The following is a 72,089-nucleotide window of genomic DNA, read 5'->3' on the forward strand; positions in this document are numbered from 1 at the left end:
TTCGCTACTAATAATTGTGACTTACACTACTTTTTATGTACTTTCTAAATATGTAATTTAAACTTAAATATTATATTTCTTAATTCACCATCAAAATAAAGAAGTTTATCTCTTGAAATTCGAACTATGACACATAAACTGGGATGGAGGGAGTAATTAATTAGTTGCCGAAATATGTTAGCTTATGAGTATTTAAAGGGTTAATCATACTGGTCTTCCCATTTAATTTGTTTTAAAAACTATTCTTACTTTCCTCATGTGTCATAATCAAGACCGCATGTTACTAAGGCATAGTAGTAACGACCTTGTATCCTCAACACCCCATCATCCCCAATAGTAACATCTCTGGCAACACTGTGCTGAACCGTGTTCTTAAGGATAAGCAAATGGGGATCATCAACTAGCGCTCTTTGATGCGATCATATAAGGAAGACCGAGAAACCACACAAGCTAGAACCCGGGTGGGCTCCGAAACATCTTCACGAACTGGTTGGCCAAGGCCTGAACATCAACTGCAAGCGGTCTCTCACCAACAGGAATGAATGCAAGGCTACCCATACTCACTGACTTTCTACTCAAGGCATCGGCCACCATATTGGCCTTCTCGGGATGATACAGAATAGTGATATCATAGTCTTTTAGCAGCTCCAACCATCTCCGTTGCCTCAAATTTAGATCCTTTTGTTTGAACAAGTGTTAAGGCTCCGATGATCCGCAAATACCTCACAAGACATACCGTAGAGATAATATCTTCAAATATTCAATGCATGAACGATGGCAGCCAACTCCAAATCATGAACAGTGTAGTTCTTCTTATGGGGTTTCAACTGACGCGAAGTATAAGCAATCACTCTACCTCCCTGTATCAAGACACACCCAATACCGATCCAAGAAGCATCACAATACACTATATAAGAACCTGAAGCTAAAGGCAAAACTAGAACTGGAGCTGTGATTAAGGCAGTCTTGAGCTTCTGAAAGCTCTCCTCACACTCATCCGACCACCTGAAATGAGTACCATTTTGGGTCAATTTGGTCAAGGGCGATGCAGTAGACGAGAAACCCTCCACGAAGCGACGATAATAACCGGCTAAGCCGAGAAATCTCCGAATCTCCGTAGCTGAGGACGGTCTGGGCCAACTTTGAACCATCTCAATCTTCTTCGGATCTACCTAAATCCCCTCACTGGACACCACGTGCCCCAAGAACACCACTGAACTAAGCCAAAACTCACACTTGGAGAACTTGGCATAAAGCTTCTCCTCCCTCAACCGCTGCAACACAATCCTCAAATGTTGGGCATGCTCCTCCTGGCTACGTGAGTATACAGGATATTATCAATGAACACTATGACAAACGAGTCAAGATAAGGTTGAAATACATTGTTCATCAGATACATGAATGCTACTAGGGCGTTGGTCAGCACGAAAGACATCACAAGGAACTCATAACGACCATAACGGGTCCTGAATGTCGTCTTTAAAATATCCGAGTCCCGAATTTTCAACTGGTGATACCCAGACCTCAAATCAATCTTAGAGAACACTCTCGCTCCTGAAGCTGGTCAAATAGATCATCAATGCGCGGCAAAGGATACTTGTTCTTGATTGTAACTTTGTTCAACTGCCTATAGTCGATGTACATCCGCATAGTATCATCCTTCTTCTTCACAAACAGAACCGGTACACCCCAAGACGACACACTAGGCCTAATAAACCCCTTATCAAAAAGTTCCTGAAGCTGCTCTTTCAGTTCCTTCAACTAAGCTGGTGACATACGATACGGAGGAATAGAAATGGGTTGAGTGCCCGGCACCACGTCAATACCAAAGTCAATATCCCTGTCGGGAAGTGACAAGCGCAAAACACACACTTAAATTGTGCTCGCTAGTCAAAGATAGTATAGTATAATATCGTGTCCACAGGGATTGGATTTAAATAGTATTATCGTAGTTTGTAGCTAGATTGATATTCAGGAGGATCAACAGTTGAGGTTTATATAATTAATAATCTAAAATCTACAGCTATTGACTAATGACAATCGCGCTGGTAAGTAAAGGAAAATTTTGGAAAAAAAATACATTTTTGCGGCCTACTATGCGACCGCAGAATCACTCTGTGGACCGCATAATGGTCGCAGAGTGAAGCAGGTTAGGCCAAGTTTGGAGATCAGGTTTGAGGCGCATTGTGCGACCGCAGACCAGTTCTGCGGTGCATTATGCGACTGCAAAACAAGTATGCTGGCCACATAATGACCGTAGACTGAAGCAGTGTTGCCCAGTTCCGGAGGGCCTTTTTGCGACCCATTATGTGGGCCGCAGAAGTATTATGCGGTCGCATATGATACTGCAGAGTGTGTTTCGAAGCTTCATTTTTCTGGTTTTATAAATCCGACCCCATTCTTATAAAACACTATTAGGGGTCATTTTGAAGGGTTTCATCTGATATTTTAGAGAGAGGTGAGAGCATCTTAGAGAGAGAAAGTAAAGACCTAGTCATTTGTCCATCAATTCTTGTTCAAGGTATGAAGATTTCACAAGGATCTTGCTAGGGCTTCAAAGAGGTAAGAATTTCTAACCCTAGTCTTCAATTTAGAGTTTGGGTAAAGATGGGTGATTGGAAGTATGATTCTTGAGTGTAAGAGTATTATTTATATATACACGTACCAATAAGATTTGTGGAAAGATTGTTGAGTTCAAATGGGTAAAGATTGGGTTGAACATGGTAGAAATCTTCAAAGACTTTAATTGAAGGTTTGAGGGTCGAGTTAATGTCGGAATTTGGTGAAATTTGTATTGTTGGACTCGTGGTTGGATTGATGTTCATAGTTTGTAAGTTTTGTCGTGTTCTGAGACGTGGGCCCCACGGGAAATTTTTGAGTGCAATTTCGAATTTTGTTGAAAAATTAATATTTTCATATGGAATTAATTCCTATAATTTGAATTGATTGAATCGAATTAATTATGACTAAATTCGAGGCGTTCGGAGGCCGATTCGCGAGGCAAAGACTTATTGGAATAAAGAATTGCTCGGATTGAGGTAAGTAACAGTTCTAAAGTTGGCCTGAGGGTATGAAACCCCAGATTATGTGTTATGTGATTGATTTTGAGGTGACACACATGCTAGGTGACGGGCGTGTGGGCGTGCACCGTAGAAATTGTGACTTGGTCAAATTCCATGGAACTGTGTAGTTGAATAATCTGTTGTTATCTATACATTCTCCATGTAGTAGAGAAATTGAACCACAAATCATGTTTAGATTATGTGTTGGCACTGTAGGGACCCACCTAGGTCGTGTACATGTTGAACTATCTGCTTAATTATTGTTTTGTACTTAGTCATAGTTTAATTGTTTATTTTATCTCAGTCTCTATTGTTCATTATTGATGCACCATATCATTGTTGTTTGGGCTGATTTCATAATTATTGAGAGCCCGAGAGACTGGAGAGATTTATGACTGAGTGAGGCCGAGGGCCTGATTGTGAGATATTATACTATAGTACGTGAGTTGTCCGTGCAGCACATGAGTTATCCGTACGGATCCATATATTGATACTATAGCACGTGAGTTGTCTGTGACTATAGCACGTGAGTTGTCCGTGCGGATTATAGCGCTTGGGCTGTAGGAGCCCCTCCGGAGTCTGTACACACCCCCAGTGAGCGCCGGTACCTACTGAGTGTGAGTGCTGAGTGAATAGAATGGCTGAGTAATTGTGGTCCTGAGAGGATGCATTTGATTTCATTCTCATTGCACTACAGTTGTCATATATCCCTGTTTTGGCAAATTTCTGAAAGATATTATCTCTTGTTTCAGTCAAACCTGATATGAAATTACTGTTTGGACCCTAAACTGTTGAACTTGTAAGCATGCCTACTTTCTTATGTTGGAAATTACTGTAATTGGACTTAGCTGTGAAGCTCGTCACTACTTTCAGTTCTTTATTTAGTATTGTTACTTGCTGAGTTAGTTGTACTCATACTACACCCTGCACCTCGTGTGCAGATCCAGGTACTTTCGGACACGGCGATTGCTAGTTTTTCGAAGCTTTATCTGTTAGAGACTATTGAGGTAGCTGCTTGACGTGCGTAGACCTTGACTCTCTTTCCTTTTAGGTTTTGTATTGTTCTATATTTTAAAATAGTGTTTTATCAGTCAGACATTGTTATCATTTAGATGCTCATGTACTCAGTGACATCGGATTTTGGGAATGTATATTATGTTAGTAATTTGTGAGATTTTCTATGGAATTCAAATATTATGTTTTCAAACTTAAAAGAAGTTATGGTTTATTGAGGTTGTCGGCTTGCCTAGTATTGAGATAGGCGCCATCACGACAGGTTAGGATTTTGGGTCATGACAGACAAGGTCTGCGAACGCCGGTAGCTACCTTGGAATCTCTAAACGATCAAGCTGTGAAAAGAGATCAACACCCACCGTGTCCGAAAATACCTGGATCTGCACACGAAGTGCAGGGTGTAGCATGAGTACAACCAACTCAGTAAGTAACAAGACTAAATAATGGACTGAAAGTAGTGACCAGCTTCACGGATATAGTTAAATTACAGAAATTACAACATAGAAAGATAGGCATGCTTTCAAGTTCAACAGTTAAATTCAGTGCAAGTAAGATAGATCAATTCTGAATGGTATGAGGAATACGACCCCTCTATACCTAGATGCCAATGTACATGTTGTATGTAACACACCACACTAGAAGCTTCGTACACTCACACTTTCGGAATACTCAATCACTCAGTACCGTATATGACCATTCCAGCCAAGGGAAGATCCATCCCAAATATATATATATATATATATATATATATATATATCAACTGGCAGTTAGTCACTCAATATTGTATAAGGCCAATCCAGCCCAGGAAAAATCCATCCCTAAATATAAATAATTCGGGCAAAATTCATGCCCAGGGAAGATCCATCCTTCAATATAATCAACTACGCTCATTGTGGGTGTGTAGACTCCGGAGGGGCTCCTTCAGCCCAAGCGCTATAATAAGCCAATCATGGCACAAATCAATAAAACATGTTGCGGCGTGCAGCCCGATCCCATAATATCTTCACAAAATCAAACTCTCGGCCTCACTCAGTCATCAACCTCTCCAGTCTCTCGGTCTCTCAGTAATCATGATAATCAGCCCAAACAGCAATGATATAATGTATCAATAATGAACAATAGAGATTGAGATATAATAACAAGTAAAACTGTGACTGAGTACAAAATAACAATTTAGCAGATAATTCAACATGTACACGACCTCTGTGGGTCCCTACAGTGCCAACACATAGTCTAAACATGATTTCTAACATGATTTGTAGTTTAATTTCTATAACACATGGAGAATATATGGATAACAACAGATTTTTCAACTATTCAGTTCTATGGAATTAACCAAGTCATAATTTCTACGGTGCATGCACACACGCCCGTCACCTAGCATGTGTGCCACCTCAAAACCAATCACATGACACGTATTATGGGGTTTCGTACCCTCAGAACCAAATTTAAAACTGTTACTTACCTTAAACCGTGCAAATCCCTATACTAACACGCTCTTGCCTCGTGAATCAGCCTCCAAATGCCTCAAATCTAGCCACAAAAATAAGGATAAAATTATCAAAAAAATCTTTCCTAATTAATATTTTATTAAAAGGCATATAAAAAAAAATACTATTAATTTGGGATTTTATTCGATAACGACCTTGACATGGATTTGATTCACATGTTCCTGTGTGTCTATGTCTCCATTGATCGAAAAGGAGAGATGTAACATGTTTTTATTACTTATTAGCTTAAACTCTTATAAAATATTGCAAATTAACAAGAAGAAATTAAAGGAGATTTCTTACCATTTTCCAATTGAAATGCATGTAGTCTTAGGTCACCTTAGTAGGGAACAAACTGTTCTGATTTTTAAGCCCTCCAAGAAAAATTGTGCACATCAACTGATTGTTTGCCACGTGAAATTTTATACTTCCTTTTCAATTGCCTTATCTCAAAATAATAGAGGGTGTCCCTTTTGTCCAATTTAGAATCTCGCCTTGCTTATTGTTTGAGATAGATCTTCTGTGCTCACTCACACTTTTAAGTCTATACAAAAAGTTATGTTTTATTTATAGATCTCCGATATTAACCTTTCAACACTAAAAAAACAGGAACAAACGACAGTACAATTCTGTAGCTAAAAAATAAAATTCACTGCTAATATTCTTGCTTAGTGAAGGACTAACGACAGATTATTAAAAATTTTTGTTAGCCACGAGCGATTTAATTAGCGAAGATATTCGTAGTTAATTTTAGTTTTTTTTTTTTTTTTTTTGGTAATGTATAAAACTTAAGGATCATATAACTAAAATAACACTGGTAATGACCAATAAAATTAATCCTTCCTTCCGTACCTTTTCTATGGTTTCATAGTCATTCCCGTTTATGACGTTATATAATATGCAATATGATTAAGGGTACTAGATCAGCGAGTTTATTATAATCTGAGTTTCGAATCATCCGCCACTAATAGCCTATTTGGCCAAGCTTTTCCATTCTTAAAAATACTTTTTTTTAAAGTGCTTTTTTTTCAAAGTTGAAGTATTTGGCCAAACTTTTGGAAGAAAAAAAAAGTATTTTTGAAGAGAAGCAGAAACAGTTTGGGAGAAGTAGAAAAAAGTAGTTTCTCTCCAAAAGTACTTTTTTGAAAAGCACTTTTAAGAAAAATACATTTAGAAGCAGTAAAAGGTAGAAATGGCGTGGGTGGCCAGTTTTTAAAATGTTAATTAGTATTTGGCCAGTAATTTCAATGTTGAGCATATATAGCCAGTACTTTGTTATAATTAATATGAATAGATGTTTTTACCATTTCTTCATCTCTTTTCTTTTAAACCCTCGCTTCTCTCCAGCACTTAAGCTCTCGTTTCTTCTCTGAAAATTTGTGTATTCAAAATCAATTGTGTGTTCCAAATATTTGTTGGGAAACACCTTTGTGAGTTGATTCTACAGATTTGGACCATTTGTGATCTAATTTGCTAGGGTTTGTCAAAAATTTACGAAGCCGATTTTGGAGAAGACGATCTCCCGGGCTTTGTTGATTTCGTGAAAATTGAATCAAATTAGCTACTGGGATTTGTTTGTACTGCTATTGGGAAGCTGTATTCCTTACTTGAGTTTGTTTTGTGGGGATTAAACGAGAATCAAATTCAGTTTCTGAAATGTCCTTAACTTCTGGACTTTAAGCGAAACAAGTAAATGCTAGGACATAATTTTCTAAACGTCCTGAAATATTGAACTAGGAATCTAATATTGAGGACAAACATTTCTGAAATGTCCTTAACTTCTGGACATTAAGCGAAACAAGTAAATGTTAGGACATAATTTTCTAAACGTCCTGAAATATTGAACTAGGAATCTAATATTGAGGACAAAAGTTTCTGAAATGTCCTTAACTTCTGGATATTAAGTGAACCATGTCCTTAATATTTACACAACACTCATGAAGTTAAGGACACTATGTCCTTAACATCTACACTGCACACATGAAGTTAAGGACACCATATCCTTAACATTTACACTGTACATATGAAGTTAAGGACATGATGTCCTAAAGTTTAACAACAGAAGGTGCAAATACATGACACTTTGTCCTTAATATTTACACAGCACTCATGAAGTTAAGGATACTATGTCCTTAATATTTACACAGCACTCATGAAGTTAAGGACACCGTGTCCTTAACATTTACACTGTACATATGAAGTTAAGGGCATGATGTCCTAAAGTTTAAAACATAAGGTGTTAACTCAGGACACTCTGTCCTTAATATTTACACAACACTCATAAAGTTAATGACACCATGTCTAGCACAGGGGTATTTTTGTCTGGACGGGTAAAATTTTATTAAAGCACTGGCTAAAGAGTAAATACATTTTAAATAGTGGCTAAATAATAAATACAGCTCTAGTTAGTGGCTAACTGTGCACTTCCCCCCTAGTAAAAGTTTGGTCAAACATTAATTGCTACTCAGAAGTATTTTTCAAATTAATTAGTCAAGCACAAACTGCTTCTCACCAAAAATACTTTTGAGAAAACACTTATGAGAAAAAACACTTCTCAAAATAAGCTAATTTTGAGTAGTTATAGCATTTTTGCACTTCTCAAAATAGTTATAGTATTTTTGAAACTTGGCCAAACATGCTATGACTCTCGGTAATTTCATGATTTAAAAGAAGAAGAAAAAAAACAAGAATCGTACAAACAGCAGACATGGCATATGGTTGTTGTTTTAAGAAATATTGTTTCTAACCTCAGTATAGTCATTCGTACAAGAGCTATATACACAAATAGTGAATACAACCATGCAAAGATTTCTCATGCAAAATGCTGATATTGAATCTATTGTCACCCCTCATAAGGGCCCTCATGCTATTCTCCAGGTACATAAATTAGCTACATGATTTGACATCTCTAAATTGATTGCCCAATTTTTCCAATCTATGTTGTCTATCTATAAATAATGAAAGAATTTGTATAAAACCCACAAAACATGCAGATATATCTCTATAATCAAAATTTTAGAACGTCAAAAATGGTTGTTTGTAACCAAAAAACGCATTGGTTCTTGGTCGTTTCCTTCTTGTTCTGCTTCTTCTTGATCACTTGTCAAGGTAAATAAAATCTATTTATTTATTTCTAGTTATCTCTCCTTGAATGGAGAAATAATCCATTTTTTCTAGAAAATATGTGCAAAGATCTTGTCATTAATCTAATCTAAGGTTTTTAAATTATTCTTCATATTCTTTTGTTTTATTTCTATATTTGCAGCTAGGAATTTACGAATAGATCGTTATGAAGTTCAAAAGAGTGACCAAGAAATCCTTGTAAAGAATGAAGAGCAATCAAACTATAGAGACTCGGTAGCAATAGACGTAGATTACACTCCAGCCGGAAAGAAACCTCCAATTCATAATTAGGATGGAAAAAGTTTACAAACTTGGAAGTTATATCCCGAGACGAATCCCGAATTTGAAGTCTTTTGATTCTGTTTTTATATGTGTCATTTTTTCTTGCACATATATAGTCCGAGCTAGACTCAGTGAATTTCTGTCAAGGTTTTTGAGAAATTTTCTTTGGGAGTAAGATGAATATAGAATGAATGTCGAAGAGATTATGTACATATATATATATACACATCTTTTGATGGATTATTTACAGGTTTTTACATTCATATGGATTTATGAAGTTTTTATGAAGATACACGAAGCTTCAAATAATAATATTGAGAGATGTTTATTTATTACTATTTGATAGTTTCACGAATTCAGATTTATTAAATACTCCTCTGAATTTGGTATCTATGTTATGAACAATGACTGCATTTTATTTGACTATCTCAGATGTATTTTCTCCTTTGTTGCATACTTACATTACATTTTTTACTTAGCAACTAGATAATTGGATGGTTGACTGTTTATGAACTCTTATTATTCTTTTGTTTGGAATAGAGAGAGGTAAAATAAGAGGAAAGTAAAAACTGAAAACAAACTCATGAACGATTAAAGAGACAGCTATAAAACTTCAAACAGCTTCAATTGGACAAGGACACAATTGTTCAGAGTTAAATATAATGTTACTATTCCAATTATAGTGCATTTATAGGGGTCGAAATATAAATGTGGAAGGCTTTATTTTTTCAAAGGAACAGATATCTCACCGATGAAAAACTGTAATCTTAAGGGGGCTAAGTGGATAAATGTCACGACCCAAAATCCGACTAGTCGTGATGGTACCTAACTCAACCCGCTAGGTAAGCCAATTATCAACTATCCAATTTCAATGAATTTAATAAGGCAATTAATTAAAAGAAAATATATGAAACCAATACATTTCCCTGAGAACTGGTAGTACAAATCATGAGCTTCTAAGATTAGAGTTTACAAAGGTGGTATGAAATAAATACATAATATGTTTGAAAAGTACATAAACAGAATTTTATGAATCTAAGGCTACCATGAACAAGAGGCACCTACAACCGGAACGCAGGTACACCTTCAGATCTAGCTCCCAACGAACACAGCAACATCAGCAACCAATTACATCTGCACGCAAGGTGCAGAAGTGTAGTATGAGTACAACTGACCACATGTACTCAATAAGTAACAAACATAACCTTAGGTTGAAAGTAGTGACGAGCTTGTACCAAGGTCAGGGTCCAGCTCCAATAACCAACAACAGTTCATAACAACATAAACCAAGTAATAAAAGAAGTAACTCAAAGAATAAATGCTCAGCTATATCATGATTTTTGAAAATAATTCTGCCTTTCCGGTGTATCAGTGAAAATCCAAATCGTTTACCAAAAATATAAGTAAGTTGAAAACAGTAATTTTCCCAAAAATCATTTCCACAATAAATAAGATGTTTCATTTTCTTTCCAGATAGCCAGTGAAAAATGCATCATTATGCCCATAGGCTAGTATGTGTGAGAAGTCATGAATAACGTGATACCGTACAGCATGAGGAAAATACATCTTTATGCATGTATGTCATGTGTGCATGTCAATGCGATGCAAATCAGTGATAAAGATCATATGCATACTCTCAGAGTATCATTTCACTCAGTCCCTCCAGTCACTCAGTCCTCCCAGTCACTCAGTTCTCAAAGGTCACTCAGTCCTCACAGTCACTCAGTCCTTCCAATCGCTCGGCACTCGGCACTCGGCACTTGCACTCAGTAGGTACCTGCGCTCACTGGGGGTGTGTACAGACTCCGGAGGGGCTCCTTCAGCCCAAGCGCTATAATCTGCACGGACAACTCACGTGTTGCACTGACAACTCACGTGCTATAGTATCAATATCTGTATCCGTACGGACAACTCACGTGTTATAATAAGCCAATCTGGCCTGCTGCGGCGGGTAGCCCGATCCCATAATAATAAAGTATATAAAGTCAATATGGCATGCTGCGTCGTGCAGCCCGATCCCATAATTATCCTCACAATCAGGCCCTCGGCCTCACTCAGTCATCAATCTTTCCAATCTCTCGGGCTCACAATGTCATGAAAATAGCCCGGAAATGATAATATGATGTATCAATAAATAACAACAAAGACTAAGATATGATATGCAATGAAATAAATATGACTGAGTATGAATTTTCAATTTAAAACAAATAATTCACAGCAATATGACATCTGTGGGTCCCAATAATACTGGCACATAGCCTCAACATGATTTTTAATATGATTCTCAGCTAAATTTTTTCAACACATAAAACTGCATGGAAAATGCCAAGATTATTTGACTACAAAATTCTACGGAACAATTACGTCATAATTTCTATAGTGCACGCCCACATGCCCGTCATCTAGCATGTGCGACACCTCCAAACAATTCACATAATACGTATATTCAGGGTTCATACCCTCAGCTCCAAGATTAGAAGAGTTACTTACTTCGAACAAGCCGGATTCAATGTCGAGCAAGCTAAACAATGCTCCAGAAATTCCATTATGCGCGTATCAACTTCCAAACGGCTCGAATCTAGTCACAATTAATTTGATTCAGTCAATAAAAATTATTATAATTAATTCCATAAGGAAATACTAATTTTCCAATAAAAAGCCGAAATTAACTCAAAAATCGCCCATGGGACCCACATCTCGGAACCCGACAAAAGTTACAAAATAAAAACGCCCCTTCAACCACGAGTCCAACCATACAAATTTTACTCAAATCCGACATCAACTCGACCCTCAAATCTTCAAATTAAACCAAGAGAATTTTCACAATTTTCCAACTTAATTCACCAATTAAATAGTTAAAAACAACCGTGGATTCGAGTAATTTGACCAATATTGAGTTAAGAACACTAACCCCGTTACTTTTCTTGAAAATCTCCCAAAAATCGCCTATTCTCGAGCTCCAAATCGGTAAAAATGTATATTCAGAACTTAAACTCTCTACCAAGTCACTTCTTCTATGCGCTCGCGGACCAACTCACGTGATCGCGAAGCACAAATTTTCATTGCCCAAAATTAACTCTACGCGATCGCGTAGAAGGAAACCAGTGACAGAAAACCAGATTCTTCAGCTCGAATGCAAAGTCCAAAATTGATTTGTTAGCCGTCTGAAACTCACCCGAGGCCCCCGTGACCTCAACCAGATACACCAACAAGTCCTAAAACATGATACGAACTTAGTCTCGAGCCGTCAACTCACATCAAACAACATCAAAAACATAAATCGTCACTCCAATTCAAGCCTAATGAAAAACTAACAATTTCCAACTTCTACCTTCACTGCCGAAACCTATCAAATCAAGTCCGATTGACCTCAAATTTTGCACACAAGTCATAAATGACATAATGGAGGTATTCTAATTTTCAGAATCGTATTCCGCTCCCGATATCAAAAAGTCAATCCCCCCGGTCAAACTTCCAAACTTAAATTTCTATTTTAGTCATTTCAAACCTAATTTAGCTACGGGCTTCCAAATAATTTTTCGGACACACTCCTAAATCAAAAATTACCATACAGAGCTATTGGAATCATCAAAACTCTATTACGGGGTCGTTTACACATAAGTTGGCATCCAGTCACTATTTTAACCTAAGCTTTAATCCTTGGATTTCATTCTTCCAAACTAACTCCGAAATACCTGAAAACCTAAACCGACAATTCACACAAGTCATAATACATCGTATGAAGATATTCAAAACTTCAAATAGTAGAAAGGAGCATAAATGCCCAAAACGACCGGTCGGGTCGTTACAATAAAAGAGAAAATTGAGAGGCTCGTGCAACTACTTTAGTTTATTATATTCAAAAGTTGCTAATTTGTTATTTCCATTTTTAAGAAGAAAATAATAGTAGTTACGCCTCAATTCATTTAAACTCTTCTTAGTCCAATATTATATAAAATAAAACTCGACAAAAAGAAAATGTTTATCTGCACTATAAATCTCTATATTTTTTACTGGCATATAAAATCTCTAACAAAATAATATTAATATTGGGGGGGGGGGGGATATGCCATACGTCTGAAATCATAAGCCAATAAAGAAAACAATAAAAATGGTCTAAAATGTAAAATCTGATTAAATTCAATAGGTTTGCCAGCTTCTGAGTTGCTAACACAAATTATTCAAGCTTACCACAAACAGCTACTACAACTCAGCAAAATTTTTAACAATCAGAAACTTTTTCATAGAATAGTAAGGTTGCCTCAGCATCTAGAACATCTTTCTCAGAAACACTATGCACGTCGGTGTCTGAGATGCAAAACCACTGATCAACAGCAGATCCCAGTAGTCCTGCAGGATAGTCTTCGATTATTTTTGCTGTCACTCGTCTGTAAACAGTGTAATGCCCGCTACCAACTCTTCCAAAGTGCTGCACCACAGAGGCTAGTCGGTACATGTGATGTCCGGTTAGTGTTATTGGGGAAGCTTCACGCTGCAACGCAAAAGATAGAGGAGCAACATCGAGTGAGATTCATACTGAGTGGATGTAACTAAGCTAGATAAACATGAAACTAGATTGCTGGGAGGTTTTTATGTACATATTTGTTCATCATGAAGCTCAAATCCTGAAAGCAAATAGTAATGTAATCCAAAGCTCATTTCAGGATAGAGAATTAAATGCACAATAATAGACCACAGTAAAAACTGTACAAACACAAAACGCTGAGTAATCTGTAAATGTTAAAAGGCTCCAACATTAGTCTCTATCTGTTCGCACGAGGTTAGTACTATAAGCCATAAGGAGACATCATGGTATTCTGTTTGATCCTTACAATGTGACTATGTTTGGTTCAACAAGGGGTGCGGAACTGTTATGGAGGGAGTGGACGAGTAAAATGAACACGAAACAGCAGAGCATAACAAGGAAAACATTGTTTCCCTACTTCTAAGTTAGTCTCCGTCCGTCCCTAAGAAGCTAGTACTGTAATTAGACATAGTTAAATTCTGGTTTGATCCTTAAAATATGACTGTTAGCTTCAAACGAAGTTAAGAAACTCCGGGACCAGATGGGAAGAAGTGATCAATAACCGTCTACTAGTTTCCTTTTGAAAAGCTTTTTATGCCTAATCGTGAATCAAGAGATTCACAAACGTTTGTCCAATGACAAGGATGGTATCTTTTTGTCTAATGCTCTCTTCTATGCCTCAATATCTAGCAAGTTGGGGTTAGCTATTTGAATCCTCACTGTCCATGTCGCTCCTTAAATTATCTACATAGTTTCTCCATTAGTTCCTCAGAATATCACAAAGTTTAAATGGAGCGACATGGACAATGAGGATTCAAATAGCCAACCCCAACTTGCAACGGATTGAAGCGTAGTTGTTGTATTCCTCAGACTATCACAAGATTGGAGTATAAACACAGTGATTAATTAGCAACAAGCCTCACATCCTGAGTTGAGATTTTCTGGACGGCAAGCATGACATATGAGTACTTTACTCAGGAAAAGTACTACTTGAAAGTTTCCCTCCAGCGATAGAGATCCCACTACCAACTTAAAGCTACACAGCGCAAATTCACTTCGAGAGTAGGTGGTCATGGAATGGATAGAATCATTATGCATATCAAACTTTAAGCATGAAGATTCAAATACACAGTAAAACCATGTAGCCCAATCATTGAGATTATCTACCTAAGGCGAGCAACCAACCAACCTGATTTTCAGAATGTGGAGGCAGCTGATTTAAGCTCGTCTCCTTGTAGCCTTCTGTCTCGAGCAAAGTTGATATTGACTTTGGTGTGTTAACACCACATTTATTTGAGATACACAAATCAGCCGTATCTTCTACTTCTGTAGAATACTTTCTTTCACTCTGGGTACTGCAATTTAACATCTCGTTATTATCCTGCAGATTTAAGTAATTAAACAAAGGGAAAGACTGCTGCTGATGCTTTATTTTCCCTATTTGCAGTTTCTCTTCCCAATTCTTTGTCCCCACTCCATTCTTCACAAAGGGAGCCAAGTCCAAAATCAATGGAAACGAAATATGTCCCTGAACACAAAATTCAAACATCGAAGATTTAAAACGCAGCAAAATGCACCAAAGCATAGAATAAGATTTCAACATCAAAGAACAACTCCATATTTAGGTTGTCCCCTAGGTTCAGAGATGAACATCTGGGTGACGATAGAAATTACGTAGTAATTGAAGTCAGTAGGTCCAAGGCTACAGTCAAGATTTAGAAGCCAAATGGTGTAGTTCTGAAAGTTTGAAGTTGGTCCTACGCAACTAGAAAGCTGATATAGCATTCAAACATACGAAAGAAAGGAATGATCTTCTAAAGAGATGGACATAATCTTGGGACAGCCAAAAGTAGATAGGGGTGTCCTCTATTTCTGTTGGAGGATTCTGTAACTGTGCAATAGGGCATAGAAAATGCATCTATAATAACATCCTTATTTTGGATAGGCAACTGTGGTAACGTTTCTCATTAGAAGCATCTCTATCCAAGCAACTTCTTTAGGAACGGTATACAGAGTCAAGATCTGAAGATAAACTGCAAATCTAAAAAAGAACAAGGTTAGGTAACGTATATGCAAGGGTGAGTTCAACTTGAAACACAAGGGGAAAAGAAAAAAAGAGAAAGTAACATCACTCAGTGAACCCAATAGGCAGGAGCAGCCAGTAAATGGAAACTTCAGAATCCGACATGAAAGAAATCAAAAAGACCAGAGTCTTCTAACTGGTTCAAATCAATCTATAAAAGAGGAGGTAAGGCATTTCCTGGGGCGAGAATGGTAAGAACAACAAACAAAAAAGAACAAATAAGACAGGGCTAAGAGTTGAATGAAGTAAAAAACAAAGTGCATGATGCAAGCAAGCCATGAATCATTCTAGGCATACCATATGCTAAAATTGGGTAAGCTTTTTCTTCTAGTCTTATATAGAACAGAGTAGGCCACAACACATTCGTGCTGTCTTGCGAAGACATTAGCTATTAAGGGAAAAGCAGGAAACTGACAAAGGAGAACGACAGTGACAGAGATCATTATGGAGACGTGATGCATAACCAAGATTGAATATTAATTGATTTTGGAGAGGGATGTTCTAAGTAATGCAGAGACTACTCTACAGATGAGGATTCCAATGATTCCAATTAGACAACGGAAATGCAGAAAGCAGCTAGATCATATATAGAGTAGCAGAAATTTAAGGACTTAGAAAGTTCATAGGCATCTCATGGGGATCTTATGAGGACAGACGGGGCAATCAGTAACGCAAACTGAAAATAGATGGCTAGGTAATTGAAACAAATGAAGTGTCAAACAAAAAAGAGGGGAATTAATCAACAAGAGCAGGAAATAAAAAGGTTGAAGTGCAACATAAACTATGACAGGATATAGGTGAATGGAAAATCAATAACAGTGGATGAAACAGTCTATGTTCAAGTACACTATGCCGTCTACCAGAACCTCATCTGGGGGTGTTCCTTCTTATTTTCTTTGTTCTTTTTCTGATGAAAGGTGATATTTACCTCATGTGCTGGTGTTCTTGTTCTAATAAATATCTACTTATCAAATGAACAAAAACTGTATGCCAAAATATCAGTACCTGAAGTTTGACCAGTTCTCCAAATACGTTTATAGAAGCGCGTTGTAAATGAAGACAGAGAACCTGCAACGTGGCACAACTGTAAGCACATGCAAAAAAAAGACAACAAATAGCAATACACGACAAAACCATTAAATGACTAAGAGCTGAAGCACCAAGTCTTAAAATTGAATCATGTTTGGATATCAAGAAACTAGTCCCTCGTTAGATCATTCTCCTCTGATCCTAAATTTAGTAGCATGTAAGCACTTAACAACGTTATTGCTTGCCCACCCTTATTTTCCTCCCTTTTGATTTTGTTGACAGCTATGTGGTCAATCCTTTCAATGAAGTAAATAACCTGTTTTTAGCACTTTCAGTTCTTATTTGAAGAAAATGGCACTACCAACCATACCTTAGGACTCCGGCCAATACTGAGTTGCTTGAAAGTGCGTGAGAAGTTATTTGACCATGGTAATCTTGCAAGGCATGCTAGCTCTTTGCAATCACATGAATCTTCCTCATTGCACAGCTTAAGTTTTTCAACTATAGCCTGAGAACAAATTGCTTCTAGTTATACAGATACTAGAAAAGGACCACAAATTTGTTAAAAACAGAAACCTCAGAGGGGAACCAGTGACCAAATTCCCACCAAATGGAGGAATATTAGAGAAATGTTACCTAGGCCATATAAGCTCTTTTCAACCTATAGACTATAGCCACAAACTTCAAGGTTAAGATAGTATGCTAAACTAAGATCTCTTAACCAAGATTACCTCATTTTCATCCATGGCAGAGACAAACTTTACGGCAGCAATATGCCAACAGTGGCTGCACTTATAGTTTTCAAGTTTTTCTGCAACAAAGAACTGCTTCAGGCAATGCTCCACGGAACACCCCGGCATCTAACATTTTATTTGCAGAAAGAATCACCATGAATATGGAATCAAATTAAGGCACATAAACATATGACAATAGAGTTTTAAACTTACGACAGCCCCACTGCTGCTTAACACTGGTACAAGATGCAAGCTATGAAACAACTGAAAATCCAGAGAGATCTGAAGAAAAACAACAGAACGTGAATAAGTCAATTAAGGAATGAAGATCCAGAAGATATAGCGCAAATCCAAAGGTAAAGAGATCATAATACATGATATCATTAAATTTACAGCTTACTTTACAAAGTAAAAGGTCCAACCTTGAAACTCATATATAGTCTCGTTAGCTCCACTTACAAGATAATGACCTAAATGGTAGAATTTTGCCATATATTATGCACGGAAGAAGGACTAAAAACTATTGAAGCGGCATGTTGATGAGAAAATAAGAGTACTTTCACAATCATATCCTCCAAGGAAGTTAAAGAGCAAAGCCAGCAAAACTAGAGACAAAATCATCCAAAAAGACCTAATAAGATGGCATAAAATGTAAGATAGGACTCTTTATTAAGTTTTAACTTACAACGTACTATTGATATCCATTAGTTAATGGTTTTCTTGATAACTTCTCCATTAGTTAATAATATCTTCCCTTTTACAGCAACTTGAAACCAAAGGCTCAGATTGCATGTGTGCCTAAGCTAGCAGTGCAAAGCAACTACATAATCTTCCTTGTAAATATAGCAAACATGTTCCATGATGTGCAGAAAGAAACAGCAGTTGGATAATTGAATTGTATGATTGTAAATGTTCTTTCAAGTACCATTCAACCTGAAACGAACAACTTTGGCAGGTTAAAAAGCTACCAAGAATCCCATCAAAAGGTCCAAGAAAACTTTGCTGCCATCTCTCCTGTTCGCTTTCTCCTTCCATCCTTTGCATAACAATCCTACAATTAGGAAGTGTAGCTACATCCGCCAAAGAGCTGTGATCATGAACATAAGATTCTGACAATTCGGCTCTTAAAGAAGATAAAAGATGGGAGAGTGCTTCCTCTGCATCCTACACTTCAAAAATATGTTAGTTAATACACTAATCAAAAATATGTTAGTTAATACACTAATACTAGTGATGAACTGATGATTGTCCGAATACGAAGAAAATAATTACCTGCTGGCTAGTTAGATTAAAATTAGGAATGTAACTAGTCATGGCATGCATCAATCTCCGTGGACTTAGAACAGCTCTTCCATGTCGTGCAATACATAATTCTGCAAAACATCACAACAATCTTCTCATTAAACATTTAACATTACTTGTGATAGGGAGGAGTCTTACCCTTCACGTTTACTTCTTGAAGCAAAAAGTATCTCTGATTAGGAGTAACAAACGTAAAAGAGTGGACATCTTCACTCTCCCGTAGGTAAGAGGAGGTAAGTACCGATACCCTAAAGCGCTTCCTAATAAATTTTTTTTATATCAATTCACAATGTAGGGTCAATCCCTAACCAATTCCCCCCACCCCAAAAATACCTCAAGGCAGCTTTTCCTAAGAAGATGATTTATACATAATTCAACAGAACCATGGTTCCAAGATATTATCCGGGGCAAAAGCGGATTAAGTATTCTAACCAAAAGATTGAAGCTTTCAACTTCTTCCCCCTAATCTCAGAGACTAACAAATCAAGATAAATACCTCATACCTTCCCTTAAGGGCTACAACTCTCTTCGTTGTAATAACTATTCCAGAATAAGAAGATATACAAGAAGAATCCAACCCAATTTCAAAAACACAAACTCTCCTTTTCCTGACAAAATCAAACATAAAATGCTGGAATGATATAAACAATACAGTCGCCATTTCCAACTTGCAGCTTTTTGGTCTTTCATATAACTACAAGCATCCATTCTCTTCTTGGTAGTGCTCGCCACACCCTTCGACGTATAACCATTCTGTGCATACTCGGCTGTGCTTCATCAATCCATAATTAGCTAAAATGCAATTAACCGATCTAAAACATCATGCTTTTATGCCTTAAACTCTACCTCCCTATCAGTTCTACAAGCACAAGATTTTCTCCATTTTCATTTAGTATCCAAGTTTGCATTTGAGTAGAACTCAAATAGTTGTCTATTCATACAAGTCCAACCAACATAATTCTACAATGTCAAACTTCAAACACACCTTGTACGAGCGAAGCCAAAGCAGCAATAACTGGCAAGTCTACACTTCCTTCCATTGATGAACCCTCACATTCTTCCACAACTTGCTCAAGAAATTTGCTAAAGCTCTTACAGCTAGCTAAAGCCTGATCCCAAAAACAAAAATCAAACCTTTATCAAATATATTCATCAAAAACCGCATGCTTACAAAAATTAAGACTAACCAATCAGAAATAAATTTGCTAAAACTCAGACAGCCAGCTAAAAAATAAACATCTATTCAAGTATATTCACAAAATCCCTCTTATTTACAATAACTAAAACAACAAATTTAACAAAACTCAAGAAAAGATGGATTTAGTATATTCATCAAAAACCTCTTATTTATAATAATTGAGACAACCCCATTAACCAAATTCAAGAAAAGGTAGATTTTATAAATTAAAAAATCTGATCTTTACCTGTAAAACAACATTCAGGAAGCAATTATTTCCAAGATTTTGCAATCCAGGTATTGTCCAATAATAACTGTTCGAACTATGCTTCTCTGATACCATGAAGTTTCTGAGTTTGCCATCTTTAATTGCAAATATGAAACCAGCAACACTTAGTAGAGTAGCAGCAACTGAGACTTGAACCCCATGAGCAGTGACCCAATGGGATTTAAACCCATGTTTGAATTTGTTTACAAGCGAATAAGAATCTATATTTCCATGAATTTTCATTGTTATAGTATTGTCAATTTCCAAAATTTTGTAGGAGATATCTGATCTCTATTTCAAGACCTTGTTTATGGAAGAGTAATAAGAATTCATAGAGCAGTGGCAGGTTAAACCCCTCATAGTCCTCATGGCCGCTTCGTTTTCCGCTTCTTTTTTCCTTTTTTTGTTGCCATTTTCTGCTTATTGTAAATTTGCCTTTTTCTATTCCTTAGGAAAAATATAAATAAAATGGAGTGATGAAAATGAGAATGGTCAGTCCCTCTATCTGATTTTATTTCACTTTTTTGGTTAAGTAATAGTCATTTGTTTGTTCTAGTTTGTTTTGATACGAAATTTAAGGGAAAAAAGATGAGTAAAACTTACGAATATTAAATATGTCGTAATATTTAATTATGTAAAAAATTAACTTAAATAATCACTCACTCAACGACTTAAACTTAAAAAAAAAAACTGACAAATGTATAATATTTATATTATTTATGTCTAATATGTATTTAATCGTATATAATAAGTATATAATCTATTATCGGTTAGTAAAAGTAACAGTAAACCTCGTCCAACTATTTATTACAAGATGTTTAAAACGTGTAATCTTAAACAATTGTTATAATATTTATGTTATTATAAAAGCTTATTACGAAAAAGATACGTTATTTTTGAACGAATTAATAAAAATTAATGTGCAAATCAACATCCTTTAACGTACACAAATATGAAGAACCAACATACGAGAGATGTAATATCTCTTGATCTCTTGAACTAGTGGGTTTTTAAAAATGAGAAAGGTATGTCGCTCAATATGATTTCATTCCTTTTTTTTAAGGTCAAATAGTAGTAAAATATATGTATTTATGCAGTGCAGAATTGTGCAAAATGACACTTAGAGCCCGTTTGGATATAAGAAAAAATTTATTTTTTTCGAAATTTTTTTACTTTTTTTCGAAATCAGTGTTTGGCCATAAATTTTTAAATTTTCACTTGAACATGAATTTTGGAATTTTTTCGAAAATTTAAAAAACTCCAAAAAACTATTTTTCAAATTTTTACTCAGATCACTCACAAAACTTCAAAAATAACTCAAAATTATATTCATGTCCAAACACAACTCTAGTTTTCAAATACCATTTTCACTTGAAAAAAAAAAATCACTTTTTCCGGAATTCTACCATTCTTATGTCCAAACACCCACTTAATATCTATTACTACTTCCATCCCGTCGTTCAAATTTCGAAAGTCAAAATGAGCTTCTTTTTTTTGTTGTATTTTTATATGTTCTGGATTGTTATAATATTGTGACTTACAATATCTTTTACATAGTTTTTATATGTGTATATTTGCTTTCAAAAAAGCTAACGTTTTATGTCTGAATTCATAGTCAAAATTAAAAATTTGAACTCTCAAAATTTGAACAGCGCCACATAAATTAGGACATATGGAATAATATGATAAACCAATATATAAGTTGGAGTGTAACCATGAATTTTGAAAAATGCCATATGACTAATTCCATCGTATCAAATTTGCAAAAGCACTACGTAAGCAAGTAGAACACCCTGAACTGCTATTCATGATCAGGTCATGCATTATGGAATCAAATTTTTTCATATAATCCAAAATATTATGTTACCAAAAAAGTACTAAGCCATCGGGACGAGGCCAGATTTTTCATTGGGAATTCAGCTTTGTAGACGTAGGCTAGACCACATTTTTATTTCAAGTCAAGATATTCAACCCTTATATTTATCATGAATTTTATTATTTTAACTTGTAATATACATATCTAAATAAGTAAATTTTTTTAGGAAGGGTATTATTTGAACTCCCTTACTTCTAGACCGCCTATACTAAACAAGTAGTAGAAACCTGAATGACAATTCAGGTAATACATGTTGGAGTCAAATTTTGTTGGAGCTAAAGACTAGTTGGGCCACACATGTTTAAGTGATGGGCCTCGTGTAGTCATTTATATTTTAGGCCCAGTGTAAATCAATGTACCCGGCCCACTTTGTATATATTAGTGCTTTGTATATTGTAAAGACTAAGACTTCCATTTTTTACACAATAAATAAAATCCTTCTGTAATATTTCTCTCTTTACGACGATTACCAGAACTAGGGTTAGGTGTTCTTCGATTCTTCAGAAATTCATCATGAATCTGAATGTTTGCACGTATCAGAGCCACTGAAGATAGATCGGACCTAGTGCCTTGATTCTACGATGGTTTTGTTTGATGATTCTATTATTTTCCGGTGGGTTGACTATCTGTCTACTGTAGCTTTCGAACGGCGATTTTTTTTAGACTTTCTCTCTTACTAGATATTGAGGTACTGAACTCTATTTGTTTTCAAGTATTTGGCGAAGTTTTTAGCATTGTTCTTTTGCTTTCGTGTTCTCTATGTAGCCTGTTTGTTAGAGTGTGGGTATCGCATTTTAAAACCCTAATTTTGGCCTATTGTGAGTTGTGTTTTACCTGTAATTTGGGTTCTATGGATTCGACATCGAATTATGAAGATAGTTCTGTTAGTGGTGACGATTCTACTGTACCTCCTTCTTCACCTTTGTTCCTTCTGTCGTCCGACTCACCGGGTACAATGTTGGTTTCTACGATCTTTGATGGTACTGGTTATAAAAGTTGGAGCATGAGTATGTTGTTAGGTTTGTCTTGTAAAAATAAATTGGGGATGATTAAAGGCACGATTTTGGGGCCTAGTCCTGCTTTTCCTTTATTTGAGCCCGAGACTAAATGTAACGACATGGTAGTTGCTTGGATTCTTAAAAGTTTGGATCGAGAGATTGGAGAGACTATTATGCACACTAAATCAGCAGAGAAATTATGGAATGAGATTGAGAAGAGGTTTGATCAGGCGAGTAGAATTAAGATCTATCAAATTAGAAAGGAGATTTTATCCATTTCTCAAGGAACATCTAGCATTTCTACATATGTTAACAGAATTAAGAAGCTATGGGACTAGCTTTCCTTTTATATTTTCTATCATGACTGTGTTTTTGGTTGTAAGGAAGGGTGTCAGAAATTAGATGAAGATCAAAAGGTTCATCACTCAATGATTCCTACTCCACAATTAGGCGTAGTATTTTTCTAGTGAAACCATTACCCGATGTGGATAGTGTTTACACTATGCTTGTGAATGATGAGAGTCATCCACAGTTCAAGCTGCCATTCCATCATTCAATTCTGATTTTATGGCATTCTCTACTGCCACACAACACACAGAGAAGCCTTACACTCAAAGAGTAAACTTTGATTCCACTAGGAAGGGCAATTTGATATGTAGATATTGCAAGAAGCACGGCCACTCAATTAAAGAGTGCTTCAAATTGCATGTGTTCCTGTCACGCCCCGAAATCGAGGAGCGTGACCGGCACTCAACCGAGTGAACCCGGCCGAGTAAGCCTGTCAGATATTCCTTCTACCCAGACTCGTTCATGAAATAAGAGGAGATGTACTCCATTAATCAACCACTAAAAAGATTTTATTAATAACTTCCATTTAGTTCCCATTAGCAGCTCCATTCATAATGTCCAAAATATTACAAGTTTATAGATATAATGAAAAACATGTTTTCCAAATACCAACATTTCTAGTTTAATCCCCAACATCAAATACCACCCACAAACTATCTACAGAACCTCTAAGTACAATAGAAGAGAAATATGAAAAAGTCGGCAACAAGGCCCCGGCTATACCTCAACCACAAAGTACATGAGAAACAAAAGATACATAGCCCCGAAATGAAGTGGGGCTCACCAAATCAGCTGAAAAGAGTGTACTGCTATCACTGATCAATGTCGCCTGCTGTAAAATCACCTGCATCCATTAAAGATGCAGCGCCCCCGGCAAAAAGGATGTTAGTACCGTCGAATAGCACTAGTATGTATAGCTAAAAGTCCTCTTTCAAAATAGAATGCCCTATAAGAAAAGGCAACACATAGAAACAGCAAGTCACAATCAACAATATCCAAATGTCCAGTTAAAACATAATAATTTTCAAAATACGAACTTCATATACAATTTTGGTTGGGAGATCATTAGCACCGATATACAACCGTCTTTGTTAGCACGGAGTCCGATCACACCCGATCGGCTAGTCCATCTCCCCACGAATAATGTGGTTTGACATGTGATGCAAAAGAAAGTTGTTACCAAGAGTAGTACCACCATGTGCGCAACATGACGTCCGATCTCCACCCGATCAACTAGGTCGCCTTCCCACATATGCCGTGTGGGTTGAATTTTCTAATCCACAATTGTTACCAGTTTCATCCTAATTAAGGGTAATAATATCACAATTTCTCCAATATTTCAAATTTATCTCAAATAAGGGGAATAATCACAATCCACACCTACACCAACACGTGTAGTTTCAGGTGTGGGCCTTATGACCCACCCTTCCTCGATTTTGCTAATAATGCTCCCAAAAATATTTTTGATTTGATTTGCACACAGAGGTGTAACATAAATACAATTGTACTAACCTCAATATCTTTCACATTGTATAGATTCTCATTAGTATTTTCAGTCATTCACAACGACAATATTTCCTTAGCTCATTTGGCCATTCACAAGATTCTTTATTCCTGGCATGATGGTCGTATTTCACATTCCACACTTTCACTTCTTTCAATTTTAAAGATCACCATCAAATATCAGCATATAGAATATTTCGGAAATCACAACTTTAAGTTTATTAGAAATGAACAATTTAAGCACAATAGATTTCTTTCCGATAAATGGAGTAAAATAATTGGCAATTGATGCGCAAGTTAAAATCATCAACAAGTAACACACCATTTATTCTTGAAATACTTTTCCCCAAAAAGGACAATACACAATTTCCATTCGCGAATATGTAATAACGCAAACACATATTGAAAATACTCACAAAGCATAGCATTAGTTGAAACAGCCACATATGGACATGACTTGAGTACATAAGCTTTTAGGCAAATTCTATTTTCGAAGTCAATTTTGGAATAGTTGAATCAAAGCTCATTTTATAATCTTTTTCATATCATATTATTTTATTGGCACCATTAGCCATAAGTATAACCTTCATTCTTAGCACGTTGGCCACACTTTATATCCCCAATTCACTTATTTCATTTTCAAGCATCATTATAGATTATCAACAATAAGACATTTCCAAATCAAAACTTTAGGTATACATATAAGCAATTAAGAGTCTTAAGCATATTGAGTTTTTTCTCACACAATTTGGCATACTAGCTTTCGTTTGAAACATGACTCAAAGCCATAACATTTTAATACACGTATCATTCTTGAACACATTCTCGAAGGATAACATAATATGATAGGAACATTCGGAACAAGTTTAGTTACACAATTCTCGACACTTTGCTTATTCGGGACAATCGAATTTATTGGAAACAACTCGGAATATAGAATAAGGAACTTGAGACAACCATACGTGGAACTTACAGGAACATCATGAAACTCAATTCTAAGAGAGAAAGTTTAGCCAACATACCTCGCTTTGAGCTTTCCTTAAATTACTACAATGTTCTAAAAATTCTAGCAATCCCAATCTACTCTGAGACATAACAAAATTGAACTATAATTAGGAATATATTCATGGTCTCGGCTCATTTGAGCATTTTATCAAATACTAAGTGTGCAAATTTAACTACAAGCTACAATATTTTCTTCACTCCACAACCCAATCTTTACTTATTTGAGCTCAACAATCTTTTCACAAACCTTATTAGTACAAGAATGAATACATAATACTCGTACACCCAAGAATCATACCCCCAATCACCCATCTTTTACCCCAAACTCGAAATTGAAGACTAGGGGTTTGAATCTTACCTCTTAGATGAAGATCTTGTGATTGACTTCCTTGATTCTTGAAGATTGGTGCAAGATTGGATGATTAGAATGTTAGGTTTCCTCCTTCTCTCTCTAAAATGCTCTCACCTCTCTCTAAAACCCTCAGAAAAATGCCCCAAAATAAGCTCCAAAGGTTATTTATCAAAATGGGGTCGGGTTATAAAAATAAAAAAAATTAACCCTCCGAAATCAGGTATGCGGTCACATAATGGACCGCATAATGGGTATGTGGGTCGCACAATGCACCGCAAAATCGATGCCCAGAACTGGGCTGCGCTGGCCAGGTCTGCGACTAGTTTTGCGGTCGCATAACCACTTTTGCGATCGTAGAATTGGCCGCAGAATCACATTCTGCCAGCCTTTAGTAATTTGGTCATAACTTCTTGTAAGAGTGTCCAAATGACAAATGGTTTGAAGTATTAGAAACTAAACACATAGACCTTTCTTTTTATAGGTAATACACCATATAAATCTTCATATCATGAGAGTTATGCTCGTTTGAAGTTAGGTCTTGTGCGAACTCACTTGAAACTTTATCCCATCATAAAATTTTAAACTTGACTTAATCTTGGGGCTCTTATTAGACCATAAACCATTCTTAATGCACCTCTTACATATATTATCATGATCAATTAATATCATTCATATAATAGTTCTTATCTGCACATAAAATAATATAATTAGCGCACATCAACTTTCTTAATTGCGCTTAAGTACTTCGAATTTTTCCGGGGTATTACAGTTCCCATATGGTTTTCCCTCTAAGTTAATGAGAACTACAGCATTTGCTCAAACTTTTGACTCACATTTCCAGGGACAACCTGAGTCTTCTAGTGGAGATATTAAGGGTGTGTCATCAAAATCTGGGGGTGCCAGCATTACTAAGGAGCAATTTGATCATTTTATAAATATTCTTCAACAATCCAAAGTGTCTGGTGGTCCTCAGGAAATCACTGTTGGTTATGCTAATTTTGCAAGTCTCGTAGGTAATCATACATTCAATAATTCTAGATTCCTTGCTTGTATCTTTTATGAGGTAGAGAATAGTCCTTGGATTATAGACTCAGGTGCAACTAATCACGTAAAATCGCATTTCTCCTTCTTATCAAACATTAAGCCTCTCATATTTCCTTGTCTTGTTACATTACCTAATGGTTACAAGGTAAAAGTCACATGCACTAGGACTTTAACCTTAACTCCTGAAATTTCTTTGACAAATGTGCTTCTTGTTCCTTCCTTTCAATATAATCTAATTTTTCTTGCTCAACTAATTCTGCAAATTAATTGTTTGGCTTTATTTTCTTCTGTTGCTTGTGTTTGCAAAGCCCTTCTATGAAGAGGCCAATGACTCTTGATAGTCTTTATAATAGGCTCTACATCTTCAACCCTGCTACACTCACTTTCACTTGTAATTCTATCTTCGATACTTCAATTGTAAATACCATTGCTGAGAATTCTACTAATGAAATGAATAAGAACAGTTTCTATGTCTTGCCCTATTTCCTCAGTTTCATTGCATACTGATGAGTTTCTTGTCTGTAGTTCTTCCTCTATTTTATCTGTTGATCATTCCTGGCATTTAATACTTTGGCATATGTCCTTTAGTAAAATCAAAACCATTTCCTATTTGTCTGACAAATTGCCTAAGAAACAATCTTTTCTATATCCCATGACTAGGCAATAAATGTACCATTTTCCTTAAAGCCATATACATTATACTTCCCCTTTTCAACTTATCAATGTTGACCTTTGGAGTCCTTATTATATCCATACTTATAATGGTTTTAAATACTTCATGACTAATGTGGATAATTTATCTACAACAACTTGGACTCACCTTTTGTCCTGTAATATCAATGCCTTTACTATCTTGCAATCCTTTATTTTTATGGTAAAAATACATTTTCATTCTTTGGTGCAAGTGATCAGGTCTAATAATGCTTTTGAACTAGGGTCTAGTTCCACAATCATATTTTTCTTTTATGCACACGAGATTTTACACCAAATATCTTGTCCACACACACCTCAACAAAATGGTGTTGTGGAAGATAAACATAAGCATCTTCTTGAAACTGCAAGCGGACTTTTTTCAGTCTGAATTACCTGTTAAGTATTGGTGGGTGTACATTTTAACTACCACCTACATGATCAATAGATTTCCTTCTCTTTTTGCTGAAAAATTCCAAATCACCTTTTGAACTTCTTCATGGGATTGCACCAGGTATATCTCACTTAAAGACTTTTGGTTGTCTTTGTTTTGCTGTTGTGCCTAAGCCACATAGGGATAAATTCAAATCTAGAACTATTCTTTCCCTGTTCATTGATTACAACCCAGGCAAGAAGGGGTACAAGCTTCTCACATTGTCCAGTTCTAGAATCTTTTACTCTATAAATATTATTTTTCATGAGAATATGTTTCCCTACTCTAATCCTAACTCTAATCATCTTTTCCCTCCTTCTGTTTCTTTTGTTTCTCCAATTATTTTATTTCCTAATATGTCTTCTGTTACCTTTCCCACTTCTCTTGTTTCTTCTCATGTACCCGGTTTATCCTCTCTTGCTTCTCTTTCCTCCTCTATTGTGCTTCCTTCTCCTGCTTCTGTCTTAAATCCTCTTCCACCTGTCAACAGAAAATCCACTAGAACTTCTCACCCTCTGCATATCTTAGTGATTATGTTTGCAATTCTGTTTTTGCTCTTATGATTCTTTCTGTACCTTCTGACAGTTACTTGCAAGAGCCTCAATTCTATCATCTGGTTGCCTCTAATCCTACTTGGCAAGAGGCTATGATAAAAAAATTTCAGGCCTTGGAAGTTAATCACACTTGGGATGTAGTTCCTTTACCTGTTGGTAAGAGGGCTATGCCCTGTAAATAGGTGTACAAGGTTGAGTATAAAGCTAATAGTTCTATTGAGGTTGACCTTTGGGTTCTAATAGTTCTATTGGTATAAAGCAATATTAGTCATTAGGGGGGATAATCAACAAGACAATGTAGACTTCGCTAAAACTTTTTCTCCTATGGTTAAGTTGACTACTATTAAGTGTCTCTTGTCTGTGGATGTTAAGAGGGGCTGGGTTGTTTATCAGCTCGATGTGAATAATGCATTCTTACATGGGGACTTAGATGGAAAGTTTTCATAAAAATCCCCAGGGTCTTTCTGTTACATCCTCTAGTTTTGTTCCTGATTATTCTCTAGCTTGTAAACTAAATAAGTCTCTCTATAGTCTAAGACAAACATATAGGCATTGGTATGCAAAACTTTCATCTGCCTTGCAGTCTAAAGGTTTTCAGCCTAGTCTAAATGACTATTCCATGTTTAGAAAAGTATCAGAGCCTTGTCTCACTATTGTGGCAGTTTATGTGGACGATATATTGTTAGTTGGGGATGATATGTCTGAAATTACTACATTTAAACAGTTTCTTGATGCTCAGTTTAAAATTAAGGATCTTGGAGAAATTCATTATTTCCATGGTCTTGAAATTGTCAAGCAGCCTCGAGGTTTCTTGGTTAGTCAACATAAGCTTACTCATGATCTTCTCAATGAGTACAAGTGTTCTAATATCAGCCCTGTTGTCCCACCCTTATATTCTCATGTAAAGCTCACAGCTGAAACATGTGACTTGCTTCCTCAGCCCTCTATTTACAGAAAATTAGTTGGTAAACTAAATTTTTCACAGCATACTCGACCTGGCATTTCATTCACAGTTCAACATCTTAGTCAATTCATGTTTGCTCCTAGAGTGCCTTATTTGGAAGTTGGTTATCATGTGCTCAGATACTTAGCTGGTACATCTAATATAGGGATATTCTTGAACAATAATGTTGATTTTTCTCTGAAAGGGTACTCTGATTCTGATTGGGCTGTTCAGATAGCAGAAAGTTTGTTTTTGATTTTCTCTTGTTGCTTGGTGGTTGCCCTGTTTCTTGAAAATCTAATAAGCAGCCCACCATAGCCTTATCTTCTGTCGAGGCTGAATGTAGGGCCTTACAGATGTTGGTGGCTGAAGTTACTTGGTTGATCAGATTATAGGGTGAACTTGGTATTGAGAATGTCTGTCCAGTTGAGATGTTTTGTGATAATCAGGTTGTTGTTCACATAGCTAAGAACCCTGTCTTTCATGAGCATACCAAGCATATCGAGGTGGATTGCCACTTTGTTCGCAACACTTTGGTTACTGGTCTCAATTATCTTCACTATATTTTCACTTTTGATCAATCTGCTGATATCTTCTCTAAACCTTTGCTTGGTGTGCGGCAGCAGGGCTTCATTGCCAAACTTGGAATGGCTAGCCCTTCCAGCTTGAGGGGGCGTTGGAGCTGAAGACTAGTTAGGTCACACATATTTAATTGATGGGCCTCGTGCAATCATTTGTATTTTAGACCCAGTGTAAATTAATGTATCCGACCCCCTTTGTATATATTAGTGCTTTGTATATTGTAAAGACTGAGAATTTTATTTTTTTGCACAATCAATAAAATTCATCTACAATATTTCTCTCTCTACGATGATTATTAGAACTAGGGTTATGTGTTCTTCGATTCTTCACAAATTCATCATTCTCGCCCAGTGAGAAGTAATGAGGCTAATCTCCCTCCCCCCGAATGAATCTGAATGTTTACAAACTTTTATCCTATAAAGATTTACTTATTTAACATTTCAGAATCTTCACAATTTTGGCTTTGTTGCATAGAGAAGCATAATGACAATTGCGCGCAATATTGTTACACCAATTAGATAATGTTTCAGAAAGCAAGATCACAATATGTTATGATTAATTTTCCTTACAATTAACCTACATCACATCAGTTCTAATTCTAGTTGTAATAAAATATTTGTAGCCTTAATTTGGTAGATATAATACTAGGTAGCTGCTATTTAAAATTAGCCGATGTATTGTGAATTTCAGTTTTCAATTGAAATTTTTGGGATACAAGTAGGGCCATGCATAATTTGATAAATACCGAATTATCGTACCGAAATAAAAAAATTTGGTATTTGGTATTCGATATTTCGGTATTTGGTATGATATTTGATTTAATTTAAAATAAAATGGTATTAGATACGGACTTGATATTTACAAAAATAATACCGAAATACCAATACTGTACCGAAATATATAATAAGTTAAAAAATACGCATATTATTGATTATAACATACTAAGTTACATAATACTTTTCTTTGATATGCATGTTGAGGGTGGCAGTAAAGCCCATGTGTTTCTTTAGAAAAATAGAAGAACAAGGTAGGGTGCAAATTTTTTACTCTTGTTCTCTAGGATGCCAAGCATCTTAACGTAATACTTTTACGGTTTTAGGGTATTTTTTCTCGTATATTGAATTGCATCTGTTGGATTAGTCCTTGTTGTATTCTCTAACTTCAGCAGTTAGCTCTAAGTAAGTAACAAGACATTTTCAATGATCAAATTTATTCCTTTATGTACCTTTTCTCTCTCTATGGGTTGATACTTGCTGGTTTTGGATAAAATCTTGTCAATAGTCATGTGAGCTTAGAACGTTTTTATTTTTGTATTTGTGAGTACTTTAATTAAAAATATTACAGTTTATGGCTTTATGCACTAGTTAATATTGAAACTAGGGGTGGACATAAAATTCAAAAAATCGAATTCCGAACCGGACCGAATTAATTTGGTATCGGTTTATTCGGTATAATTCAGTATCAATTTTTCGGTTATTCGGTATTTCGGTACGGTCCTCGGTATTGAGGTTTCTATATTTCGGTATACCGAAATACCGAACAATTAGAATGGATTGTTAAACATTAGTCTTGCATTTTGTAACAAAATACATAGCTTATCGTGTACCAGAAGATGGAATGAGATGATTGTCCATAATTTCTAGAATATCATGGCAAATCTTCTTAGACAACTCCTCTTCTACCTTCTGCATGTATCCCTTAATCAACTTCACATTGTTCTTATTTCCTTTTGACTCTTCTTTCTGCTCAGTGGAAGACATAATACGCGAAGAAGCACCTCGAGCTCCAATAACATTCTTGTAACCAACATAAAGCATCGAGTTTTGCAACTTTCTTCATACTCTCAACCATTTCTGAGAAAGAATATGAATCTGAAGTTACCAAACAGAACAATGGTGCAAAGATTTTTATATCTCATTCCCAGTACATAGTTTTGTCTTGCTTCCTTAGTTTTATCATAGAAAATGATGCCTGCGTGTAAATCAGAATAACCTCCAATGGACATGTGCTATTCTAATTTTGTATGCTTCGTATGTATTTGTTGTGTTTATTTACTGAATATGGTATGTAAATTGCCACTACTTCACAGAATCACCAGTGGCCAGTGCCACTGCTTGTCACGTTAGATAGGGACGGTGCAATACCGAAACCGTACCGAACCGAACAAGAAAATATCGAACCATACCGAACTACTTTGGTACGATATTTGGTATGCATAATTGATATAGCGAATACCGAAGTACCGAACCGTAATTCATAAATATTGTACCAAAGTACCAAACGCCCACCCCTAATTGAAACCGAACAAACCGAAGTTACCGTACCGAATAAATCAAAACTGAAAGGAGAAAAGCCGAACCATACCGAATATAATTAGGTATGGTATTGGTATAGTATTTTAAGAACCCGAATACCGTACCGTATCGACCGATGAACACCCCTAGATACAAGTATCATGAATTGTCCTGAAATTACGATTTTGAGTTCAAATTTTCAGGACAAATAAGTATTGGTTAATCCTTAAATAGTATGCCTAAAATGACTATTTGTGCACTCTCCCTTTAATTTGCTTTTATACTAAAAAATAAGGAACTTTTACATTCCTATACACTATTTAAAACTTTATTACCCTCCCTACTCAAGTTTCAATTTAATTACATCCTATATATAAATTTACCAATTATATACACTTTAGGAATTAAATGAATATCCCTTTATATTAGGAATCAATTATTTCTCATCCTTATTCTCTCTCCCTCATGCTCTCTCTTTCTCTCTCTCGGTCTCTCTCTCTCTCTCTCTCTCTCTCTCTCTCTCTCTCTCTCTCTCTCTCTCTCTCTCTCTCTCTCTCGTCTCTCTCTCGTTCTCTTTCTGTCACAATCCAATTTCAGATCAAAGCAAAAGAGAGCAGCAATTCAACCATTTAAAAACTTTGAAGCTTTGAATTAGAATTTAGGTTTTCAAAAACCATTATTTGTTTGAATTGGGTGTTGTTGCAAACAATTGAGAATTCTCTCTACATCTCTCTCTATCTCTCAATCCCTAATTCTAGTAATGTAGAACAAAGGAAAAGAGAGCAGCAATTCCACCATTGACAGCTATTAAAAAACTTCGAAGCTTTGAATTCGAATTTGGATTTTCAAATACCATTATTTGTTTGGATTGGGTATTGTTGCAAATAATTGAGAATATTATTTGGAGTTTATATCTCAATTTCGAGGGCGTTTTGGTGAAGATTATACTTGAATTTAGCTGAATTTCATATTGAAACTCGTCGTCGAAGAAGAAGAAGAAGACATGACATACATTATACTTACGAAATTGTAGTAAAGTTGTAGTAAAATTGTAGAAAAAATGTATTCTGTTGTTTATATATATATTTTTATTTAAATATTGTATGAAAGTTGAACAATATTGTATAAAAATTATATTTAAGTTATATGATATTGTAGTTATATATAACTGTGTAGAAATAATGTATAAAAATTGTAGATAAGTTGTATAATATATAATTAGTTGTATGAAATTTGTTTTTACTATGTATAAATCAGATACAAAATATACAAAAGACATATTGTATAAAAATTATATTTAAGTGGTATGATATTATAGTTGTATATAACTGGGTAAAAATAATGTATGAAAGTTGTAGATAAGTTGTATAATATATAATTAGTTGTATAAAATTTATTTTTACTATGTATAAATCAGATACAAAATATACAAAAGACATATTGTATAAAAATTGTATTTAAGTGGTATGATATTGTAGTTGTAAATAACTGGGTAAAAATAATATATGAAAGTTGTAGATAAGTTGTATAATATATAATTAGTTGTATGAAATTTATTTTTACTATGTATAAATCAGATACAAAATATACAAAAGACATATTGTATAAAAATTGTATTTAAAATTGTATTTAAGTTGTATGATATTCTAGTTGTATATAACTGTGTAGAAATAATGTATGAAAGTTCTAAATAAGTTATAGATAAGTTGTATACTGAATATATTTTTACTTGACCCATCTTCCTTTAATGATTGATACATACTTGACTGAATACATTTTAGACACGCATATCTATTTTTATTTATTTTTACTTAGACCAATCTTTACAACACAAGAAACAAAATAAAACATATTTTCCGCTTGAAGTGCAGAGGAGCAAGTCCACCTTCTCCAGTTTGTCAGTGACATTTGCCGAACTTAGGAGGATGAGATGCTATGCGTTTCCTTTGCTTCAAATCCCGTGAATTTTCCACTCTGAATCCAATCCATTCTCTTGTTTGGCTTAATTCAAAAAATCAAAACTTTTATCCAACAAGGAAACCATTTTGAAGCTCTCTTAGCCTACTCTAAAGAACCCCATTTTCCTCTCAACACCTCCAAATCCACTTTTTTCTGCTCTCCTAAAAGCTTGCTCCTTTCTTCCAAATTTACAAACTAGGAAAACAATCCATGACAAAATGACAGGGTGGAGAAAAATAGCTTCCATGATTACCGTATATTAAGGCGGAAGAAAAATAAGAAAAGAGAAGAAGAGAAAAAAAGGAAAAAGGTGTAACTAAATTCCTTGATTGAAGGCAAACATAATGGATTTTGGAGTCTTTTAAGGTGGATTGTATATATTTTGTAACTAAAATGTGTTTAGGTCGGGTAAATACCAAAATATGAATATTTTTCGTAATAAGGTTTCAAATAGTGTATAAGAATGATAAAATCCCCAAAAATAAGGTAGAATAGTTTCAAAAAAGGAAACTAAATAGAAGAAAATATATAGGAGTAATTTATTAACAACCACCACAGTAAAAACAATTCTTAGAAAAAGAAGAAGAGAAAAAAGATTCAGCAGGACCCGATCCACCCGGGTTACGGCCCAAATGGCTCTACAAGATCTAGATGGTTCTGTGGATCTAGATTGTTCGATTTTCCAATCCACGCCGTCGAAACAACAAAACCCTAACCCCCCCCCCAAAACCCTATTATTCCACCTCCTAAATCTCTATATATTCATCGTTTCCTCTTCTACTTCACATCACAGCAGTTTTTGACGAAATATCTTTTGCCTATCTTTAACTTTTTTATTTTCAAAATCAAAACTTTTTCCTATTAGGGTTATTGATAAGGAATCAAAATTTTCATTTTTTTTTCATACTGGGGAGATCGGTGATGATGAATTTGAAGGCTTGTTTCTCAAAACATTCGCAGTGGCCGCCTAAGTGCTTTCGCCTTCGCCAGGCTTGAGAGTAAATGCTGCTTTTATCCTTCCTTGGATGTCTGAGATCCCCCCTTCATAATCGATACTTGAATCTTGCCGTTGTGTTCTTTGTGTTTATTTTGAATGTTGGCTGCAGTTTTTAAAATTTTATTATTAGACTGACGATTCTTATAATAGACCTTTATTAGTTTAAGTGCATTGTGTTTTGATTGATTGATTGATTGAATGTCAATTGAAGTGGTGTCTATGATGATAAATCTGAAGGCTTGTTTCTCAAGACATTCGCAGTGGCCGACTAAGAGCTTTCGCCTTCGCCAGGCTTGAGAGTTAATGCTGCTTTTATCCTTCCTTGGATGTTTGAGACACCACCTTTTCAACCTCCTTTAATTATTTAAAAAAATTAAAACTTTTGCCTTTTCAACTAGTGATTTTGGCCCTTTTTGTTATTTTTTGGTGCTTGTGCTGTTGAAACTGTCATTTTGTAGCCGAATTTGGAATATTTATTGCTTTATGTGGCTAAAGTATAGCTTTTTTGAATATTATGATATTTGTTTTATGATATCAGGGGATCTGGAACAATAACGTTTGCTGCGGTCCAAACAAGTTTTGTTAAATTGTTTTTATAGAGCAGAATGTGCAGAGAATTTATACAATTAGCTAACTAGTTTGTAGTATCATTGTACATTGATTTATTTTGTTGAATCTTAATCTTATGGTGTCTATGATGATAAATTTTAAGGCTTGTTTCTCAAAACATTCTCAGTGGCCGCCTAAGTGCTTTCGCCTTCGCCTGGCTTGAGAGTTCATGCTGCTTTTATCCTTCCTTGGATGTCTGAGACAATACACTTTCATCTTACAAGTATTACATTTTGTAACTTTTGCCTTTTAATCTACCATTTTGATGTCAAATTTGGAATTTTTAATGTTATGTGTTGCTAAAGATTATAGCTTATTGGAAACATTAGGATCTTTGTTTTATAAATCAGGGGATTTGGGACTAGAATGTCTGCCCCTTAAGCAAATGTAAAGTTGCTTTAGGGATGAACAAGTCCCTGATAATTGAACTCCATTCTTCACTTTGTCAGCATTGTTTTATTTTATGCTTTGCTGATCATTATCGGATGGTACACTTTTTTTTGGGATTAATTTGATAAGTTGCTTTGTTTTATTTCTTTGTTAAAATAATCTTTTTGCCTATGATGATACATTTTAAGGCTTGTTTCTCAAAACATTCGCAGTGGCCGCCTAAGTGCTTTCGCCTTCGCCAGGCTTGAGAGTGCATGCTGCTTTTATCCTTCCTTGGATGTCTGAGGCTTTTTCATTGCTATGTCCCATTTTTTCCCTTTTATAATTTCTTGCCTACTATTTATAAATTAGGTTAAAGATACTGTCTTTTATGTTACTATATAATATATATGAAGTCGTTTTTACATGTCAAATGGTGTGCCCTTATATTAGTTCCACTCAAGATCTTAACCTGTAGTATTTGTTTTGATTTTAACTTGATACACTATTATGGTTATAGATGAATGGAGTTGAGTTTTTGTGAACACTTGATTTGTTTATTGTAAATGGAGTTGTTGATGAGTATCTCTAGTTTTAGATGCTTAAAACATTAGCTTTTCAATCTTATCATTCTGTCGAAATACATAAATAGGGATACCTAGGAGCAGTTGATCATTTTGTTCTTGCTTGATTATGATTAAGGGGACTAATAATAATGTTACTTGTATGAGTGTAACTCTTGAAACTAGTTTTCATTATCTTTTTCTTTGTTAAATTCTTTTATGGCCCATGATGATAAATCCTAAGGCTTGTTTCTCAAAACATTCGCAGTGGCCGCCTAAGTGCTTTCGCCTTCGCCCGGCTTGAGAGCATATGCTGCTTTTATCCTTCCTTGGATGTCTGAGGCCTTATTATCCTACTTTTACTCGTTTAGTTATCTTTGTTCCTTTGCTTTCTTTTAATGCGAACATGATGTTATTATTAAAGTTGATTGTAGGTGGCAATATTGTTAAAAGAAAATAGTTATCACGCATGTTGTCTACTAAAAAAAATGGGCTGGATAATGAACTTGTTAAAAATGGGTTAAATATGGATGATAACCATATTATCCATTTAGAAAATGGTTAACCAATGGATAACCAATAAGTTTAATTTTTACATTTGTAAAACTTCAAATTCATCAAGTGTTGTAGAGTAAAAATTCTTACAAAAGTGATCATATTTAAGAAGTTTGGATAATATGATTACCCATATTATTTGTCGGTTGATTTGTTTTTTATCCGTATTAAATATGAATTGAGTCGGATAATTTATTCGTTTTTATTACTTGTTTTGGACCCGAACCATATCCGACCTGTTTGCCACTCCTAATTGTAGGCGAGATTTCATGAATACTTGATTTATACTGGTTTTTAGGGCTATGATTAAAAAGAGAGAGGATAGAGTGAAGTTCTCGTTTTTGAATGGAGCTTGGTAGAGCAAGATGCATAATAAAGTGGTTTATGATATAGTTGCCCCTTTCTTTGATTCAGGGAAAGCTGTTGGTAGCTTATCACTTAACCCTTGTGTATCTTTGTTCTATACTGTTGCTCCTTTCAATATGAGTTTTCTTCACAGTGATGGTTTTTCCATAAATACACTTGATATGAGCCCTCTCAATTGAACCAAAATTATCTACAATTTGTGATATAATGAACAATGCTTTAAAATTTAATAATGCTTTCCATTCAGATTCTTCAGCCCATCGTTCGCCCTTAATCTTATCAAAGGTTAATAAAATTTAGATGCTTACCAAGTAGATCTACACGAGTCTCAAGACTCCACACGAACGATAAACACGAAAGTGTATTTTGCAATAGTAATTTTCCACCTAGTTAAGTTTATGACTACGAATAATTTTGAAAAGTTATGAACCCAAATTTTAACTTGAAAGTGAATTTGGTAAATTTTGAATGGTAACCAAAATATCAATTTGGAGGAGAAACTACATTATGAAATAAATTGGTGATGCATAATATGAACCAAAATTTCAGTTGGGAGAAGAAACGACATTAATTTGAATAGTTTTTTGAAAATAGATAGTTGAGAATAATTCTATGTCTCTGAAAATTACCTATCTGTATTATTTTGTTATATGAAAATAATTTTTTATTTTGATGAAGAAAAAATATTTCAAATTATAGTACTGATAAATTTTATTGATCCCTTATTTTTAGGAAGATAAAATGTGTAGTTTGATGAAACTAGTACTGATATTTTATGAAACTAGTCTTAGGGTACGCCCTATATCATTGCATACAAAACTTTAAGATTATATTATGAAATATTATTAATATAAACTAATTAAAAAAATTACAGATAAAGTACAAGTGCCTAAAAAATGAAGAAATGTTGTCCTACAACAGTCCTTTGATGCCTTATTATTAGATCCGTTGAAACTAAATTACAATAACAACAATTCAGTAAAATCCCATTAATGCACTCACCATTTGGACATGAGAATTTTTTTTACCTTTTTCGAGTGTTTGGTCATAAAAATTTTAATTTTTCATTTTCGAAATTTTGAAAATTTTTAAAAAATTATTTTTCAAAATTTTCACTCAGATCACTTATATAAGGTAAAATTATATATAGTTCAAATGCACAAAGAAAAGTTTATTAATAAAATAAAGACCCCTAATCCACAAATAAGTTCAAAAGGCTTATTTTTCATCTAATATATTTTATAAAAAATTAGTCCTAAAAAGTTAGTACCGAAACTTTTCTAACTTTCCTACGTCAAAACTTGATTAACTAAAGAAAAATTAAAACTTACAGACAGAATTTTATTAACTAAAAAAAACCTCCTCGGAAACTTGGTACTCCTAAAATATAAATGGAGTTGAATGAAAAACTTTCCTAGTTTATAAATATTAGGAGAATAATTAAATGACTATCCTAGATAGTGAAAATTAATTAAATGACTATTCCTAAATATTAGAAAAATAACAAACTTTCCTAGTTTAAAAATATTAGGAGAATAATTAAATGACCATTCCTAAATAGTAGGAGATTAATTAAATGACTATTTGTAAATATTAAGAAAATAATAAAATGACTATTTTCTCCAGCGTGAACTCAATTTTTGAGGGGTATAAAAGACGAACGACATTTCGTTAAAGGTCTTCGTGCTTTTAATATATTATAGATTATGATTTCATAATTGTTTAAAAATCAAGGCGTTTTGCTTTGTATTTCATAATAACTTTTGTAGCATTGTATTATTTTCACTTATAAAAATTTGTTAGATATTTTATTTTCTCTGAGTGTCTTTAATTTTCTTAAGTTTTAATGTATTTTGAATATTTTGTGTTGTTAAGTTGTTTCATTAATTTACAAATTTATAAATTTAAAGATTTTATGGGGCTTATATCCCATGTCTTAGGGTTTACGTCTCGCTTCATATTAAATAAAATGTCTTGCATCGCTACCACCTTTTAAAACACTATTTTAAAGGTCTAATAATTCGGAATTGTAAACATTCAAATGAAATCAAATTGATTGATTCAAGGTTAGATCGGGAAGCTACAAAAATGTGCCGGAGAGAAGAAGTTTAGTTCCTATCTTTTCCTTACGCAAAATTTGTTCATTTGGAGTAGATCTCAATAAGATGAGATGAGATATTGAACAAAACCTACAATACGTAATGTCACTCGTAAAAGGAAAAGAGAACGTGAGATCAGACCAACTCTAATAATACTAGGCATGATACTTAGCTCAAGTCTCAAAAATAACTCTATAGTTTTTGAAGTTACAATATTTCAAATTCGTTTTAAGTAAAGTGCATGTCCAAATACAATTTCAACTTTTAAAAATTATTTTTAATCTCATCTTCAAAAACTCATTTTTTCAAGTTTCAACCAAATTTATGTTCAAACGCTAGCTTAAATTGACACTTAAACTTGCACTCAATTGTAATCTGTGCTGCTTGTTTGGATTTCTTCCATTGCCGATTTGGTTCGTTTTGAGGAGATAAAAGAGATGGAGTCGTTTATTTCTCTAAAACGGAGGATGGCGAGCGAGCCAAGATTGCACTAATGGGAAGCAAAGTATGACAAAATAATATTACACGAAGAAGTCAAGACGTTTTAACATATAGCATATACAAAAAAAATTCAGCTAATTATATGATACAATTTTTCGGCGAAAGAATGTCAATTATCACCTCTTGAACAAAGATAGTTTTGCCATCAAGGGCAAGTGGATCATTGGTCTTAGAAAGGATATTTTTGGCGGGAGGGAGATATTGATTATTCGCAAACAATAAAAGGCCGAACATATGGAGACAACTAAAGTTGTCATGAATTTTCATTCACACACCTCAAGTAGGTGTTCTTTCAATTGAATGCTTGTAATATGTCCAAAAGTGTACCAATCAAATACATTTTACAGACATGGTTGATACTTGATACCGTGAGTTGCACCTGTAGAGTGCTCGTGTTCATTGTCAAAGGAGTATTTTCGACGCATAAATGTATGCTCATACAAATTTCTATTTCTTCATTACTCTATTTTCACTTAGAAAAGCTTACTAACCGTGGTTCATTTTTTGGCAAACTTCAAGCATGGACTGTATTAGTTAAATCTGTTTTTCACATGTGGATGGATTGCATGGTAACCGATATTGCTTGGGATAGGTTTTATCCCGGGGATAAAACAGTAACGAAGATTATCCCCACAAGAAGTGTTCTGACACGGTAACTCCTTTCCGTGGCGATGAGAGTCATGTCCCGGTGAAGCACCCCAAAGATGGTTTTGGGAATTCATTGGTGAAACAATAGTTCGGGGTCTGACTTAGTCGTCAACCGTCTCCAAAATATTATGGATCTACTCATATTCACTATGTCAGATACTTCTCCCACAACCAACGAGTATCTCGGCGGTTGTTAACCACTAGAGCGACATGCGGAAGTGGGAACGAGTATGTGAACATCAGACTTAGGCTATAGATACGCCCACTCCCCTGGTAATTCATCCAGATACTACTGAACTTACTCTTTACTAAAAAATGCTTGTATTTTTGCTAGGCAATCCATCTTTACTTTGCAAGCATTGTGGCTCATAATGAAGCTCAATAAGATCATTCTATCTTTTACTTGTCTATTTTAGTTGCTTAAGTATCGTCATTTATTACTCTTATAATTTAATCATACGATTCATTCTTCTAAGCTTTGATTTGAACCAATTGCTAGTGACCTCATTAAATATAAATTCAATTGTTTTATCCTGAAACTATTTTTGAGTTAAACAGGAACATCAAGCCAAAGAGATTTTTACACGGTAACTCACGTTATCAACTATGTCAGCGAAATGTGTGTAATTCGTACACTTTGGGCCTATTATAAATGTTCGATTGGAATGAAACCTACTTGAGATATCTAAATGAAAAATCGTGGCAACTTTAAATGACTCCACATGTATCAGGGGAAATGGGAGAAGGGATAGTAGGGTTTACTTTTCGTTTTTCTTCTTGTTTGCCTTTTCTTTGTCATTTGTAATTTTTCTCGATTTCAGTATATTTTTAAAAATGAGGTCACCACTTTCACTCGGCTCATTTGCGTGGTTGGAACACATTAGGCACATTAGATATGCTGCTCCACATAAGTACGGTTAACGGTCAGAAAAAATGCTCAGAATCATCCCATCAAGTAGAGGTTCTAGAATGAAAAATAATAGCAAGAGATAATGAGGTGGTTTTAAAATTGGGCGCAAGTTTAAGTATCAATTTAAATATTCTGCCGAAGTACTACTGTCAATAATAGCCACTTTCACTGGCTTTTCTTTTGTTGGTAAAGAAGAATCTCAATGTTCAATATATAGAGTACAAGATACAACTTCCATAATTTTGAGAACATGCAATTTGTATGTAATATTGATACACTAGCCCAACAAAATGTTTCGACTTAACTGTCAAAAACTTATAGAAGTTTGATAAATGACAAATAGAATTTTTTTTGTGAGTTTAAGTTATGTGCATTGTTGGTGTGCTAATTTTTTACACCAATCATGTAAATTCAATTTACAACAATGGATAACTCTCCTCGTGTTGCATCCCTCTTTTTTTGCACCCAAGGGTGTAACCTAGTGGTCAATGAAGTGGGTGAGAACCATGAGGTCTCAGGTTCAAATCTCAGCGGAGGCAAATACTAGGTGATTTCTTCCCATCTATCCAAGTCTTGGTGGATAGAGTTACCTGGTACCTGTTGTTGGTGAGAGATGACAGGTATCCAGTAAAATTAGTCGAGGTGCGCGCAAGCTGGCCCGGATACCGCGGTTATAAAAAAAAAACAAAAACAACGGATAACTCTTTATAACAAGTATTATATGGTAAATTGGAGAGTTAGTGAGAAATTGCTATAATTAGTTAAATTGTAATGCTAGAGTAAAAGGTATTTATAGTCTACAAAATAAATTTTATTTTGTGCTTTAAGTAGTGCTGTTGCTCAACTTTTTACACCATTAGGTAAAATCTACCCACAACAAAAGGTAATGTGACTCTTTACATCAAATATGATATGATAAATTAGAAGATTAAGTGATAACCTGGTGTAATAAGTTAAATTGTACTTATAATATAAAAATTGAAAGATTAAATTATGCACAATGTCAACGAGTAACACTTGAAATTCTTTGTTTTGTATGTAATAAGAAGCTCATTGGCGGAAAACTATCACATATGTAATCTGATATGTTGCCTCAAGAATCATTTTTCATTTTCATCACATATGATAAGCTTTTCTTGTAGTTCCAATCATCACCCTCCAAATCATCCACGACTCTTCTTCCTACATATTCCCTCTTGACCTTTTTATTGATCAATGACTCATAATAATCTATAACTATCCTCTTTGCATTGTCCATTATGTTTTCCAAATTTGGAGGATTGAATTTCTTTGATTCATCCTCTACTGTCTCCCATTTCTCTCTTAATTTTTCCCATTTGTACCCTAATATCACTCCTTACTTCACACTTACATTAATTGTGTGCTTAAAATGCACTAAACATGACACTCAAAAGTATAGATGTCCTCTGTCTTTTAAATGTATCAAGCCATTTTATTGTTAACGAAACAACTGTGCTACTACTATTTTGAACTAACACTATTCAGTAGGTAGCAATCTCTTCATCCATGGTAGCAGTCTCTTCATCTTCTGTATGTTTCTTTTTCTTTTCCACTTCCTTCAAGGATTGCAAATAGATATTCGTAGCATACAACGGAAGATAATAATAATTCTAGGCATATTTTTTTGTGTTCAAATTTATTTAGTTGTCAAAGATCGGATTTAAAACGTACTTGGCAAGAAAAGTCTCGTTCCAAAATTCTTCGATAGTGCGAAGACTCTATGCGTATCCACACCGAGACTGATTGTAATTCTCAACTCAAATGTAGAAGAATAAGAAATACTTTTCTTGTAATTGTATTTTCTCTCTTGACTTTGTATTGCACTCTCACTTTCACAAAGTGATTTTTCTTCTCAAGACTTACTATGCCAAATTTTATCATCACCTATAAACTCTTTTCCTATTTGATTGGGGTAATAATTTACTTAGAATCACATTCTCAAAGGGATTGAAGTGCCGAAGTACAACTCACGCTACTTGGTCTATTGGACTTTCACGTCCTTATGGACTTTATAATTCCAATTCCAAATTGAAGAATAAATTAACATTATAAATAACTTTTATATAAATCAATATTAATTTATATTATATATATCAAATATATATTTCAACCAAGAGAAATAATTTAATTTCTATTCCAAATAAAAAACTTTAATTTGTTCACAATATTAATTATATCCTCTGTGCTAGCAAAGAATTTAATAATATTTCATTTGGACTAATAAATAAATTTATTTGACTAATTAAATTCTTTAATTTAATTATCAAACAATAAAATAATTAATCATTTAGCAAAGATCACAACACTCGTTAGTGTGCGACCCCATAGGTTCAATACTAAATCGGTAGTAAATTGATAATATCAATATACTAATCAAGGGTGGCGTCTAGCAACACTGCTTAACGACCGGATAACATGAAGTATATAATTTACTCTCAAGAACCCGTAGAAAAATAATGTAGTAATTTCTTCTATCCTTATAGCTCTGGGTCACTCTAGGATATGGTTCAACTGTCAAATCCTAATAGGTGACCAACTATGTGTTCATGTCAAATATAATCGACCGCTGAATGACCTAAGAAACTCTTTTCTTCTTTTCATTCAATTGCCCTGGCCCAGGTCTTAATTTGGTCGTTTATAATTCATGACAACATGGAGCTTAAACTCATTACCAAGAGTTGACAGATTTCATCTTGACCAATAACTAATTCTACAAGTATTTAATCGTACCCAATAACCTTTCAACTATTGCCGAAGAGCCATAGGTGTCTAGTATCAAAGCACAATAAATAGCTTGTCAATTATTATGACGATCTCAGGTTAAAGGATACTCTCACATCACATTCTTCAAGAGAATATCCTATTGACAGTTTATGGTAATTCTAACCATTGGGAATTATCCAATAAGTCGGTTCAATGATCAAATCTCTATATACATCATCTATCTATGTAATTTAGTTAATGAGATCAACTAATCTTTATCCTATAAAAACTATCACATAAATATTGATCTAACCGGATTACTAATGTCCAAATTAATAGTCCTACGATCAAGAACAAATTTAGATTAAATTGTAAGAAACTTTACTCTCATTATCATGATTTCCATCACGATGACAAGTCTCAAAATTTAATCAAGGACCTTATCAAATTAATCAACAACAACAACAACAACATCAACATATCCAGTATTATCCCACACCGTGGGGTATGAGGAGGGTAGTGTGTATACAGACCTTATCATATTAATCAAGCAATTAATAATAATGATAAAAGAATATCATATGCCATATATATTTTATATGAAATAACGTTCACCAAATATGTTCAAATCATCAAATATGAGATTGGATCTAGGGCATATTTACTATATCCTTAACAATCTCCCACTTGCACTAGAGTCAATCGCTCTTGTGCTTTATTCCCAATTTTCACTAGTGCTTGTCAAACTCCTTTGTGCCAAGAGCTTTAGTGAATGAGTATGCAACATTTTCCTTTCTATCAACCTTTTGAATCTTAATGTCTCCACGTTCAATGATTTCGCTTATCAAGTGATACCTTCGCAGAATATATTTGGATTTTTAGTGTGATCTTGGTTCTTTTGCTTGAGCAATGGCTCCAATATTGTCACACAACAATGGAACTACACCTTCTATTGAAGGAACCATACCAAATTCGTTAAGAACATTTTCATCCACACAACTTTCTTAACAGCTTCACTAGCGGCTATATTGTCACTACCCTAAATCCAAACCATCGTGATGACACATAACCCAACCGGCTAGGTAAGCCAATTAACAAAATAACATAATATAATAACATTGATGTGAATCAAAGATGACATAACTGAATTTTATACAACTCTCCAAGGACTGGTAGTACAAATCATGAGCTTCTAAGATTTAGAATTTACAAAGCTGGTATGAAATAAAGTACATCATCTGTTTGAACTACACATGGACAAATTAAAATTCTAAAGCTACCAAGATCAAGAGGCAACTATGACCGGAACACAGGTACATCTTCAAATCCAATTCCCGCGGTGCATAACAAAATCATTATCCAAGATCTGCACGCAAGGTGCATAAGTGTAGTATGAGTACAACCGACCCCATGTACTCAATAAGTAACAAACCTAACCTTAGGTTGAAAGTAGTGACGAGCTGGGACAAGGTTCAGGGTTCAACTCCAATAACCAGTAACAATTCATAACAATATGATAAATATGGTACAAGAAATAATTCAGTTGGTTCATAGTTACGAAAAATAGGCATGCTTTTCAAGTATAACAGTAGATCCCAAATCTTTCACCGAAAACCTCAAAAATATATGAGTAAGTTAGAAAACTGTGATTTTCCCTAAAAAATACCTTTCAACAATAAACAGGATGTTTCATTTTTAGATAGCGTGAGGAAAATACATCTCTATGCCTACACGTCAATATACATGTGAAATCATGAATGTCACCAAAACCGGGTAGCAAAGGAAATGCATCTCTATGCATGTATCTCAAGTACGCATGCCAAATACAATGCGTCTCAATGATGAACTCATGTACTCATACTCTCAGAGTACTCAATCTCACTGTCTCGTATACTCACTTATCATGCTCAATACTCAGCACACTCAATCATTCAGTACTGTACATGGCAGATCCATCCCAAACATAATAATTGCTAGCAACTGCGCTCACTGGGGGTGTGCAGACTCTGGAGGGGATCCTTCAGCCCAAGTGCTATAATCCACACGGACAACTCACGTGCTATAATATCAATATCTGGATTCGCACGGATAACTCACGTGCTGCACGGACAACTCAGGTGCTATAGTATCAATATCTGGATCCGCACGGACAACTCACGTGCTTCATGGACAAGTCACGTGCTATAGTATCAATATATGGATCCACATGGATAACTCACGTGCTGCACAAATAACTCACAATCAGGCCCTTGGCCTCACTCGATCATCAATCTCTCCAGTCTCTCGGGCTCACATCATTCATGCTAAGCATGCCATTTCAATGATATGAGATGCGACAATATGCAATAACAAAGACTGGGATATGATATGTAATGATGAATACGACTGAGTACATAACTGCAATTAAACAAATAACTCAATAGTAAGGAGCGACTACTGTGGGTCCCAATAGAGCCATCATATAGCCTAAACATGATTTCTAGCATAAATTATAGCTTAAGTGCTCTAACACATAGAGTATAATAAAAACGTTCAGACAAGGTAGCTACACAATTCCATGCTATAGTAAATCACAGTTACTACGGTGCACGCTCACACACCTGTCACCTAGTATACGCGTCACCTCAACATCAATCACATAACACGTAATTCGGGATTTCGTACCCTCAACACCAAGTTTAGAAGTGTTACTTACCTTAAACAAGCCAAATCCAATACCGAGTAAGCCAAGCAATGCTCCAAAAATGCCATCCTGTGCGTACCGACCTCTGAACGACTCGAAACTAGCCAAAAGCAACTCAAATACATCAAATAATGCCTAAGGAAACAATTCCAAATGATAAAGGTCGAATTCATAATCAACTCAAAAGTCAAACCCGGACTCGCACCTCGAAACCCAACAAAAACTTACAAAATCCGACAACCTAGTCAATTACGAGTTCAATCATATTAGTTTCATTCAAAACCGACTCCGAATAGATGTTCAAAACTCAAAAATTTGCTTTATGAATTTTTAGACAAAATTCCCCAATTTTCTCTTTAAAATTCATCCACCAATTGCCAAAAATGAATATAGATTCGCGAAATATAATCAAAACCAAGTGTTAAATACTTACCCTAATCCACATGGTGAAAATCACTTCCAAAATAGCCTAAATCCGAGCCCCAAATCTCAAAATATGATAAAAGAACAAAAAAAACCTTGATTTAATACCGTTCTGCCCAGACCTTTATGCATCTGCAATAAATGAGCCGCTTCTGCGGTGTCTCTTCTACGGAAATACACTAAGCACAGACCCCTCACACTTGCGGAACCATATTCCGCTTCTGCAACATCGCATGTGCGAGTCTTGTTCCGCTCCCGCACTAATTACTGCTTCTGCACCACTGTCCATCACTTCTACGGGCTGCAGATGTGCCCCAAGCTCCGCATCTGCGATGACTCCAAACTCAGACCCTTTCCTCAGGTGCGATCACATCTCTGCTTCTGCGACCACTGCACATGCGCAAAACTAACCGCAGGTGCGCAACACTAGAACCAACACTTCCTCAACAATGCAACATGAGACAAAATGATCCGAACCATGTTCGAAACACACCCCGGGCCCCTCGGGACCCCGTACGAATATACCAACAAGTTCAAAACATAACATGAACCTACTCGAGGCCTCAAATCACACATAACAACATCGAAACAACGAATCACACCTCAATTCAAACTTATATGAACTTTCAACTTTCAACTTCCAAAACTCGCGCCGAAACGTATCAAATCCACCAGGAATAAACCTAATTTTTTGCACACAAGTCCCAAATGACATAACGAAGCTATTCCAATTCCCGTAACCACAATCAAATCCGATATCCACAAAGTCAACTTCCGGTCAAACTTATGAACTTTCCAAACCTTCAAATTTCCAACTTTCGCCAATTAGTGTTGAATCCTTTTAGGAACATCCAAATGCAAATTCAGGCATACACCCAAGTCCAAAATCGCCTTACGGACCTAACGGAACCATCAAAACTATGTTCCGGGGTTAAATTCACAAAAGTCAAACTTGGTCAACTCTTCCAACTTAAAACTTCAACGATGAAATGCATTCTTCCAAATCGATTCCGAATAACCTGAAAACCAAAACCAATGATTCACACAAGTCATAATACATCATACAGAGCTTTTCATGCCCCCAAACTACCGAGAGAAGTGCAAATGCTCAAAACGGCTGGTCGGGTCGTTACATCCTCCCCCACTTAAACATACGTTCGTCCTCGAATGTGCCAAGAGTCGTTTCAAAGCCATCAAATCGTCGTGTAACCTTACCATGCACATACCCAGGGGTGATACCACGTCACCCTAATTCATATAAGACCGACAACACCACCAAATTGAAGATCCTTAATCCAACCTTAGCTCATAAACCTTGGAACCCAATTTCCAACCTCCGGAATTCCCTACAAGACCCGAATTGCATGCACACACTATATAAGTCTGAACAAGCTGTATCAATCCATAACCATAGCCCAAGATGCAGTCACATGATATACCACATAACTCAGAAACTCATAGCAATAATTTCTGATCACAGTAACTACTCGAAGCAAACCCGGTACCGGTAATAAACCTCATATCGAACAAAACCTCCTTCTAAAACCTTCGTACACAGCCAATGATGAAAGAAGCACACAGAAACGCATAACCACATATCAGATCAACAATCCATGGAGGTCCCTCTCATTCGACAAGAACTATAGCTAACTTCTAAGCCGATCAATGACATTATCCTTCCAAATATACCACAAACAAATCCGGTGGCATCCGTTCTAGGTCCGATGACCTCATCTCATCACACAACCACTCTAGTGACTTGCCACATCAATACAACCTAAAACCACAACTCACGCAATCCGTGCACCAATAAGCAAAACCCAAATTTACTCAATCATGGAAAATGACTTAAACGAGAGAACCATCCCGCAAGTACAACAAGTACCACCACAACCGCAATGCTACAAACCCATCTCACATAGTAGAACCAAGACACACGAATCTAACACAAAGGATCATATCCTGACATAACCCAGCTGCAATATGTGACCCCATCCAAACATGGGTCCATATAAAATACCTCAAGCCACCATGCTCAAAATCAACAACTACACACAATTTGACATCAAATACACGAAGTGTATGGCCATAACCACGGAGAAGCAAATAACACAATATACCATAGTCTGGAGAGAACATAACCAAGGCGCAATCAACCATTCGACACACCAATAACCATCTCGCTCAAATCTCACTACAAGACCTAAATAGAACCGCACCATGTGTGCTTATAACTAACAAATCATAACCCCTAGTAGCATAGAAGACTAGCACATAGATCATACCAGAACACGAATAAGCTCAACTATACCGAATGGCACATCCCTCGATAATAATAGTACAAAGTCAACCAATCCGGTCCGGTGTAGAATACACATCCTCATTAGGCCTGCCAATGGACCCCAAATCCACTTTGGTCACACACAAATAGATACATAACTCTCCGAAAGTCCACAATGGCTGATCCATGATGTATACTATCATCTGACTAGCTTTGACCACATCTTTACATTCCACAACCACGAAATAATCTATTATTGAGAACTCCCTGGTCTTCAAGTCCATAGAACACATGAATCACCATATCTGATCTGAACCCCACCGCTCGAATGTCTAACACATCTCTCACACACAGTCATCCCATGAGGAATACTTCTATAATTCTTCCATGCCACATAGCAAAATCTGAATATCAGCCGTCGATCAACCAAGCGAGTACCGTAATACCAATGAAGCATCCGTAAGTCTGAACACAATGCATTTTCTTAAATGCGCACCCTACTCAAGAATTACTAAGTAGTTATAACATTCATCTAAATTTCTAAAACTATCCATGTTGTCCAAAATTCATGACCTTCCCTTCCAAATCCAGACCGTGACCTTGCACATGCGAATATCAATCCCACTTAATTTGCCAGGAACCTTCCATTTGATCTCATCCAGGAGAAAATCACAATAAGCAACATGTTCCCCACGTCGGTAGGAAATATACACCTCTAATTGTGGTAGAAATCCTTGAGAGCACTTTGAAACCCATTTGCACACAATCAAGCCGTTAGAACTGAATCTCTCTAACTCAACCAAGCCATGCAGGTCGCCAAATCCAAGAGTATTACCACCGAGCACCTGTAGAGACTCACCACATCATAAGTACACAAGGAACCGGTCATATTTATTACCTTACTGATCCAACCTACTACCAAGCTGTGCTATTTCTCTGAGTTCCTTCTGAATTCCCCTCAAGGTGACACTTCTTATTGCCAGAACACCACGATCCTTAACCAAAACTCACCCCGCGAGATCCTAAAATAAAACCGCATCGCCCTAAGGCCCATACGCTGCTGTATTCCCTTTTAAGTACCCCAAAAGTACCACATCCGAGATACCCATTTTGAAGTGACCTTTTGTGAATCTAAAGCTGTTTTCCTTCACCTTCCTGATACCGAAATGTAAAATCCATAATGACATAGAAATACCGCGAGTCTCGATAATATCTAATGTAAATCTCAGATCCTAGCCATATGCTAATCCGGAAAAACTCACAATTGCTACATATAAATCTTGAATCCATTATATCCTTCTCTAGAGTCATCCATTCTACTCCAATCTCAATTGTGTCACCCAAACAGGCCAAACGATCTATGCACCATTAGCACAACAACACCCAAATGAAATAATCCACACCTTTAAGCAACCGAACAATTTCCTACTTCACGTGCATGCATCCTTCACGAATAACAATTCAATCATCCCATGATTCCCATATAATCATAAAGTGTGACATAACCCGTATCCAAAAATTTCTTTACTTGAGTCATCCTCGATCTCAACCCTTGCAAGTCATAGCCGATCCACAAGTATGCCTCAGACCAAAACCAACACAACACATAACCATGCAATCAAATCATCGATAGCAGACTCCCTCACTTCGCTCAATGCCATAGAATAGAACATCTGATAACTCACCATACCCATACTCTATTACTGCCATAATACCGTAAGGAGATTCAACTAAATCCTTCATAAGCTCACATAATACAAACCATATAGTACCTCAAATCATCTACTAAGCTCACATATATCCATATGACGATCATGTCAACTTTTTCAACCAAATTCAAATTCAAATCTCAACACATATACACCGCTGGTAGAAAAAAAACTCTCCACACAACATTATAAGGATCACACCTCCGTAGATTACTCCGCATGAGATAATCCACCTGCTTAGCCTCAAATTGGCATCTTGTTATACCATTTCGCAGCCACGATTACTACGCCATCACTTAATCTTCCTAAGTCTTAACTCACAACAAGACATGAAAATCAACTTCGTTACACAATTAAACAACATGAAAAATATTTTAACACACTCATAACTCGAGACTATACGTCATATCAAGACAGAAATCAAGCACCCAATAGTCCTTTTCACATCCCAAGCAAACTCTTCTCGTCACATTCAAACCATCTGAACATATCCCGCAGTCATATCATACTTATCATATGGCCATCCATCCACTCATCGAGTCATAAATTCCGCTCATAGGGACGCTACCAGACATATAAGTCCAAAAATACGTACTCACACAACCAAAATCTCCGTGCTCAAGTTACAGTCAAAACCCAACCTCAAGTCATCCAGACTGGCCCATCACCAACACATATAAAACACATCTCGCACCTCATCCATGGGATCCACAAGTCACCAATGCACAGCTGATACCGAGCGCTCACATACACATACAAATGCGTGGAAGGAAATTCAAAGAGTTACGCTTCAAGCTGAATGAACACCGCACAATAAGGAAACAAAGATGGGAAGTTTATCCTAAAGTCCCTGTAGCCTCTCGAAGATAGGTATGGACGTCATTATACGGATCCACAAGACTCTACTAGACACTAGCTCATGACTTGTAGAACCTATGAACCTAAAACTCTGATACCAACTTGTCACGACCCAAAATCCAAACCGTCGTGATGGCACCTAACCCAACCTACTAGGTAAGCCAATTAACAAAATAACATAATATAATAACACTGATATGAATCAAATATTAGATAACTGAATTTTATATAGGGATAGATTAAAATTCTAAAGCAACCAAGATCAAGAGGTAGCTATGACCGGAACGCAGGTACATCTTCAAATCCAGCTCCCACCGTGCACAGAAACATCAACATCTAACATTTTCTTGCAAGGTGTAGAAGTGTAGTATGAGTACAACCGAATCCATGTACTCAATAAGTAACAAACCTAACCTTAGGTTGAAAGTAGTGATGAGCTGGGACAAGGGTCAGGGTCCAACTCCAATAACCAGCAACAATTCATAATAATATGATAAAGATGGTATAAGAAATGATTCAGTTTGTTCACAATTACGGAAAATAGGCATGCTTTTCAAGTATAACAGTAGATCCCAGATCTTTCACCGAAAACCTCAAAAATATATGAATAAGTTTGAAAACTATGATTTTCCCCCAAAACAACCTTTCAACAATAAACAAGATATTTCATTATCAGATAGCGTGAGGAAAATACATCTATATGCCTACATGTCAATATACAGGTGAAATCATGAATGCCACCAAAATCGGGTAGCATGAGGAAATGCATATCTATGCATGTATCTCAATTATGAATGTCAAATGCAATGTATCTCAATGACGAACTCATGTACTCACACTCTCAGAGTTCTCAATCTCACTGTCTCGTATACTCACTCATCATGCTCAATACTCAGCACAGTCAGTCACTCAGTACTGTACAGGGTAGATCCAGCCCAAATATAATAACTGCTAGCAACTGCACTTACTGGGGTGTGCAGACTCCGGAGGGGCTCCATCAGCCCAAGCGTTATAATCCGCACGGATAACTCACGTGCTATAGTATCAATTTCTGGATCCGCACGTACAACTCACGTGATGTACAGACAACTCACGTGCTATAGTATCAATTTCCGGATCCACACGGACAACTCACGTGCTATAGTATCAATATCTTCACAATTAGGCCCTCGGCCTCACTCGATCATCAATCTCTCCAGTCTCTCAGACTCACAACACTCATGCTAAGAAGCCCAAGTCAATGATATGAGATGCGACAATATACAATAACAGAGATTGAGATATGATATGTAATGATGAATACGACTGAGAACATAACTGTAATTAAACAAATAACTCAATAGCAAGGAACGACTACTATGGGTCCCAATAGAGCCAACATATAGCCTAAACATGATTTCTAGCATAAATTACAGCTCAAGTGCTCTAACACATAGAGTATAGTAAAAACGTTCAGACAAGGTAGCTACACAATTACATGGTATCGACTAAATCACAATTACTACGATGCACGCCCACACGCCCGTCACTAGCATGCGCGTCACCTCAACATCAATCACATATCACGTAATTCGGGGTTTCATACCCTCAACACCAAGTTTAGAAGTGTTACTTACCTCGAACAAGCCAAATCCAATACCGAGTAAGCCAAGCGATGCTCCAAAAATGCCATCCCGATTGTACCGACCTCCGAACGACTCGAAACTACCCATACATCAAATAATGTCTAAGGAAACAATTCCAAATGATAAAGGTCGAATCCATAATGAAAAGCCCAAAATCAACTTAAAAGTCAAACCCGGGTCCGCACCTCAGAACCCGACAAAAACGTACAAAATCCAACAACCTAGTCAATTACTAGTTCAACCATACCAGTTTCATTCAAAACCGACTACGAATAGATGTTCAAAATTCAAAAATTAGCTTTATGAAATTTTAGAAAACCCCCCCAATTCCCTCTTTAAAATTCATCCAGCAATTACCAAAAATGAAGATAGATTAGTGAAATACAATCAATACTGAGTGTAATACACTTACCCCAATCCACGTGGAGAAAATCACTTCAAAACTCACCTCAATCCGAGCCCCAAATATCAAAATATGATAAAAGAACCAAAAACCTTGATTTAATACTGTTCTGCCCATACCTATACGCATCTGCGATAAATGAGCTGCTTCTGCGACAAGACATCTGCTTTTACTAAAATACACTGAGGACAGACCCCTCGCACTTGCAGAACCATATTTCGCTTCTGCGACATCACATGTACGAGTCTTGTTTCGCTCCCCCGCTAAGTACCGCTTCTACGCCACTGTCCATCGCTTCTGCGGGGCTGCAGATGCGCCCCAAGCTCCGCATCTGCGATGACTCCAAATTCAGACCTTTTTAGTAGGTGGGATCACATCTCCGCTTCTGCGACCACCGCACCTATGCAAGACTAATCGCAGCTGTGCAACACCAGAACCGACACTTCCTCAGCAGTGCAACATGAGACAAAATGATCCGAACCGCATTCGAAACTCATCCCAGGCCCCTCGGGTCCCCGTCAGAATATACCAACAAGTCCAAAACATAACAAGGACCTACTCGAGGCCTCAAATCACACATAACAACATCGAAACGACGAATCGCACCTCAATTCAAATTTAGATGAACTTTCAACTTGCAAAACTCGTGCCGAAACATATCAAATCCGCCCGGAATAAACCCAAATTTTTGCACACAAGTTCCAAATGACATAACGAATCTATTCCAATTCCCGGAACCACAATCCAAATATGATATCCACAAAGTCAACTTCCGGTCAAACTTATGAACTTTCCAAACCTTCAAATTTTCAACTTTCGCCAATTAGTGCTGAATCCTTCTAGGAACATCCAAATGCAAATCCAGGTGTACGCCCGAGTCCAAAATCACCATCCAGACCTAACGGAACCATCAAAACTCTATTACGGGGTCAAATCCATAAAATTCAAACTTGGTCAACTTTTTCAACTTAAAGCTTCAATGATGAAATTCATTCTTCCAAATCGGTTCCGAATAACCCAAAAACATAAACCAAATATTCACACAAGTCATAATATATCATACGGAGCTACTCATGCATCCAAGCTATCGAGCGAGGTGCAAATACTCAAAATGACCGGTCGGGTCGTTACATATATATTCTGCCTCAGCCATTGAATCAACTATTGTAGCTTGGTTGGAACTTTTTTAACTTATTGCGCCACCATTTAAGGTGAATACATAACTAGAAATAGATTTTCTATCATCTTTATCTGAAGAGAAACTTGCATCAGTATAACCTTCAAGTTTCCACTCAGAATCTCCATAGATGAGGAATTGGTCTTTAGTCTTTCTTAAGTACTTAAGAATGGTCTTCACCACCTTCCAATGTTCCTCACCAGGATTTGCCTGATATCGGCTAGTCACTCCAAGTGCATAAACCACATCAGGACGTGTACATGTCATGGTATACATGATAGATCCCACTGCACTAGCGTATGGGATCCTACTCATGCTTTCTCTCTCTTCAGGTGTTTTAGGACAATCCTCCCTACTGAGAGTAATTCCAGTGCCCATCGGTAGATAGCCTCTTTTGGAATTATCCATGTTATACCTTTTTCAATATGGTATCAATGTACAAAGACTAGGAAAGCCCAAGCAACTTCCTCGATCTATTCAGATAGCAAAATCTTGATACTTTGCAATGCCAGTATATCATTTCCTATGAGCAATATATCATCAACATATAGTACTAAGAATTTGATTGTTTCCCACTAAAATTTTTGTACACTCAGGTTTTTCTTCGTATCTAACAAAATTAAACTTTTCAATTGTCTTGTTAAAGCGAATATTCCACTATAGGTTTTATATCCTTTGAAGGTTCAACTAAAGTTCATACTTTATTTTTCTTCATGGATTCCATTTCGGATTTCATGGCGTTTTGTCATTTCTCATTTCTCATAGTCAGAACCTTGTATCGCCTCTTCATAGGTCTTAGGGCCATCATCATTATGATCAACCTCATTTGATACATCATCTTGTACCATTAGATTTAATCTTATTGGTACATGACGTTCTCGTGTAGACCTTATAAGAGACTCGTCTACAACTTGCTCACCTTCTGTTGGATTTGGTTATTGTTCAATTTGGTTTTGAATTAGTTCATTAACCTGTTCTTGAACTACATTTAATTCTTGAACTTCAACCGTTGAAGATGTCAACTTCAAAAAATTCAATAAAGGTTCTTCAATTTGTGTCTCATGATCTTGATTTTGTGTCGATTCAAAGAATTTCTTGAACTTCATCAAGTTTTATTTCTCCACTTTAATTTTCTTCTAAAAAAAAAATTCCCTTTCCAAGAAGGTTACTCCTCTAGCCACAAATATTTTATAGTCAGAAGGGTGATAGAAATAATATCCCATTATTTCTTTTGGATACCCAATGGACCTACACTTACCAGATCTTGACTAATATTTATCGGACTGTAATATGTTAACATAAGCTGGACAACCCCAAACTTTAATATGTTTAAGGTCAGGCTTACATCCTTTATGTATCACATATGGTGTTATAGAGACTGACTTAGTGGAAACTTTATTAAGTAAGTATTTTGCTGCTTCTAAAGCATATCCCCATAAATTTATTGGAATATGAGTGAACCCCATCATAAATCTCACCATATCTAATAAGGTTCAATTTCTTTTATTCAGATACACCATTGTGTTGTGGTGTTCCTGGACGTTTCCAATGTGAGAGAATCCCATTTCTTTTGAGATACCTAATAAAATCTTGACTAAGATATTCTACACCTCTATGAGACCTTAGTACTTTGATACTTTTATCGGTCTGTTTCTCAACTTCACTACGAAACCTTTTGAACATTTCAAAAGATTCAGATTTATGTTTCGTAATATACACAAATTCGTATCTTGACATATCATCAGTGAAGGTGATGAAGTAAGAATATCCACCTCTAACTTGAATTTTTATGGGGCCAAAAATATTTGTATGGATTATTTCCAATAATTCAAAAGCTCTTTCTCCACTTCCAGTAAATGCAGATTTGGTCATTTTCTCTTCGAGACAAGATTCACAAGTTGGATATGATTCAAAATCATACTTATCGAGGTACCTTTCTTTGTACAACTTGTTAATTCTTTTCTCTCCAATATGACCAAGCCTACAATGACAAAGGTATCTCTTTTCCTATTTAGACTAGAAACATGTATAATCGAATTAGAATTCACATTAGGTAATACATAAACATCATGTTGGAGATAGCCATTCACATATAAATCATTACCATAATAAATAGAGCAAATTCCATTGCCCATGTTAATGCAAAATCCACGCTTGTCCAATATTAAAGCTGGTATTATGTTCAAAATAAATTTAGGAACATAATAACAATCATCCAGCATAAGTACTTTGCCCAAAGACATTATTAAAGAAATTGATCCTACAACTATGGCTGCAACTTTTGCACCATTTCCAACTTGTAGATTAACTTCTCCTTTATTTAGTCTCCTACTTATCTTGAACCCTTGCAACATATTGCAGATGTTATAACCACCGCAGTATATAATACCCACAGTGAAGAATTAGTAGTAGACAAGAAATCTTGAAAATATTTTTCATTAATGTCCCACCTTATTTCTTGTCCTTTAGAGTTGCAAGATACTCCTTGTAGTTTCTCTTCCAATGCACATTCTTCTTATAATGAAAACATTCAACATCATAGACTGACTGCAAGATCAAATCTTTGAAAAGCTCTTTACCAAGCTTGTACCCCAACTTCTCAAGTTCTTTAGTAAGATCAATCACATGATTAACATGTGTTCCAACTAGAGAGTTTCCAATGTCCAACTGTGTATCAACCATTTACTTAAGATATTCAATGATTGCAGTTGGATCCATATTCTAATGTTATCTCTGGAGTTCGGAACTCATAGGAGCGTGAATGATGCCTTTAATAGCAAGACATTCTTCCAAGTATTTCTGATAAACCTTGGTGCCTTTGATCACACCCATCTATGCCTCCTAATAGGTCTAGCGGTCATTACAAATATAATCCGATTTATAAGTCCGGAGTCGAATTCCATAGAGAATTAACCTACTAATCACAACCACTAGTTTCTAAAGAATTCAAATAATCAACCTTCAGAAATATTGAATAATGAGTGATTTTTTACTAACTAAAAACAAGTTATTTAAAAAGCTATAATTTTATTACTAACAAAGCAAATATTGTAGATAAATTTGGAAAAGACTAGGGTTTTGATTTTCCCTATTGTCGGAATCTCCCCCACGACGTTTTCTATAAATTAGCTCAAGTATTCTCTACCGATCGTGAGTACTTTTAGTGTCGTAGCTCTCTCTCTCACAACTACCACAATTTACTAGACGTATTCTCTCGAACTACGCTAGCTGGCACTATTCACCGCTCACTACGATCGCACCAAGCTTTTGTTATATCTAATCCCTCCTTTAAACCCTCCGTATTGATCTCTCAAATACGTTAGGAGTGGTATTGTTCAACAATTACCTATATGCGTACTCTTTCTCGAGCAGTACATACTAAATAGGCACAGTCAATTGAGGGCCCTTCAACCAACCACAATAATAATATAGTTGAACAATTAGAGAAAAGTAAATGGTAAATTTATATTAAAAATGGTGGAAAAATTATCCTTCAATAGGTTTCATCAAATCCAAGATGAGAATTTAGCTACTCATAGTTGTTTGCATAAATACAAGACTAAAATCCATAGCAATGGAAAATAGGAAGAAAGAGAAAAAAAAACATGAAGTTGAATCCCGCTCCTTGCTCCAAGTATGTTCTTGCCTCTCCAAAGTTTTCTCTCCCTTCAAAAAGTGGCTAACTCTCATATTTATATGGTTTAGGGTTGGGTTGGGCCGAAATTGCTTCTCTTAATTCAGATTGAAAAAGTTGAATTTTTTCTACCCCGCTTCCGGTCTGGCGAAGTGACCCTGGACTTTCCTGATTTCTTCTACTTCGATCTCGGTCTGGCGAAGTGAACCTCGCTTCGCTGTCCGAGACTTTTCTCTTCAGCTCTTTTTTCACCAATTTTTCTCCCATTTGATCCTTTTTCGCGCAAGTTTGTTCCTACATATAAGAAATACGTACTGAGCATATTTTCACTTCAAAAGCGATGTGAACTCCTGCAACTAACACACAAAATAACACATAAACATACTCAAGCATCACACTAATGACAATGGTTTATATCAACGCTTAGAGCCCAACATATGCACTCTTCATACCTTTCCTCAAGTTTTAAACTCGTGCCAAGATCATTTAAAGTATTCATGTGGCTCTTTCTAACATCCTCGCCTCAAAACTTAACTCTAATGCATTCCACACTATGACTCGCTCCTTGTGCCTACTCAAAAATCAATGTCTCTACCAACCTTTGCAAATCATGTTCCCTCACCAACAAACAATAAAGAGAAAGTAGTCCACACACTCAATATAAGTTCAAGTATAGTTTAAGGACTCAAATATTGTAAGAATTCGTTCACTCTCACAAAGAAACTCTTATGCCACCCACGTTAGTACCATAGGCTTGCCCGTAGTGTAAGTCTCTACTAATTTAAACTCGTAAAGTCTAGGATCATGTAGGACTTTATAGGTTGTAATGTAGGCTAAAGGACGGGTAGGATATATTTGAGAAAATAGTGACGAACCCTCCTAAGCACTTTAATACACTACACTTCACTTCCAAATACTTTCTCGTCTTGACCAATTTGATGTCTTGCCATGAAACCATACACGTTTAGGCCCTTCTTCATTAAGCACATCAACATATAGATACTTACTAGCCCAGACAAAGATATGAGAGGTGTTATTCATTTTTCTCTCTCTTTAATTTGGTATTTTTGGCTAGTACCTTTTTTGTTTATACACACATGCACCTTTTCGGCCTTTCTATAGTTCCACTCAAAAGCTACCCAATATCTTTCTTTACTCTTCTAGCTACTTAAATGCTTTCGGAGTTAAAGGCTCACCAAGATTTGATTAAGAACAAAGGGGATTCGACTTGTAATATGGTTGCCAAAGAAAAGGTCTACAAGCTCAAAGGGGTGACTACGGATAATATCAATACCAATAGGCAAATAGGCTAAATGGTCAATCAAAGAAGCCTATATCACTTCCCAAACTTCCAAGATTTAATCATTTTACTTTGACTTACACTCGGGGCAAGTTCTAGACTAGCAAGGATGGCACATAGTACACTAAAGTCTCACCTCACACAATGTACATGACTCACTTAGGATGGCTCAGACCTGACTCTCGAGTTAAAGTAACTAGCATAGTATCATACAATTCCAGCACACAGAAAATAATCACAAGAGTCTAAAGATGAGCCTCAGTGTCAAAAGAAAGCCACACATATTATCAAGGCATGTAATTATAGAGATCATGAAGAAAGTACTTAGTTAAAATGCTCCAGGCCTAAGCGTTGATATAAAACATGTCAAAAGCACAAATTACTCAAGCTCCTTCTAATTCCATTGTCAGTTCAACCAGAAAACAAAATAAAAGAGAAACAAAAAAAATCTTTTTGTATGTTTCTCTAGACTTTAGTCCCTCAAGAAAACTGTCTAGGTAATCCATCGTCAGGAAAAGACCATAATTCTTTACAAAGTCTGGAAACTACGATCTACCTAAATATACCCGATTCAAAAAAATAGCATCCTCAGAAAAGAACCGTGGTTTAAAGAAAACCCGGGATTAAGCCACTACAAAAAACTACTACAATTATACAATTACAATGGCCATAATAGTGATCATGCAATTCAAAATGTATCACTAACAATTAAATACATGCCACAAAAATTAAAGTCTGACACCCCACCCCACACTGAAGAATGTGCACTGTCCTCAATTGCACAATATCACAAAAGTATAAATAAACAAGATCAAAAGTAGAGTGGGTGTCAGAAACTCCCTCAAAATCACTCGGGTCGTGGTAAGGACCGGTAGTGACGCTCGGTCACAGTGGCTAGCCCTGGCTCCTCTGCAATAGTGCCATCAGTAGCACTCAAATCAACTGTCTGGAGCCCCTCTGCATCAGTCTGTAACTTGATAGTTATTCCACGTTAATTAGCATAATTCAACAACATATGGGTAAGGCAATACACTTAAGGCTATGGCTGTCCAACGGGATGGGACAAAATTAACGGGACGAGACGACATTTAGCCGGAACGGTGGTGGGACGGGACAAACGGGATGAAACGGTAGGCCCATCCCGTCCCGCCAACAAACTGGATGGGACGGGACGGGACAAATGGGACGAAACGGTAGGCCCATCCCGTCCCGCTAACAAACGGGATGGGACGAGACAGAACGAGTTCGCGGGCCTTAAGTGTCATTTTAAAAAAAAAATTATTTAAGCATTAGGTTTGGCAACAACTATTTTTTTGACAACGACTAAGTTTTTAAAGTTTGTAACAACTAGTTTTTTGACTTATTTAATAAACTTAAAAATTAAACGGAAATTAGAAAACTAAGCAAAGAATTATAAAATATTAAAACAAAAGACTTGTAATGAAATATTCTAGTAATTATAAATTTATAATAGAGTTATAATTTATTTAATATAATTTTAAGCCATTAAGTAACTAAGTAAGAGTGTAAGATAATTCATAAAAATAATTCAATGCTTAGAGCCTTTTATTTTATTAATAGAACTTTCAAATCTCACATACAAATATAATTCTTTTGAAGAATACCTAATCTATGCAGCCACCTTCTAGGAAGGGTTCTGTTTGAACTAGGCCTCTTAGTAGCCAATTATAAATTATCATACTAATATTTGTAAGCTCCTATATAACTTCGTTGTAACTTATCTATAATTTCTCTCGGACATTGTTCTAGAATTGGCAATGTTGATTGATGTTCCATGAGTTCCATGCCGTCATCGCTCCCAGTGCTAAGTATCTCATTGTATTCTTCTTCTTCCCTAGTGGTTAATTTTTCAAAACCAAGATTTCTTATTTTTGAATTAATCCAATCTCTGAATAATACATAAATCTCTAGGCTGTCCTCCGCTAATGAATGTCTATCATCTCCAATTTAAAATCTTGCCATACTAAAAGCACTCTCCGATGCTACTGATGATGCTTGAATAGCAAGGATATCTCTGGCCATTATTGAAAGTATTGGAAAAGTCTTGCCACGCTCCCTCCACCATGCCAAAAGTTGCCTTCTTCCTCTTTAATACTTTCCAATCCTTGATTAAGATAAGAATCAAGTTCGTCATCAATAGAGGAATCAAAACCTGTTATATCATCCATATCTTTCCATAGAACTTCTACTCTAGACTTTGAAGTAGAAGGAACAATTTCACCACCTGTTGTTTCCATAGATTTATATTTATCAAACATTGATCTAACATAAGAATATATGTTAGCTTGGCAGTCTTCGAGAGATGGTTGTTCATTTTCTTGAATTGCTAAATTCTTATAAATTTTACGAACAAGTCCCTTTGCACCTCTTAATTTTAAAGATGGATTAAGTATAGTAGAAATTAAATAAACTTGGGAAATAGAGAAAAATACTTTTTAAATTTTGCAATTATTTTATTAATGGCCGGTGCATAAGTTGGATTAGTTTTATACTTATCAAATACAACAGAAATTTCACAAATATACCATAATATTTGTGTAACAGTAGGATAATATATACCACAAATATATACCAAATATAACATAAATTCCGCAAATATACCATAAAATATACCCTTAGGGTTACCTCTTACAGGAGGTACATGGGGTAAAGCTCCAGACTGAGATTCAGTCTGAGTTGGAGCTTGTGTTGCGGGACTAGTGGGTGTTTCATCTAAATCTTCTTCCTCATTTTCTTCATCCTCATTTTCTTCGTCCTCAATAAAAAATCATTGCCAAATTGTCTTTGTAAAGTTTCATGATCTAGTTGTTTTCCGAAATTAATATTATAACATACGCGGGGTTGGAAAAATAAAGTTTCATCAACATGAGTCATTTCATCTGTATGTTTTCTAATTCTAGGAGAAGAGTTAGGACTGAGACTAGGATTAGAATTACTACTACTTTCACCTTTACTACTTTTTTTACTAGTTTTTTTAAAGCCAAATACATTTTTAGGTGCCATAATTTAAATATGAAATTAAATTAAAAAAGTTAACACAAAAATTAAACACACAAATGAAATACGAAAATAGAACACGTAAAGTAAACACAAAAATTAAGCACTAAAATGATACGCAAAAATTATATATTAAAATTAGGAGATGGAACGAGTGCACCATGATTAAATATTGAAACTTGAAGAAATTGCCCAAAATATTGCTCCAAATACTTGACGAATTAATTTGAAACTTGAAAGTTGCTCCAAATATTTGCCTACATACTTGAAACTTATCACTTGATAGTTGATAGTGAGAAAATTGAGAGAATGTAAGAGATTTGAGAGAAAATGATTGATTTTTGTGGGAAAAAATGAAGAAGGATGGGGGATATTTTTAGTAGAAAATAGGGCCAAAGTATAATTTAATAAACTTAGGGGTTATATTAAAAGTTGGGGGGGGGGGGAGGCCAATTATAGCTGTTTTTGGCTGTTGGGAACGACTATTTTTTCATTTGGAGCCGTTGCCCAATGACTAGAATTCAAAATAAAAAAAATAAAAAAAATAATGATGCAGGACAGGCGGGACGGGACGGAACGGGACGAAACGGGATGGGACAAACGGGACGAAATGGGCATCCCGTCCCATCTCGTGTACCGTTTAACATGGGCTAATCCCGTTTAGAATTAAGTGGGATAGGACAGGACGGGGACGAGACGGGACACGGGACGGGATGGGACGAGATGGGACGTGGGACGGGACGATCCGTCCCGTTGGACAGCCTTAGTCATGCCTAAGTTGGCCGCAAATGATACTTGTCTTAGAAAGAGCACAATTGAAGTTCATAAGACACCCAACTACCACCCGCACTTAAGATATGTTCATATTGCCAATAGAGGTAGGTTAGCTACTCAGACTTCACTAAACCTCACCAAAACAATTCATTCGGGCAATTCATCGAACACTTTATGTGCACAACTTTTGTTAAGCTTTATTTGGTTCAATTTGCCAATAGTGTCATGACCTAAGGGAACGGGAGAGTTATTTTTTCTTTTATAAACTAACTACAAAATAGAAAAAAATGGAAAAAAAATTAAGAAAATACATGGGGTCGCGCTAGGACTGCGCGATGCGCGACCTGGAGACGCGCCCCTTTACCTGGTTTAGCTATGCCCGGTCCCGGTCTCACGAAGTGTTGGGCACTTCGCTGTCCCCTCTTCTCCTTTTCTTTCTCTTTTGGTTCCGGTCTCGTGAAGCGAGACATACTTCGTTGTCCCCAACATGTTTCTCCTCAACATTCTTGGTCTCAGTCTCGTGAAGCTAGCTTCGCTTCGTTGCCTCCCCACGTTTTTTCATGACTAAATGACAACTAGATGAAAACAAGAAACTTGGGTTGCCTCGAAACAAGTACTTGATTTAATGTCGTGGAACGATGAATTACAACATTACAATGGGTTGCCTCCCATAAAGCACTTGTTTAACGTCGCGAAATGACGCAAACTTTCTGGATTATACTTCACTTACATATTGAAGTTCGTTTAATTGTATCCCATTTTTCTCTCCTTTTTCGTTACTCATTCCAAGATAGTATTTCAAACTTTGCCCATTCACTCTAAACCTATTTGTCCCATCCTCGGACTCAATTTCTGCAGCTCCATTTGATAGCACCTGCACTACTCTGAATGGTCCTGACCATCTAGAGTTCAACTTGTACAGAAACAACTTCAATCTCGAATTGTATAGCAATATCACGTCTTCAGGTTTAAAATTTCGCTCAAGAATATTTTGTCATGCATTATCTTCATTCTCTCCTTATATAGCCTTGTACTCTCAAAAGCAAGGTAACGGAACTTGTCAAGCTCATGCAACTCTGTGACTCTACTTGTACCCGCTATTTCCATGTCGAGATTCAGCTGCCTCAATACCCGAATTGTGAAACTCCCTAGATCAGATAGCTTCTCCGCTATAGGTCTTATCACAACAACACTACAAGTCTGAGTCAGTGTCACAGTTACCAAGTTTTGAAAGTCGAACTTGCGATACATCAAGTCCTTTATCATTTTTGCAGAACCGGGCATATCCCTTAAGGAATCAATTAGTGGAAATTTCCCCTGAATCTACTTCAACATCTTCATGAATTTTATATTGCTCATACTTCTGATATTTGGCCAACCTCTGCGGGCGGTCGCTTCTTTCCTATGACTTGAGTTAGATCCTACTCAGGCACTTTTTCTACTGCCCTCTCTTGCATTTTCTCAGTCTCCTTTGCAACCTCTTACTCTTTGCTTAGTTCCTCCTAGGCTGACTACACTCTTACTTCTGTTAGTTCAGTTGGCTCATCTATTTCAATTGGTACTGGCATGAGTATATTATTTGCTCGACTTTTGCGAGCCATTTCTTGCTCTAGATCAAGATATCTACCATTTCTCAGACTTACCGCCATCAGCTGCTTCAGGCCTTGCTCTTTCGGATTGACATGTGTATCCGCAGGTAGCGTCCCTTGGGGATGATTATTCAGAACCATAGATATCTGCCATAATTAAATCTCAATGCCTTTTATCACTGAGTCATGTGCTTCAACCTTCTCTTGCATTTTTCCATTGGACCTAATCAATTGTTGCAACATTCCTTTCATTTCAGACAACCCATCATCTTGTCTCACTATCTATTATTGTTGAGGATGTTGATAAGCTAGCTGCTGATTTTGCTGATTGTATCTCTACTGCCGTTGGTAAGGCACGACTTGACTCTGTGGTCGCATTGCTCCAGGATTATTGTTGTTATTGTACTACTGCTGTGCTGGTCTATACTGCAGATTCTGCTACCCCCAGTTCTGACTATCTTGCCTCTGGCCTCTATAGTTGCCCACATAGTTCATGTTCTCTTGATAGTTTTAATTGTCACTTTCACCACTCCACGAGTACACGTATGGTTGGTTAATGCATGGTGTGCATAAGCCTCCATTAGTCATGTCAATTATGTGCACCTGCTTTTGGTCCGACTCATCAATCTTTTTAGTGAGGATACTTAATTGCGTCATCACAGTAGCCATGTTCGTATCCATGGAGTTGTTTGGGTCTAGGACTACTGAGTAAACTACCAGACTGATTGTAGAGTCCCTTGTCATCCATCCTGAGTTTTGAGCCATTTTATCAAGCAAAACCTTACACTCTTTGAATGATTTTCTCAAAAATGCGCCACCTGCTAAAGTGTCAATATTGGCTTTCAAGCTGTTTGCCAATCCTATGTAAAACCTTTGTCCCAATATTTGATCCGAAATGCCATAGTGTGGAGACTTAACCAACATCCCTTTAAATCTATCCCACGTCTCTTGCAATGTTTCTACTAGTTTCTTCCTAAAGCTCAAGATCTCATCAACCTTCTTGGCAGTCTTATTGGGTAGGTAGAATTAGTTCAAAAACTGCTTGACTAATTCCTCCCAAGTAGTGATGGAGTTTATGGGGATCAAATTTAGCCAAGCCTGGGCCTCTCCCTTCACCGATAATGGAAACAACAATTCCTTTATTGCTTCAAGTGTCACATTTGGTTGCCTTTGCGTGACACAAATCGATGTTGCTGAGGATCTTCAATGTAAGACCCCGAGAGCAGCCCCTTGTTCTGCAAAAAATGTATCATGTTGTTTGTGATTTGAAATGATTCCAATTGTATCTGAGGGTCTGCAACTGCGGTTGCCGAATTTTCAGCGGTGGGTTATGCCCAATCATACAAGGCTGCTTCTGGAACAAGAGGTGCCACACCCTGATTGTTCGGGTCATTCGCAATGTTTCTATTATTTTGATTGTCATTGACGTCCCCCATGTCTAGCTTGATTCGTTCTGTTAAGTTCTGTTGTCGTTTGTATTTCTTGTTTGCTCGATTTAGTGCCTTGAAAGTTTTCTCAGGGTCTGGTAATGATTTGTACAATTCCCCAATTCTTGAGGAGTTTTTAGGCATACACCTATAACACACAAGACTACAAACGTTAGAGTTTCAATATAATGAATTTCAAGTTGAGAAAGCTGACTAAACTAAGAATGCTAGCAATTCTTCTAGCCGTAATTAATAACATCGTTAATTCCCCGGCAACGATGCCAAAATTTGATCCAGCCCAACTATGCCTCCTAAGAGGTCTAGCGGTCGTTGCAAATATAGTCCGGTTTACAAGTCCAGAGTCGAATCCCACGGGGAATTAACCTACTAATCACAACCACAAGTTTCACAAGAATTTAAATAACAACCTTCAGAAATATTAAATAATGAGTGATTGTTTACTAACTAAAAACAAGGTATTTAAAAAGCTGTAATTTTATTACTAACAAAGCAAATATTGTAGACAAGGTTAGAAAAGTCTAGGGTTTTGATTTCCCCTATTAATGGAATCTCCCCCGCTACGTTTTCGATAAATTCACCCAAGTATTCTCTACCGATAGTGAGTAGTTTTAGTGTCGTAAATCTCTCTTGAGCAACTACCACAATTTACTAGATGTATTCTCTCGAACTACGCTAGCTGGAACTAATTCACCGCTCACTACGATCACACCAAGATTTTGTTATCTCTAATACCACATTTAAAACCTCCGTATCGATCTCTCAAATACGTTAGGAGTGGTGTTATTCAACAACTACCTAAATGTGTACTCTCTCTCGAGCAGTACACACTAAATAGACACAGTGAATTGAGGGCACTTCAATAAACCATAATAATAATATAGTTGAACAAGTAGAGAAATGTAAATGGCAAATTTATATTAAACACGGTGGAAAAATAATCCTTAAATAGGTTCCATCAAACCCTAGATGAGAATTCAGCTACTCATAGTTATTTGCTTAAATACAAGACTAGAATTCATAGCAATGGAAAATAGGAAGAAAAAGGGAAAAAATGTGAAGTTGAATCCTTTTCCTTGCTCCAAGCGTGTTCTTGCCTCTCCACAGTCTTCTCTCCCTTCAAAAAGTGACTGACTCTCATATTTATATGGTTTAGGGTTGGGTTGGGCCGAAATTGCTTCTTTTAATTCGGATTGGAAAAGTTGAATTTTTTCTGGCCCGGACCCAGTCTGGGACTTTCCTAATTTCTTCTGCTTCGGACCCAGTCTAGTGAAGTGAACCTCGCTTCGCTATCTGGGACTTTTCTCTTCAACTCTTTTTTCACCAATTTTTCTCCCATTTGATCTTTTTCTGCGCAAGTTTGTTCCTACACATAAGAAACACGTACTGAGCATATTTTAACTTCAAAAGCGATGAGAACTTCCGAAACTCACACACAAAATAACACATAAACACACTAAAAACATGCACTTTTCTCCCTTTATTAGCCTTCAACATCATTCTAAGTTGGGACTATCTTTGCAGACTTATTGATCACATCAATGGGCTTTTCATGCATGAGAACAATTCTTAAATTTCTATACCAGTCATCAAAGTTTCGTCCTACAAACTTATTGGTCTCAAATATTACACGCAATGATATAACATACATATTGATAAATCTAAAATATAGAAAAGAAAAGGCAATAATAAAAGAACATATTTACGTATTTATCTAAATGATATTTCCACTAAATATTTTAAACTATTTACCCTCATCATAATTTAAGAAATCTTTATTTCTGTTAGTGGATGAAAGGAATACTTCAACAATATGTATGAGCCCCTTGAAAGTCAAGTCGTTTCTCACATATATTTTAAAGGTAGGTACTCTTACTAATTGTATCCCCAGACAATTTCCTTAGACAACTCTATGTCAATTAGTCCCCTGGTAGTCAGGTCAATCCTATTAACATAATTGAGTTCAACCATCATGATAGAAAATAACTTATTAAAATTTATACTCCTCAGGTAGTCCAGGCGTCTAGCATAAAATTAAATAATTCTTCCAATCCATGTATCTAATACAATAAATAATTTTAACATATTCTCAAACTGTAAGTCTCATGGTTGTCGGGCCTCTCCTTATAAATAAAAAATAAATAAAATTATTTATTTTGATGGATATCTGTAACGACCCTGCCGGTCGTTTTGAGTATTATAACCCCGTCTCCTCATTTACTTCTCAAATTATACTTTACAGTTGTTTTGTGAATTGTCGGGGTAATTGGTTCGGGTCCGGTGAGGTTTTTGAATGAATTGGGACACTTAGTTCCAAGGTTTAAAGATTAAGTTAAAATAGTGATCGGATATCGACTTATGTGTTAACAACCTCGGAATGGAGTTTTGATAATTCCAATAGCCCTGTATGGTGATTTTGGACTTAGGAGCGTGTCCGAAAAATTATTTGGAGGTACGTAATGAAATTTGGCTTGAAATGCCGAAAGTTGAATTTTTGGAAAGTTTAATCGGGGGTTGACTTTTTGATATTGGGGCCGGAATCCGATTCTGGACATTTGAATAGCTTCGTTATGTCATTTATGACTTGTGTGCAAAATTTGAAGTTATTCCGAATTGATTTGATGTATTTCGGCACAAGATATAGAATTTGAAAGTTCAAAGTTCATTAGGCTTGAATTGAGGTGTGATTCATGGTTTTAGCATTATTTGATGTGATTTGAGGCCTCGAGTAGGTCCGTGTTATGTTATGGAACGTGTTGGTATATTTGGTTGAAGGTCCCGAGGGGCTTGGGTGTATTTTTGGATCATTGGCTGAGAGATTTATAAAGTTAAGAAATTTGAAAGTTTGGCCATGGTCAATATCGGGTCAAGGCGACCTCTTTTCAGTGTTTTGAGTGCGCGAACAGATCCGTAGTGTATTTTATGATTGAAATTCATATATGGTTTGTGTCCGGGAGGTTCCGGATGAGTTTCGGGATGAGTTTTGAGCGAGTCCGGGTATTTTGACACTCTAATATTGTTTTGGCACTTTCGGGGACGCGGACCGCACATTTTTGGACGCTGAGGTGAAGGAGGAACGTGGACCGCGCATTTTAGGGCGCTGAGGCTCTTGGAATTTCGCGGACCGCGGCAAAATTTTGCGGACCGCAGTTGGATGTTCTGCAGATCCGCTGGTCCGATTTCGGAAGCCTATACCTGGTTCAGCTATGCCCGATTCCGGTCTCACGAAGTGTTGGGCACTTCGCTGTTCCCTCTTCTCCTTTTCTTTCTCTTTTGGTTCCGATCTCGTGAAGCGAGACATACTTTGTTGCCCCTAACAGGTTTCTCCTCAACATTCTTGGTCTCGGTCTCGTGAAGCTAGCTTCGCTTCGTTGCCTCCCCACATTTTTTCATGACTAAATGACAACTAGATGAAAACAAGAAAATTGGGTTGTCTCCAAACAAGCACTTGATTTAATGTCGTGGAACGATGAATTACAACATTACAATGGGTTGCCTCCCATAAAGCGCTTGATTTAACGTCGCGACATGACACAAACTTTCTGGATTATACTTCACTTACATATTGAAGTTCGTTTAATTGTATCCCATTTTTCTCTCCTTTTTGTTACTCATTCCAAGATAATATTTCAAACTTTGCCCATTCGCTCTTAACCTATTTGTCCCATCCTCGGACTCAATTTCTGCAGCTCCATTTGATAGCACCTGCACTATGCTGAATGGTCCTGACCATCTAGACTTCAACTTGTACAGAAACAACTTCAATCTCAAATTGTATAGCAATATCACGTCTTCATGTTTAAAATTTTGCTCAAGAATATTTTGTCATGCATTATCTTCATTCTCTCCTTATATAGCCTTATACTCTCAAAAGCATGGTAACAGAACTTGTCAAGCTCATGCAACTCTGTGACACTACTTGTACCCGCTATTTCCATGTCGAGATTCAACTGCCTCAATGCCCATAAAGCTTTATGCTCCAACTCCACGGGTACGTGACACACTTTCCCAAATACAAGTTTATATGGAGACATACCAATTGGATTTTAAAAGCGGTACGATAGGCCCAGAGTGCACCGTCTAACTTTTTCGCCCAATCCGTTCTTGTAGCATTCATTGTCTTTGTCAACACACTATTTATTTCTCTATTCGACACTTC

General features: G+C 36.1%; 2 protein-coding genes, 1 long non-coding RNA gene and 6 other non-coding genes across 9 annotated transcripts; 8 read left to right on the forward strand and 1 right to left on the reverse strand.

The window, feature by feature from the left end:
• The first annotated feature begins 8,546 nt into the window (after nt 1-8,546).
• Nucleotides 8,547-9,209, forward strand: LOC107765226 (uncharacterized). Its single transcript, XR_001643384.2, has 2 exons — nt 8,547-8,674; nt 8,832-9,209. It is a non-coding gene; the product is annotated as an uncharacterized LOC107765226 (long non-coding RNA).
• A 3,886-nt stretch (nt 9,210-13,095) lies between these two features.
• Nucleotides 13,096-20,467, reverse strand: LOC107765225 (ubiquitin carboxyl-terminal hydrolase 27). The gene is made up of 10 exons (XM_016583851.2): nt 20,069-20,467; nt 19,630-19,753; nt 18,615-18,715; nt 18,276-18,506; nt 17,556-17,624; nt 17,340-17,468; nt 16,979-17,116; nt 16,585-16,647; nt 14,686-15,024; nt 13,096-13,463 (listed from the first exon to the last, which is right to left on the reverse strand). Exons 1-10 carry the CDS (start codon nt 20,330-20,332, stop codon nt 13,194-13,196), a joined length of 1,728 nt encoding a protein of 575 aa, XP_016439337.1. The 5' UTR covers nt 20,333-20,467; the 3' UTR covers nt 13,096-13,193.
• A 2,348-nt stretch (nt 20,468-22,815) lies between these two features.
• LOC142168302 (uncharacterized) lies at nt 22,816-23,301 on the forward strand. Its single transcript, XM_075228965.1, has one exon. It carries the CDS (start codon nt 22,816-22,818, stop codon nt 23,299-23,301), a length of 486 nt encoding a protein of 161 aa, XP_075085066.1.
• Nucleotides 23,302-35,583: 12,282 nt separating this feature from the next.
• Nucleotides 35,584-35,707, forward strand: LOC142168603 (small nucleolar RNA SNORD14). The gene has a single exon (XR_012698444.1). It is a non-coding gene; the product is annotated as a small nucleolar RNA SNORD14 (small nucleolar RNA).
• Nucleotides 35,708-35,881: 174 nt separating this feature from the next.
• On the forward strand, nt 35,882-36,005 carry LOC142168604 (small nucleolar RNA SNORD14). The gene has a single exon (XR_012698445.1). It is a non-coding gene; the product is annotated as a small nucleolar RNA SNORD14 (small nucleolar RNA).
• Nucleotides 36,006-36,356: 351 nt separating this feature from the next.
• LOC142168606 (small nucleolar RNA SNORD14) lies at nt 36,357-36,480 on the forward strand. The gene has a single exon (XR_012698447.1). It is a non-coding gene; the product is annotated as a small nucleolar RNA SNORD14 (small nucleolar RNA).
• Nucleotides 36,481-36,669: 189 nt separating this feature from the next.
• On the forward strand, nt 36,670-36,772 carry LOC142168582 (small nucleolar RNA snoR99). The gene has a single exon (XR_012698430.1). It is a non-coding gene; the product is annotated as a small nucleolar RNA snoR99 (small nucleolar RNA).
• Nucleotides 36,773-36,831: 59 nt separating this feature from the next.
• Nucleotides 36,832-36,955, forward strand: LOC142168605 (small nucleolar RNA SNORD14). The gene has a single exon (XR_012698446.1). It is a non-coding gene; the product is annotated as a small nucleolar RNA SNORD14 (small nucleolar RNA).
• A 474-nt stretch (nt 36,956-37,429) lies between these two features.
• On the forward strand, nt 37,430-37,553 carry LOC142168602 (small nucleolar RNA SNORD14). Its single transcript, XR_012698443.1, has one exon. It is a non-coding gene; the product is annotated as a small nucleolar RNA SNORD14 (small nucleolar RNA).
• Nucleotides 37,554-72,089: the final 34,536 nt, after the last annotated feature.

This window comes from Nicotiana tabacum, chromosome 13 (genome assembly GCF_000715075.1).
Source record: "Nicotiana tabacum cultivar K326 chromosome 13, ASM71507v2, whole genome shotgun sequence".
Classification (NCBI taxonomy): domain Eukaryota; kingdom Viridiplantae; phylum Streptophyta; class Magnoliopsida; order Solanales; family Solanaceae; genus Nicotiana; species Nicotiana tabacum.

What these genes read in the sequence shown, in the direction of transcription:
- LOC107765225 (XM_016583851.2), bottom strand. Translation starts at nt 20,332, where the DNA reads ATGAAAATTCATGGAAATATAGATTCTTATTCGCTTGTAAACAAATTC. An exon ending in TAAGCAGCAGTGGGGCTGTC is followed by an intron (nt 17,469 to 17,555) that starts GTAAGTTTAAAA and finishes ATAAAATGTTAG; the next exon opens with ATGCCGGGGTGTTCCGTGGA. An exon ending in CTGCCATGGATGAAAATGAG is followed by an intron (nt 17,117 to 17,339) that starts GTAATCTTGGTT and finishes ATTTGTTCTCAG; the next exon opens with GCTATAGTTGAAAAACTTAA.
- LOC142168302 (XM_075228965.1), top strand. Translation starts at nt 22,816, where the DNA reads ATGGATTCGACATCGAATTATGAAGATAGTTCTGTTAGTGGTGACGAT.